General features: G+C 43.8%; 1 protein-coding gene across 1 annotated transcript; it reads right to left on the minus strand.

Annotated features, from left to right (window-relative positions):
* Positions 1 to 10,303: 10,303 nt before the first annotated feature.
* On the minus strand, positions 10,304 to 29,078 carry Amd1 (adenosylmethionine decarboxylase 1). The gene is made up of 9 exons (XM_004660634.2): positions 28,645 to 29,078; positions 19,425 to 19,511; positions 18,285 to 18,411; positions 16,109 to 16,211; positions 15,078 to 15,120; positions 14,271 to 14,415; positions 13,949 to 14,041; positions 13,606 to 13,761; positions 10,304 to 12,471 (listed from the first exon to the last, which is right to left on the minus strand). Exons 1-9 carry the CDS (start codon positions 28,752 to 28,754, stop codon positions 12,334 to 12,336), a joined length of 1,002 nt encoding a protein of 333 aa, XP_004660691.1. The 5' UTR covers positions 28,755 to 29,078; the 3' UTR covers positions 10,304 to 12,333.
* Positions 29,079 to 72,089: the final 43,011 nt, after the last annotated feature.

Below are 72,089 nucleotides of genomic sequence, written 5' to 3' on the forward strand. Positions count from 1 at the left end.
AGATTAGATTACATGCTCAGTTTTTTAAATGATTGCCATCCTTACGGAGTAAGGTAGAATCTCATAGTTGTTATAATTTGCATTCCCCTAATGGTTAGGGATGTTAGAACATTTTCTGAAGTGTGTGTTAGCCATTTGTATTTCTTCCTTAAGTTTTTTTTGCTTTGTTTTTTTGAGGTAGGGTTTCACTCTATCTCAGGCTGACCTGGAATTTAGTATGTAATCTCACAGTGATCCTCCTACCTCTGCCTCTGGAGTGCTGAGATTAAAGGCCCAACTTATTTTTTTTAAATGCATTCATTAGATAAGTCTTTCACATCCTTGGTTAGTGTTATTCCAAGCTCACTTTTGTATAGGATCACTTCCGGGTCACTTATGTACAGGATCATGTCATCTGTGAACAGGGCTAACTTGACTTCTTCCTTTCCAATTTGTATCTCTTTCTCCTGTCTTATTGCTTGGGGTAGGACTTCTGGTACTATGTTGAAGAACAGTGATCAGAGTGGGCACCCCTGTCTGCTCCTGATCTCAGTGGGAACTACTTGAATCTTTCCCCATTAAGTATTTGGGCATTAGATGCTTTATATGTAGTCTTAATTGTGTTGAGATATAAATTCTCCATGGCTATTCTCTATAGCATTTTTTTCTCAATTTTTATTAATATTTTCCATGATCATAAAAAATAACCCATTGTAATACCCACCCTTCCCCTTCTTTCCCCTTTGAAATTCCATTCTCCATGATATCCCCTCCCCATCTCAATCAGTCTCTCTTTTATTTTGATACCATGATATTTTCCTTCTCTTATGATAGTCTTGTGTAGGTAGTGTTAGGCACTATGAGGTCATGGATATCCAGGCCATTTTACATCTGGAGGAAGCACGTTGTAAGGAGTCCTATACTTCCTTTGGCTCTTACATTCTTTCTGCCACCTCTTAGACCCTGAGCATTGGAAGGTGTGATCTAGATGTTACTCAGTACTCCAGTCACTTCTTTCCAGCACTATGATACCTTCTGAGTTGTCCCAAGGTCACTGCCATCTGAAAAGAGAAGATTCTCTACCAAAAGTGAGAGTAGCATTAATATAAGGGTATGAATATTAAGAAAAGTTCTTACTGGGCAGTTTGATAAGCCTAGTATATACATTTAGCCAGACAGCAGCAGATGTTGTACCCTTGGGGTGCATGACTACCCTGCTTTAAGTTTTCAGTATCAGGGATGTATTCCCTCCCATGAAGCAGGCCTCCGGTCCAATTGGAGGGCAGTTGGTTTCCACCATGACAGACGTGCCACTATTGCACCCGTTGGCTCATTTGGCCTGGCTGGCCAATTATAGGGCTTGCAGTGTCCACTGTTGAGTATCTTCACTGGTGGTATCTCTTTCTCCCATTGAACTGCATGTAGAATGGCTTCTTCTAGCTTTCTGTCAGCTGGTCTACATGGAGGAGGTTATCAGCTCAGTTTCAGAAGGATTTCTTAATTAATTAATTAATGTATTTTTTCCAGCAGGATTTCTCAGTGGCCTTGCAGCCCAAGTATGTGGAGCCTTCAGCAATAGGTCTTACCATCTATTCCTGGTGGAAAACCAAGGGCCTTGGCAATGGCCTATGTTTTGGGGGCACCAGGGACCTCCCTGGCCAACAACTCGCTGGAATGTATCCCATCCCTGGCACTGAAAATTTTCTAGGAACAATCTATGGCTCCTGAGTGTTCCATTGTATTCAGTATGAATACAAAAATGTAGGTTTCCATATGATTTATTTATTTATTTTTGGTTTTTGAGGTAGGGTCTCACTCTGGCTCAGGCTGACCTGGAATTCACTATGTAGTCTCAGGGTGGCCTCGAACTCTTGGAGATCCTCCTACCTCTGCCTCCCAAGTGCTGGGATTAAAGGCGTGTGCCACCACGCCCGGCCTCATATGATTTATTTATATCCTCTTAGATTTTGATTATCTCTCCCTCCACCTTTCCTTTACTTAATCTCTTCCCCTGACCTCACTTTGGGCCTTTTCACCCCCGTTAATGTAGTCTTCTACTTACGTTTATACAATACCAACCTATTAATTACCCTCCTCCCTTCCTTTCTCTTCTCTTTATAGCTCTTTTTTAGCTTACTGGCCTCTCCTACTGAGTTTTTTCCTTCTCATACAGAAGCCCAATCATCTGTAGCTAGGATCCACATATAAGAGAGAACATGTAGCGCTTGGCTTTCTGGTCCTGAATTACCTCACTTAGTATAACGCTTTCCAGATCCATCCATTTTCCTGCAAATTTCATTTTTCTTTACTGCTCTACAGCATTTTGATCATGAAATGGTGTAGTTTGTCAAAGGCCTTCTCTGCATCAATTGAGATGATCTTGTGGTTCTTGTGACTAAGTTTATTTATGTGGTGTATTATGTTGACTAATTTCCATATGTTGAACCATCTCTGTGTCCATCAGATGAAGTCTACTTGATCAAGGTGAACAATACTTTTGGCATGTTATTGAATTAGGTTTGATAGGGTTTTGTTCAGGATCTTTGCATCTAAATTCATCAAGAATATAGGCCTATAGTTTTCTTATTGTACCTCTATATGGTTTTGGTTTAGGGTGGTGCTAGCTTCATAAAAAGAGTTGGGGAGGATTCCCTACTCTCCAATTATGTGAAGCAGCTTGAGAAAAATTAGCTTCATTTCTCATTAAAAATATTTCGAGCGAGGCGTGGTGGCGCACACCTTTAATCCCAGCACTCGGGAGGCAGAGGTAGGAGGATTGCTGTGAGTTCGAGGCCACCCTGAGACTCCATACTGAATACAAGGTCAGCCTGGGCTAGAGTGAGACCCTACCTTGAAAAACCAAATTTATATATATATATATATATATATATATATATATATATATATATATATATATATACATATATATAACCAAATTTATATATATATACATATATATATATAAATTTTATTATATTTTATATTATATATATATATTATAAATTTTATTTATTTGAGAGAACAAGAGTCATAGAAAGAAGAGAGAGAATGGGCATGCCAGGGCCTTTAGTCACTGCAAACGAACTCCAGATGCATGTACCACCTTGTGCATCTGGCTTACATAGGTCCTGGGGAATTGAACCAAGGTCCTTTGGCTGTGCAGGGAAGTGCCTTAACTACTAAGCCATCTCTCCAGCCCTAGTTTCAGTTATTCAATGAAGGTTTGATAGAATTTGGCTGATAAGCTATCCAGTCTTGGACTTTTCTTTTTGGGCAGCATTTTGAAAACATTTTCAGTCTTGATAGATGTGATAGGTTTGTTTAGGAGATTAATCTGCTCTGAGTTTAGTTTCGGTAGGCAGTATGTGTCTAGGAATTTATCCATTTCTTCCACATTATCCAATTTTGTGGACCAGAGGTTTTAGAAGTATGTCCTGATGATTCTTCCAATTTTACTGATGTCTGTTGTAACCTGTCCATTTTCATTTCTATGTTGCAGTCCGGTTCACATTGCTGGTAGAAATCACCCAACCAAGAGCAGCTTCTGGGAAAAAGAGATTTATTTTGGCTTATAGGCTCGAGGGGAAGCTCCACAATGTCAGGGGAAAACGATGACATGAGCAGAAGGTGGACATAACCTCCTGGCCAACATAAGGTAGACCATAGCAACAGGAGGGTGTGCCAAACACTGGCAAGGGGAAACTGGCCATAAGCCCGCCCCCAACCATACATTTCCTCCAGGAGGCATTAATTTCCAAATATCCATCACCTGGAACCTAGCATTCAGAACACCTAAGTTTATGGGGGACACCTGAATCAAACCACAGAAGCATTTTTTTTTTTTTCTTTTCGAGGTAGGGTCTCACTCTGGTCCAGGCTGACCTGGAATTAACTCTGTAGTCTCAGGGTGGCCTTGAACTCACGGCAATCCTCCTACCTCTGCCTCCCGAGTGCTGGGATTAAAGGCGTGCGCCACCACGCCCGGCTTCACAGAAGCATTTTGATAACTTTTTCAATCTTGATAGATGTGATAGGTTTGTTTAGGAGATTAATCTGCTCTGAGTTTCATTTTGATAGGTAGTATGTGTCTAGGAATTCATCCATTTCTTCCACATTATCCAATTTGTGGAGTAGAGGTTTTGGAAGTATGTCCTGATGATTCTTCCAATTTTATTGATGTCTGTTGTAACCTGTCCATTTTCATTTCAGTTTTGTTAAGATGCGACTTCTTTTCTTTTTTTACTTGATCAAATTGGCCAGGGGTTTATCATTCTTGTTTATTTTTTTCCAAAGAACCAGCTCTTTGTTTCATCAATTTTTAAAATTATTTTCTTAGTTTCCAATTCATTAATTTCTGTTCTGATCTTGATTATTTCTTTCTGCCTAGAGCTCTTATGGTTGAATTCATCTTGTTTTTCCAACACCTTTAGGTGGACAGTTAGGTTATTAATTTGAGATCACTCTGTCTTTGTTATAAAGGCATTTAGCACTATGGATTTTCTCCTTATGACTGCCTTGTGCCCCATGAATTTTGGTAAGTTGTGTTTTCATTATCATTAAATTCTAGGAATTTTGCAATTTGTTTTCAATTTCTCCCACAACCCATTCATGGTTTAGAAGTGTATGTTTAGTCTCCAGGAGCTGGTGGAGTTCCTGGTGCATTTCTTGTTGATATCTAGCTTTAAAGCACTGTTATCTGATATAATGCAGGAAGTTATGTCAATTTTCATGAATTTATGGAGGCATGCCTTATGGTATGTTTTGGAGAAGGTTCTGTGGGCTGCTAAGAACAATGTGTATTCTGTAGTATTGGGTTGGAAAGTTCTGTAGAATTCCATTAGGTCTAGTTATCTATGGAGTTGTTGAATGCTATTATTTCTCTGTTGATTTTTCTGCTTGGATGATCTGTCTATTGATGATAGTGGAGGATTGAAATCCCCAACTATGATGGTGTTGGTGTTCTGTTTTGTTCTCAAGTAGGTTTTGTTTTATAAACTATGGTGCACCTGTGTTTGGTGCATCTAGATATATGATTTTGATGTCCTCATGTTGGATCATTCCCTTGATAAATAAGAAGTGCCCATGGCCAGGCATGGTGGTGCATGCCTTTAATCCCAGCACTCAAGAGGCAGTGGTAGGAGGATTGCCATGAGTTCGACACCACCCTCAGACAATATAGAGAATTCCAGGTCAGCCTGAGCTACAGTGAGATCTTACCTCAAAATACAAAAAAAAAAAAAAAAAAGGTGCCCTTCTTTGTCCTTTTTTTGATTACTTGTGGTTTGAAGTCTATTTTATCAGATATTAATATAGCCAACACCTGGTTGCTTCTTATCTCCATTTGCTTGGAATATCATTTTCCATCCTTTCACCCTAAGGAGGAGTCTGTCCTTAGCAGTGAGGTGTGTTTCTTGAAGATAGCAGATAGAAGGGTCCATTTTTCTGATCTAACCTGTTAATGTGTGTCTTTCTTAAAAAAAAAATTATTATTTATTTGAGAGAGAATGGGTGTGCCAGGGACTCCAGCCACTGCAAATGAACTCCAGACATGTGCGCTTCCTTGTGTATCTGGCTAACATTGATCCTGGGGAACTGAACCTGGGTCCTTTGGCTTTTCAGGAAAATGCCTTAACTGCTAAGCCACCCCTCCAGCCCAACTTGTGTCTTTTTTTTTTTTTTAACTATTTATTTATTTGAGAGCGACAGACACAGAGAGAAAGACAGATAGAGGGAGAGAGAGAGAATGGGCGCGCCAGGGCTTCCAGCCTCTGTAAACGAACTCCAGACGCATGCACCCCCTTGTGCATCTGGCTAACGTGGGACTTGGGGAACCGAGCCTCAAACCGGGTCCTTAGGCTTCACAGGCAAGCGCTTAACTGCTAAGCCATCTCTCCAGCCCTTATTTTTAATTTTTATTAGCATTTTCCATTATAAAAAAATATCCTATGGTAATTCCCTCCCTCCCCCCGACCTTCCCCTTTGAAATTCCATTCTCCATCATATTACCTCCCCATCTCAATCATTGTACTTACATATATACAATATCAACCTATTAAGTACACTCCTCCCTTCCTTTCTCTTCCCTTTATGTCTCCTTTTTAACTTACTGGCCTCTGCTACTAAGTATTTTCATTCTCACGCAGAAGCCCAGTCATCTGTATCACTGAAAACTTTTAAGACCTAATCTGAGATCTGTGCAAATTCCAAGGAGTCTCTGGCAGTTTCGCACATAAGCTCTGATCATTTCCTAACTTCACATGCAAGCACCCTCTGTGGATCCTCTTGCGTGGTACTCCTACCTCCTGCGTGGTACTGTGTCACCTTCACCACCAGAAATCTGCCCCACCTATCAATGTCACAACCAAGAAGCTGGGGCAGTCATGGACTTCCTTCTTTTCTGGCCTCTTACAGCACTAATCTTTGTCCTGATGAACATCTGAAAACTACTGCTTCTTATATTATATTCTGTGGCTTTGAATTTTTCAGGAAGAGGTAAATATTTTGTTATTCCATCTTGGCCAGAAATAGCTTGTTTTACTGCTCTTAAAGAAGGTATATAGAATGTTGGAGATAAGGCTCTGTGGCATTTGCCAGCAAAACATAAGGAGCAGAATTCAGTTTTCCAATACCCACATAACACCTGATGCACAAAACAGCACGTGTATCTAAAGTTCATTTGCTGTGGCTTAGAGGACCTGGCACACACTTTTAATCCCAGCTCTCAGGAGGCAGAGGTAGGAGGATCACCATGAATTCAAGGCCAGCCTGAGACTACATAGTAAATTTCCAGTCAGCCTACGCAAGACCCTACCTTGAAAAACCAGAAGAAGAAAAAAGATATATGCAACTATTGTAATTTGTACAGCAAAATGACAGACAGCACTATTGACAACAGTAGCTCCCCAAACAGACCATCACACTCCAAAAGGCTTTCATGGGTTACACATGGTTGAAAGTGAAATAAAAATGAGGACATTCTGAGAATAATTTACACTTTACCATGAGCCACCCCATTTTAGTTCTCTTCCCAGTTTTTCTAGTCTATTTGCCTTAAAGCCTAAGGTTTTGTTTTTATTTTTCAAGGTAGGGTCTCACTCTAGCCCAGGCTGACCTGGAATTCACTATGTAGTCTCAGGGTGGCCTCGAATTCATGGCAATCCTCCTACCTCTGCCTCCGGAGTGCTGGGATAAGATAAAGGTGTGTGCCGCCACACCCAGCTTTTTTTTGCAGTAGGTAGGATCTCACTGTAGCCCAGGCTGAACTGGAATTCACTATGTAGTCTCAGGGTGGCCTTGAACTCACATGGATTGTCATCTCTGCCACCCATGTGCTAGGATATTAAAGGTGTGTGCCAGTGTGCCCGTCTTAGGTTCTTTCTTTCTCTAAGTGGTATTAATGAAAATTGTTTTCGTTGTGAGAACTTGTTCTTCCCCTAATATTAAGTGCTCCATGTTTAGTAGACATTTCTAAATACCTAGGAATTGGGTATCTCTTATTAGATAGCAAATTACCCTCTCAATATCTTCAAACATTTCTCTCACAATGTCTAGGTTTTGGTGGTGGTTCAGGGATATTGGCTATGTTTATAGTCACTGAAAAGCTTGACTGGGTGTAATTTTTCCATTCCTTTTATGTCCTGTATTATTCAATAAGTATTTATGAATTAAATGTTCCACGTAATTCCTATGAAGCCAGCAAGCCCTTGGGATTCTGTCTCTGCCACCTCTATGATTACAGTCACGCACCCTTTTCTATGGGTGTTAAAAGACACAAACTCAGGTCTTCACACTTGTTCAAGTGCTTCACCAATTGAAGTCAGATACGTGGGTTGTCACTCTGGCCCAGGCTGACACAGCAGTAACTCTAGACCCAGGTCAGCCTCAAACTCACAGCAATCCTACCTCCCAAGTGCTGGGATTAAAGGCATGCATCACCACGTCCAGCACTAGGTAGTTCTTTTGTTTTGAGGTAGGGTCTCACTCTAGCCCAGGCTGACCTAGATTTCACTATGTAGTCTCAAGGTGGCCTCGAACTCATGGTGATCCTCATACCTCTGCTTCCCAAGTGCTGGGATTAAAGTACCATGTCCGGCAAGGTACTTAATTGTTATTTATGACCATTTTAATTATCTGCAAAGTTGCAGGTGCCTTAGCCACTAAACCATCTCTCTAGCCCTCATCAGTTTTTAAAAATTTGAAAATATTTAACATGTAACATTAGATATAGGCACCCCAGAACTTCCAGCTGCTGGAAACAAACCCAGATATATGCCTCAGTGTACATCTGGCTTTAAAAATAAAAAGTTTATTTATTTATTTTGCTTTTTTTGAGGTAGTGTCTCACTCTAGCTCCGGCTGACCTGGAAAATCACTCTGTCGTCTCAGGGTGGCTTTAAACTCATGGCAATACTACCTCTGCCTCCCAATTGCTGGGATTAAAGGCATGCACCATCATGTCTGGCTTTATTTATCTATCTATCTATTTTGTTTTTTTGAGGTAGGGTCCTCACTCTAGCTCAGACTCACCTGGAATTCACTAGGTAGTCTCAGGGTAGCCTCAAACTCATGGTGATCCTCTTACCTCTGCCTCCTGATTGCTGGGATTAAAGGCGTGCGTCACCACAGCAGGCTAAAAATGTTTTATTTTTATTTGACAGAGAGAAAGAGGCAGAAGAGGAGAAAATAGGCATGCTAGGGCCTCCAGCCACTGCAAAAACTCCAGATGCATGTACCATCTTGTCCATCTGGCTTATGTGGCTCCTGGGGAATTGAACCTGAGACCTTTGGCTTTGCAGGCAAGCACCTTAACTGAGAAGCCATCCCTCCAGCCCTACATCTAGCTTTTTATGTGGGTTGGTCAAAAAGCCTATCCTAGCTAGGCATGGTGACACACACCCTTAATCCCAGCACTTGGGAGGCAGAGGTAGGAGGATATGCTTGTGAGTCTGAGACCACCCTGGGACTACAGAGTGAGTGCCAATCAGCCTGGGCTGGGGTGAAACCCTACTTCAAAAAAAAAAAAAAAAAAAAAAAAAAAAAGCTTGTCCTTCCCAATGCTCACAAGGTAGGAAACTGGGGCTGGAGAAGGGCAGGAACACTGTCAGCAGGTGACCTACTGAAAAAGGATGGAGCCATCCATGCAGATCAAATGTTGGCACACTGTCCAAGACCTCAGCAATGACCCTCCTAGGCCAGCAATGCCCTGGGAACGCTCAACCGCTACTGTTGAAGGCACATTTATTGACAGAAAATTCATGTATCTTAAGTTAAATGACTGGTTACAAAACTATCATTATTAACACTGGCTCTGAGGTCAGTTTTAAAAGAAAATTATATACTTATTTATATACTTATTTTAGAGACAGGGGTGGGGGTGTGTGCCAGGGCCTCCCGGCACTGCAAACAAAATTCCTGATGCATGGGACAGCCTGTGCATCTGGCTTACTTGGGTGCTGGAAATGGAACCTGGGTCCTGAAGTTTTGCTGGCAAGCGCTTTAACCACTAAGCCATCTATCTCTGTAGCTCAGAGGTCAGTTTTGAAGTGAGAATTTGGACGTCATCATTCAAGAGGTTAGCAAAGATGCCTGAAGAGGATCAAAAAACCTGACTGCTCATTAGTGACCATCAAAATCCACCTGACTCAATGATCCTTGTGGGACAAGAGTGTTCTGGGAAGATGGCTCAGTGGTTTAGAGTGTTTAGAGTTTAGAGTGGTTTAGAGGTGCTTGCCTTGAAAAGGCTGTCCTGTCAGCCCAGGGTTTGATTCCCCAGTACCCAAGTAAACTAGATACAAAGTGGCTCATGTGTCAAGTTCTTTCTGCTCCCATTCTCTATCACAACTAAATAAAAATATCCCAGAGTGCTTTTAACCAATTGTGGCTTGTGACTGAATGACCCAGCACTTGGGAGGCTGAGGTAGGAGGATCACCATGGGTTAAGTTCAAAGCCATCCTGGGCTACAGAGTGAATTCAAGGTCTGTATAGGCTACAGTGAGACTATGCTTCCAACAAAATCTTGTGATTATCTATTTGAGAGGAAGAGGCAAAGAATGGCATGATAGAGCCTCGAGTCACTGCAAACGAACTCCAGACACATGTACAACCTTGTGTATCTGGCTTATGTGGGTCCTGTGGAATCAAACCTAGGTACTTAGGCTTTGTGGGCAAAAGCCTTAACTTTTTTCTAATGGGGCAATCTTAAGTGAAGTTTCCTACCTTATATTGTTAACAAATTTAAGAGTCTACAAAGGTTGAGATCTTCTACTTTCAAATTTCTTTTGGTCTAGTTGACATAAAATAACTCAACAGAAAACTTTCTGAATGTTACTAGATAATTAATTAAGCAAACTTTTATTGAAGCTTACATTGTGGTACAGAAATACATTTCAACTGATTAAAGTCCAACACCAATTAAGAGAGAAATTATGGCACCAAAATTTTCCCTCCTCTATCACATTTAGATTACTATTTGATCTACATTTCTCATTTTTTTAGGCTTTGTTCCACATAAATTTGTGTGAGTTTTCAACATCAGAATTCTTAATTCTATTGGGGGGAGGGGAGAAAAAGAAATCAAACCTCAGGCCAACAAATGTCATCAAGTCTACTGGGACACTGTTCAAGAACAAAATCCATCTTAAGCATTGTTCCTTGCAACAGGGCAAGTGAAAAGGTTAAGCGCTGGGCTCACCACAGAGGCAAACTGATAAAGCTGACAGAGAGCTCCTCGGTGAAACAGCCCATCAACAGCATGCGTAACACCGAAGTCAGAACCCTTCCAACCACTTGATTTCAAACCAAGTAGGTTCTATGTGTAGAAACACTAAAAAAAGGTGTTTCATTTATAAATACGGAAGGAACAAAACATCACTGCATCAATCCAGAAATTGTCAGGAAAAAATTGTGAGGACAACAGATACAAAATTTAGTCAACTTTGCTCTTATCTGTTGCTTAAATCCCACAGTATTTCTAATTAGCTAAAAGATGGTAACTCTAGAAAGCTGGCATTTCTAGTCTGCTCCCATTGTGTATTTTCAGAAGACTGTTATTCATTCCTGCACTCTGCTGTATGGCTCTCAGGGCAACAGTTCTCATTTTGGGCAGTCATTCATTTGATCATGTGAACGAAGACCAAAAGGAACAGGTAAAGCCAGACAGTCCACATGCGTCACAAATCACACAACTTGAAGTCCGATGGAAAAGCCATAGATTCAGCTTTAAACCCAAGTTCATAGGACACCATTAGTGGAAACTGGTGACAATGGCTGCTGGAAGTAAGCAAAGCTGAATGATCTACATCCAGGACACCACTTCGCTAAATCTCCCTGCTTAAGACTTCTTGGTAAGAATCCCCTCAGATCACTTAACAAGTTAGTAAAGGCAGTACACTACCGCATTAGAAGCTAACTACTAAAGAGCATCCCTTAACAGATGGTTTCCACAGGGCTCGGCTATATCTTGATCTACCAACTGTCTACAGGTCCTCCCACTAATCATCCAGGAGACCTTTAATTTCATTTTTGAGACATTATTGTTATATTCCAGAAGAGCTCAAAAGGCCACGTTCCCATGGCCTTAAAGGAAAATTAAGCCCAGGGACCATTTCCCCCACTCCCCCATCTGGGGTGTAATATTAATATACAAACCCACAGTGGCACAGTGTATTGCTTTAATTGGGGGGTGGAGTGGGAGGCAAGACACCACGGTGAGGGGAGAAAGCAAAGGACTTCAAATGTAGGAACAATCATTCAAATACTTATACACAAATGAACTGGAATCATTTTCTTAAGGACTCAACTTGTGGAAGAAAAACTTTAATTGCCGTTGCAAAAAACACCTGTATGAAGTAGAAACTGGTTTTTTAAATAACATTAGTAGAGAATATATTCTAGAAAGTGGAGGTAACTGGATGTAAAATTCTGGCAGCAATTTAACAGAACAGTCCCAGATGGTCAGCTGAGGCCAACATCTAATGAGGACGAAAGCCTTGTCTGTGGGGAATTTTGGATGATACCTGCAGAAATATTATACTGTGCATAAACCAAATTGAATTGTTTCCACATGAGTTGTAAAGTTTCACATAGTAAAAGTTTTTTTCTACATGCACTTCAATTTCACAGCAAGAGTGGCATAGAATACCTAAACACAGAAGACAGCATTCATGCAAGATATCTAACTCCTTGATACAATAATGCATACACTTCAAAATGATTACACTATCATTACACCTAGGGCTTTCTGCAACTACAAGGTGGTGGTCATGGACAGCATGGCCCCCAGTATCAACATCTAGGAAGCAGCCACCACCTTCTATGTGTCTTCTCTTTTTGCGCTTTTTCTTCATCTTTCTTAATCAACTCTGCTGTTGCTGCTTCTTAGCAAAACTGGTAAAAACAAAATTGTAATCATTGAACATGGCGCTCTGGCAATCAAGACGTTTAAAACCTTCAATCTTTTGGGGTGAAGAAAGCACTGTGCGACATTTAGAACTCTGTGGGTGAAAGACAGAACAATTAGTGAGTGCTTCCATCCGAGCAGACTTTGCAAAAACACAACAGGTATGTCACAAATAGGGATAATAAGTCTTATTGACACTGACAGTTTAGCTTCCTTCTAAAGGGCAGGGAAAGCAAGCCTGACAAAAGGGAAAATAAACAGGCAGGAGAGGCTCATTCATAGAATAAGGGCTGCCAGAAATCTCATGAGTCACATGAGGTTTCTTGATCTCCAGTTAGTAGTATCCTTGGAAAAGAGTGACTAAGTGTATCATCTTAGAATACATTTTTGTCATGGGCTTATTATCATCTACTATCATTCTACCTTTTTTTTTTTGTTGCTAAAATCAAATTGGAAGCTGGGCATGGTAGTGCACGTCTTTAATCTTAGCACTTGGGAAGGCAGAGGTAGAAGGATCACTGTGAGTTTAAGGCCACCCTTGCACTACATAGTGAATTCCAGGTCAGCCTGGGCTAGAGAGAGACCCTACCTCAAAAAAACAAAAAAGGGGCTGGAGGGATGGCTTAGTGGTTATGGTATTTGCTTGTAAAACCAAAGGACTAAGGTTCAGTTCCCCAGGACCCACATAAACCAGATGCAGACTACGGAGTGAATTCCAGGTCAGCTTGAGCTAGAGCAAGACCCTACCTTGAAAACCCAAAAATCAAATTTGGAGGCTGAAGAGAGAGCTCAGTGGTTAAGATGCTTGACTGTAATCCCAGTCTTGTGTAGAAAGGAGGAAAGGTTGGGATACCAGAGAATTCCTGGAGCTCAGGAAGGAACTCAAGGTTGAGGAAGAAACTTTCAAGCAGATGAGTGACAGGGCAGTCACGGATCTTCTGTTGCTGAGCATGATGGTGCACACCTCTAACCCCAGCATTCAGGAGGCAGAGGTAGAAGGATTACTGTGAATTTGAGGCCAGCCTGGGACTAGGTTGAGTGCCAAGTTAGCCTGGGCTAGAGCAGAACACTATCTTAAAAAAGAAAAAAAAAAAAGATCTCTGGCCTCCACACCTACGACACATCGCCTGGGCTGGGGGTCTAGCACAGCAGCGCAGCGCCGGGCAGGCCCTCACAAGGCCCTTACGTCGACACTGCAGTGAGAGAGGACGCTGAAGGAATCACTTACCTGATTAACAAACAAGGTGGTCACAAACTTTCCTGGCTTGAAGACGTCCACAACTTTCCTGATCAGGTCATCATAGGAGGTCTGACTTAAGTTTGTTTCAAAGCTGACATAAGAAAATTCTGGTTCTGGAGTGATGTGAATTGTCCAATAAGTTCCCTTAGAGAAGCAAGCTTGTTGTTAGTAATAGGAAAGAAAAACTTAAATATTACAGTTAATGTCATTTTTTCAAGGCCAGGTCTTACTCTTGCTCTGGTTGGCCTCAAACTCATAGCAATCCTCCTACCTAAAGGCATGCACCACCAGACTACTCAGAATAAGCATTTTTGAAGGAATATATACTTACATCCGATTTCATTCCATTCATCGAATACCCACAAGGATTGAACAGTGTGGCATCAATGACAGAACCTGGTATCAGGTCACGAATTCCACTCTCCTGTGGAAAAGATCAGAGACTGAATTAGACTCACATTCGAAAAATAAAGCAAGAATGAGGAAGTGAAGATGTAGTTCCTCCAGGTCCGTGTGCCACTTTGTGCATCTGACTATGTAGATTCTGGAGAATCGAACTCTGGTTGTTAGGCTGAAGGCTAGTGCCTGAACCACTGAGCCATCTCTCCAGCACCAAAACATAGTTTTTACTTATTTTTCTTGAAAATGCTTACACGAGTGACATCCTTTGCAGTAACACCGTCTTTCATGTAGAACTGGTCCATAACTGCTGGGTCAAGCTCACTCATCAGAATTTCCAGGGTTTGATCTGGCTGACTGATTACCCGACTCTCTGGGAAATCCAAAGTATACAAGTACCTACAAAAAAATTAAAAAAAAAAAAAAAAAGTCTCTAAAATGACAACTCAAAATCAATTTATATTTCTTTTCTTTTCTGAGGTAGGTCTCACTCTAGCTTAGGCTGACCTGGAATTCACCATGGAGACTCAGGGTGGCCTTGAACTCATGTTGCTCTTCCTACCTCTGCCTCCCAAGTGAAATTTGAGTTTACCACTCTCAGGGAACAGTGTTTACCCCTTTCTGAGACATGGTCTCTCAATGGCCTGAAGCTAGCCAATTAGGCTAGACTGGAGAAACTTCAAGGATTGACCAGCTTTTACCTACCTACACTAGGATCAACAGGCACGTGCCACCATGTGTGGGATTTACATGGGTACTAGGAATCAAAATTTCATGGACTGAGCACTATCTCCATTAAAACCTTTAGTGCTATTCCTAGGGCCTTAGTCATGTTGGGTAAGCTTTACCACTTAGGTATACTCCAACCATTGTTCCACAAGTTCTCACTAAGTTTTTGAGACAAGCCTGAAACTTTGTAGCAGAGTTGAAAAAAAAAATCTGGTACCCGGCCTCAGCCACTAAAGCAGTTGACATTACAGGTCCCCAACACCAGACTGGGTCCACCTACATAAAAGCAAGCCTCACAAGAGTAACAATCCAGAAAACTGCATCAAACATACCAACAGTCAGAATTCATACGTCCCATACAATATGCTGCTCCATCTGCAAGGAAAGAGAACATAAAGAAACATAAAAACTCCAATTCACAGGATGGATGGGCTATTAAGCAGGAGCTTATTATACAATTGTCACATATTAGAAACTGTATGGCTTCTCTTCTTCCTAAAACTCCCATAGGAAAAGAAATCAAATCAATCCTTCATTCTTCTAATTAGATACAATGTTATGTTATACATCCCGTTTCAAGACTTCCCTCAACACAGTAAATCAGCTTCGAAATTGCTGGGGATCAAATCTAAGGCCTCACACATGCTCTACAATCCCTACTCTACTGAGCCACACCTATCTCTAGTTCCCACATTTTCCTCTACTCATGCCTGTGATTGCAAAGTTGCCATTCTAAAACCTCCCTAACATGATGGAAGAAAATAGCCAAATTTGGACTCAAGTGATTATATTGACTTTTTTGTTTGGTTTTGCTTCTTAGAGGTAGGATCTCGCTCTAACCCAGACTGACCTGGAATTCACTGTGTATTCTCAAGGTGGCCTAGAACTCATGGTAATCCTTGTACATCTGACTCCCAAGTGTTGGGATTAAAGGCATGCACCATCACGCCAGGCTATATTGACTTTTGTTTGTTTTGTCTTGTTTTTGAAACAGCCAGGCCTTGAATGGCCAACTCTAGGAGGGCTCCTCCTCCTTCAGGTTGCCTGCAACTGGGACCATATGCGTGCCCCACTGCTCGTCCTGCCTATTTCAACAGCACTGGCTTGAGCTGCACCACCAGTTGTTCAAGTGCACACACACAACACTGTTTGTTAGTAACCACTCTAGCAGAGGTTTTTACACTTTATAAACTATACAGGTTTTGAATGAGTTACTATGGAAATCAGAATTATATGGATTAATCCAGGCAAATGATAGAACAGTGTAGTTATATTTACACATACATGCTCTTATATCTTTTAAAGTATCTATAAGAAATCATAGTAACTTTTTAGAAGAGTATTGAATTCTATTTAAACTTACTTGGGAAAATTGCATTCAGAAACTCTATTTCTTCTTGGAAATTCCGGTGTGGGTACCCTTGGTGAGAAGGCTTCATGAAATTCTTACGAGAATAAAAGAAGCTCTTTAAAAGAGAAAGATATAGCTTTAAGATCTTTTTCTAAACCAAGCATTTTCTACATGTCAAAAGTCAGCAAAACAAAACCATAAACAGCTTCAAACTGCAATTGTGAAGACAAGAAGCTACCTGAGTGATATTAGTTAGTGCAGCCTTGTTCTAATGCACATTGTAGTAATGCAGCATGCCTTTACTGAGATGGGGGAATAGCTGAGCGATGCTAGTACAGCCTTATCTAACGCACATTCTAACAATGCAGTGTGTCCTTATCCCGAGACAGAGAATGTAAGGCCCCATCCACTGATGGGCCATCTCTACCCAGAGCACATTTCCATCTATAGTGGAAAATCTTTTTCTCACTATGCAGCCCAGGCTGGCTTCAAAATCATGCTCCCCCTGCTATATAGCTTCTCCAGTGCTGGGGTAATAGAAATGTGGATCATCTTGCCCAGTGCAGGCACCGGTTTATAATCTGAGTTTGTGGGACAATGTGCATGAAAATCTAGTTTTGGATGTATGTGCACATGTGCCGTATGCATGTATATGTACATGTGGAGGCTAGGGGTTGACATGTTTCTTCCTTGATTGCTTTCTATCTTACTTTACAGCTCACCTTTATTTTACAGCTAATGTATATAAATATATTTATTTACAAACTGGGCATGGTGGCACACAGGCAAGTACCTTAACTGCCAAACCATCTCTCCAGCCCCACAGCAAGCACTTTACTCATTAAGCCATTTGAACATCTAGTCTTATACTTTTTTTGTTTTGTTTTTCAAAGTAGGGTTTCACTTCAGCCCAGGCTGGCCTGGAAATAACTATCCCCTACCTCTGCCTTCCAAGCACTGGGATTAAAGGTGTATGCCACCATGCCCTGCTACTTTTGTAATTTATAATTCTGAACATCTAGTTTTAAACTCAGTGATCCAAGTTAACCACCCATGGTTTAGATTTCTTACAAGGATCATTAAGTAACAAAAACTACTAGGCTGGAAGATGCTCAATGATTAAGGGTTATTTGCCTTCAAAGCCTACCGACCTGGGTTCAAGTTCCTCAAACCCACAAGAAGGCAGATGCACACAGTGGTGCATGTGCCAGGAGGCCCGGGACGCCCATATTCTTCTACGGCACCAAACAGGCATGACAGCACACACTTGCAGCCTCAGCACACCACAGAGGAAGGTTTGTGAGCTTGAGGCCATATGCCAACATGCTGTCTCAAAACTTGAAAACACAAACCAAGCCAAAAAATAAAAACTGTGCTGGGGAGATGGCTTAGCTGTTAAAGTGTTTGCCTGCAAAGCCAAAGGACTTCAGTTTAATTCCCTAGTACCCATGTAAAGCCAGATACACATGGGGTTCAAGCCTCTTTTTCTCTCTTTAATGAATAAAAACAAGGGCTGGAGAGATGGCTTAGTGGCTAAGGTGCTTGCCTGTGAACCCTGGTTCAATTCCCCAGGACCCACATAAGCCGGATGCACAGGGTGGCATGTGCCTCGAGTACATCTGCACTGGCCAGAGGCTCCGGTGTGCCCATTTTCTCTCTCAAATAAATAAATACAATATTAAAATAAATAAAAACAAAACAAACAAAAACCCCACATCAGTACCAGGGCTGGCGGTGCACCTTGCTGACAGAGCCCCGACCAGAGCTATTAGTTCCAAATGAAAACCCTTCCTTTCATTAGAAGAAATTAAAATTCAGCAGCAAAGGAAATATCAAAGTTATTCTGCATTTTTCTACATTTAGAGGAGGCGTGGCCTTGGATGGGCTAGACAAATGGTGCCATCACTGAGCTCCACGGACAGCTCTGTCTCTCTACTGCTCATTTGAGTTTGACACCAACCACAACCCAGGTCTTCTGTTCTTTTTCCCATTTCAGTTTCTTTCCAGTTCCTTTTCTGTGCCCTTGACCGACAGTGAACAACCACTTCCTGTGCCTGCCTTTACCATTTGCTGTACGCTCTTATGCACTGTAACTGTGCAAGGAAGCGTTATCACTGGGTACATTGCAGAAGAACCCTAACACTCATTTCTCCCCAAGTAAGTCTAAATAATGTGTCTCACTACTTACTTGAATTGAGTCAAACCCACTGTAATCCCTAGCAAGCTTCAACAGGGGAACCAGTGCTTTCAGCAAGAGGGTGGTACCACATGTCTTCAAAATGAAACGTCTCTTGGAGACAAACATGCTACTCTCACTGCAAGAGAAAAGTTACAGGATTAGTACTCTTCATGCATCATGTTTTGCTGGTAATTTTAGATGTTAGTATCTTGAGGACACTTAAGGTTTTACAGCCTTGAATTTGATGTCAAGTTTTTTCCAACATCCATGAGCACCCTTCTTCAACATGCTGGTAATGGAGCAAAGCACACGGACACTCACATCTGGATGAAGATTACACAGAACAGCCCAATAACATATCACCAAAAAGCTCACCATTACTGTACCCGATCTTGCACTTCTACTAGATTTTTTTTGGTTTGAATCTACTTTAAAATATTTCTTCTTCCAAGTTAGGGTCTCACTCTAGCCCAGGCTGATCTAGAATTCACTATGTAGTCTCAGGGTGGCCTTGAACTCATGGTGATTCTTCTACCTCTGTCTCCTGAGTGCTGGGATTAAAGGTGTGCACCACCATGCCCGGCTTTAAAAAATATTTATTCTTGTTGGCAAGCTGGCAAAAGTCACTCCAGAGACATTTATTTATTTATTTGAGAGAAAGAATAAATCTAGCTCAAGTGTGAAAAGGAAGAAAGAGGCCAGGCATGGTGGTGTATGTATGCCTTTAACTCCAGCACTCAGGAGACCAAAGGTTGAGGCCAGCCTGAGTTACAGTGAGACCCTACATCAAAAAATAACAACAAGGGCTGGAGAGATGGCTTAGCGGTTAAGCGCTTGCCTGTGAAGCCTAAGGACCCCGGTTCGAGGCTCGGTTCCCCAGGTCCCACGTTAGCCAGATGCACAAGGGGGCGCACGCGTCTGGAGTTCGTTTGCAGTGGCTGGAAGCCCTGGCTCGCCCATTCTCTCTCTCTCCCTCTATCTGTCTTTCTCTCTGTGTCTGTCACTCTCAAATAAATAAATAAAAATAAAAAAAAACATTAAAAAAAATAACAAAAAAAAAAAAAAGAGATGAGAGGAGGAATGTGGTATTCCTCCCAAGGCTATGACTACAAGTGCAGCTGGATAGCTGACGTGCTCTCCAGGACTTACCTGAGTACATAAGCTTCCTGCTTGTCAGTTTTTGTCACACTTATGATTGAGCATTGCACATCCTTCAAAAGGACGTCCCATTCAGACCTATTATTTAATAACAAAACACAATTAATAACACTTGCCTACTCAAAAAGTACAAAAATCAACATTTTCCAATTATACCACATTTTGTTTCATTTTCAGTGGCTAGAGGCCCTGGTGTGCCCAGTTATTCTCTCTCTCTCTGCTTGCAAATAAATAAATAAAACATTAAAAAAGAAAAAACCTAGAATGTGAGCAGCCACTTCCAGTGGACACTCAAAGGACACAAGCCGAGGCTGAAGCTGTGCCGCAGGAGCAGAGCATGGCTAGTGCCCATCAGGCCCTGGGGCAAAGCCCTGACACTACCTCCAAGAACACAACAGTCTCCGCCCCCAGCCGCAGACCTATAGCCCATTGCTTGGAAGGCTAAGGCAAGAACTCTTGAGCCCAAGGAATTTGTGACTAACCTGGGTAACAGAGGGAGAGTCTGACCACAAAATTTGAAACATGTTGATTGAGTAACAAAAAGATACAAGGGCTGAAGCTATGGCTTAGCAGTTAAGACGTTTGCCTGCAAAGCCAGAAGTGGTAGCACATGCATCTAGAGTTCGTTTGCATTGGCTGGAGGGCCTGGCATGCCCATTCTCTGTCTCTCCCTCTGCTTCTTTCTCTCTCTCTCTCACTCAAATAAATAAATAGAAATATTTTTATTAAAAAATATATTATAATTAAAACTTCTAGCCAAGTGTGGTGGTACACACCTGTAGTCCTGGCAGTAAGAAGGGAGAGACCACAGAAACAGGCCTGGGCTACATGAGACCTTCTATCAAAACACCAAGGCTTTCAAGTAACACAATTAAACAAAGTTTAAATATCTTATTTGATTTTTTTTGAGAGTTGTATATGTATGTGCCTCTTGCTGCTGGGGAATTCTACAAACATGTGCCATGCTGTGTTATCTGGTTTTCTGTGGATACTGGGGACATGAACCTGGGCTGGCAGGCTTCGCACAAGGGCCTCCAGCCACCGCAAACAAAATTCCAGATGCACGTGCCACCTGGTGTTGTGGGTCCTAGGGAATCGAACTGAGGGCCCTTTTGGCTTTGCAGGCAAACACCTTAACCCCTTAACCACTAAGCTATCTCTCCAGCCCTGATATTGTTTGTTTTTGTTTTTGTTTTTTTTAATACTTGTAAAGCTAGGTACTCAAAGTGGAGCAAGCACCTTGAATTCAGCCCTGGCTTGTATATTCATATTCATTCTCTCTCTGCTTGGAAATATTTTTTTAAAAATGAATGTCTTCATAAAGCAAACAAGAAAGCTGGAAAAAGCCGTGCTGCATGCAGTTCAGTGGAAGAGAGAAATCACCAGCGAAGATACTCAACAGTGGCTTTATATTTGGCCAGCCAGGCCAAAAGAGCCAATGGGTGCAATAGTGGCACATCTGTTATGGGGGAAACCAACTACCTTCTAATTTTACTGGAGGCCCGCTCTACAAGGGGAGAATACAACCCTGATACTGAAAATCTACAACAGGGGTGGATAGTCATGAGACCTAGGGGTGTAAAGTCTGCTGCTGTCTGGCTAAATGTATGCTCAACCTGCTCAGTAAGTACTTGTCTTAATATTCATACCTATATATTAATGCTACTCTGACTTTTAGTTAGAGAACCTTTCTTTTCAGATAGCAATGACCTTGGAATGACTCAGAAGGCACCACAGTACTAAGAAGTGACAGGAGTGCTCAGTACTGCAATATCTCTATCACATCTTCCAAGGCTCAGGGTCCATTGCAGAAGAAGTGGCGGAAAGAATGTAAGAGCCAAAGGGAGGGCCTACCTCCTTACAAAATGCTCCTCTAGACCAAAAAAAAAAAAAAAAAAAAAAAAAAAAAGCCCGGATATCTATGACCTATCAGTGCCTGGCACTACCTATTACTTATAAAAAAGACCATCATAATAGGAGGAAAAGATGATGACATCAAAATACAAGAGAGAATGATTTAGAGGGGGAGGGGATATGATGGAGAGTGGAGTTTCAAAGGGGAAAGTGGGGTAAGGGAGGGAATTACCAGGGGATATTGTATACAATCATGGAAGCTGTTAGAGTTAGAGGCCACCTTGAGACTGCATATGAATTCCAGGTCAGACTGGGCTAGAGAGGAATTCTATCTTGCAAACCATAAAGAAAGATCACAATAGTATTAGGGAAGAGGCAACAGAATGGGCTTTTGTACACTGTAAAATGGTGGGCTTGGGATGTAACCTACCTGAGATGAAAACCACCACCTAAGTCCTAAGTGTAAAAGATGTTGACTCAAGGTTCCATGCCAGGGTCAGCTTTTTTTTTTTTTTTTTTTTTTTTGAGGGTCTCGCCTAGGCTGACCTCAAAGTCATGGTGATCCTCGTATCTCTGCCTCCCCTGTGCACCACCATGCCCAGCTCCAATCACTTTTAAAGTCACACTGAAGCCACCAAAGTCTCACATTAGTTCACGGCCTGATTTAGGTTTCCAGAGACTCATATTACACTCTGGTCACCATAAAATGGTGGCTTTAACACATTAGTTTTGAGCAAAAAGCCCAAGTTGACCAAGTTACAGACTCTGATGAAGCCTTCCTAGGGCAACTAATCCTACAGCCAGAGACAAGTCTCCCTTTATTCCAGGAAACCAATTACAATCATGGCATTGTTTCTTTATCTTGACTATTTTCTTGTCCCCATCCCTACAGCCTTCTCCACCGCTGCTGTTTTCAATGTGCACTTCTAACAGACAAGTAGCTCGGGAGCAACAGTTCAAACTGTTTTGAAACTGCTGTGAGGAATGCGATGAGAAGCTTAACTCCTCAATAGGAAGCTTTTCTACTCCAAAACATTTACACTAAAAGGTTTTTTGGCAATGCACTGTAAATTCCTTCAGTGAAAATGACTGAAACTGCACATTGTGCAATGATGTAGACAAATAAGGCATTAGTGGAGGGAATGTCAATGCTGAGGTGTGGTCACCACCAACAATGGAAGGTCTTTTACTGAAACTTTGCAGTTATAAGATTTGTAATGTGCTGGGCGTGGTGGCGCACATCTTTAATCTCAGCACTCGGGAGGCAGAGGTAGAAGGATTGCCGTGGGTTCAAGGCCACCCTGAGACTCCATAGTGAGTGACTCCAGGTCAGCCTGGGCTAGAGTGAGACCCTTCCTTGAAAAACAACAAAAAAAATCAATTTGTAATGTGAGTTATGAACATCCTATCAATTCTAAATGCTGCTTCTGCCATTATAGATGTTAAATCTTCAAATTTTTTGACGTGTTCAACGTGAGTACAGGCTTGCGCCACAGTGCACATGTGGAGGTCAGAGGGCAACTGAAGATTAGTCTTCACCTTTCCACCTGGTTTTTTAAAATTTTATTTGAGAAAGATGCATAAAGAGAGAAAGCAGAGGGAGGGAGGCAGAGAATGGGCACACCAAGGCTTCTAGCCATAGCAAATGAACTCCAGGCACATGCGCCACCATATGCCATCTGGCTTACTTGGGTTCTGGGAAATCAAACCTGGGTCTTTAGGCCTTGTAGGCAAGTGCCTTAACCATGAAGCCATCTTTCCAGCCCCTTCTTCAGTGTTGGGATTAAAAGTGTGCACCACCAAACCCAGCTAGAGGTACACTTTCACCGTAAGAAATTTCTCAATTATCTAATTTTTTCACTTTACTTCTGAATAGACTACAAAGGGCCAGAGAATTTCTGGGGCTCATTGACCAAAAACAGCAACTCTGGGTTGAAGGAGAGACCCTATCTCTGGGAAGCACATAGATGAGCAATACAAGGGCAACAGAAGTTCTCTGGCCTCCATATGTGTGCCATGTATGTGAATCTGAGTGCACACATCACACATATTTCATACAAAAATTAGTAAGAGAAGTCAGGCATTATGGCACACACCTTTAAACCCAGCACTTGGGAGGCAGAGGTAGGTGGATCGCCATGAGTTCGAGGCCACCCTGAGACTCCACAGTGAATTCCAGTCAGCCTGGGATAGAGTGAGACTCTTCCTGGGGGGTGGGGGTGGGGAGGAATAAAAGGCTGGAGAGATGGCTTAGCAGTTAAGGTGCTTGCCTACGGACCAGGTTCAATTTCCCAGTACCCATGTAAAAAGCCAGACGCTCAGAGTGGCACACATTGTCTAGAGTTCGTTCGCAGTGTCTGGAGTTCATCTGCAGCAGCTTAGAGGCCCTGGTGTGCCTATTCTCTTTCTTTCTCTCCTTGCAACTAAATAAATAAAAAGTATAAAAAAATTAAGAGATAATAAAAACCAATTCCGGATGGGCAGCAGTTCTAAATATTATAAACATTAGGGGGTTAAAACATCTTCCAGACCTTAGGATGAGCAAAAATCTTGCATAATATATAAAAATAGCTAACCATTAAAGAGAAAATATCAGTAAATTCAACTTTTATTTTGGGATAGGGTCTGGCTCTAGACCAGGCTGGCCTCAAACTCTCAACAAGCCTGACTCAGCCTGTGTACAAGGACATTAGGTGTGTGCCATGACACCCTGTTGGCTTCTTAAATTTCTGCTTATAAAGGAACTGTAACAATAAAAAGGATGTCAGGTGTTATGCCTCATGTCAGTAAACTCAGCACTTGAAAGAGAATGAAGGCCGGGCATGGTGGTGCATGTCTTTAATCCCAGTACTTGGGAGGCAAAGGTAGAGAGGTCGGAGGATCGCCTTGAGTTCGACGCCACCCTGAAACTACATAGTGAATTCCAGGTCAGCCTAGGAGGCACACTCCAAGTACTTTTCAGGCCTAGGTAGGAGGATCACTGTAAATTCGTGGCCAGCCTGGACTAGATTGAGACCCGTCCTTGAAAAACCAAAAGAGAATGAAACATTTCTAATATACATGTGACAAACTGAAAAAGCATCCAATGATGCATGCCTGTAATCTTACTTAGCACTTGGAAGGCTGAGGCTTGATAAAGCCAGGCAAGGTGACACATGCCTTTAATCCTAGCACTCAGGTGGCTAAGGGAGATCATTGAGCTCAAGTTCAGCCAGAGACTACATAGTGAATTCTAGGGCTACAGAGCTTACCTTGAAAAACAAAACCAAACAACAACAACAAAAAACCCCCAAAACAAAACAAAAAAGTCAAAACAAAAATAAACACAAAATGAAGCAAATAGGTTTGAGTATTTCACAAAGCAGATCAACCCCCCCCTCCCACCAACATGAGGCTGTTTTTACAACCTTGAAAAGATGTTTCCCTTCAGCAGCAATGCACCCTACAAAGGTCAATGTTCCTTCATGCACCTTTGGAATCTCTTCTTCCACAGGCAACCACAGGTCAGCTGCTGGGTTAGTTTGCATTTTCATGTTAAAGAAATGAAACCTTAACCTATGTACTTTCACTAGCTTCTTTTTGCTCTATATAACTTTTATTATCACTCAAGTTCTTGCATCAGTCAATGCTCATTTCTTTTGTTGTTAGGTTATCATTCTATTATAATGAATATTGAAAGCCTGTATGAGGACAAATATTTCCTTGGTAAACATAAAAGAATGGGCTAGTTGGATGTAATGTTTTAAGAACTGCCAGGGCTGGGGGCTTAGCTCCATTACCAAGGAAAGTGAGGGCTGGACATGTGGGAGGCCCTGGGTTCAGTATGGCTGTATCTTCACAAATTGTCAGCATAGTATGATAATCCAGTTTTTCATATTCTGTCAAATGTTGCTATCAAAATTATTTTTATAGAATCTGAGAAAGGTGTCCCGTTTCTTGATAGATGGCGGGAAAGTGATTTCTTTCCTTGAAATGTTGCCATTTGGGCCTAGTTTTCTTCCTGAGACCATTAATGACTATGATAATTACATAATTGTTACGAGGTTGTGTGCTTTCCATTTCTTCTTGCATTAATTTTAGGAAGGAATTCTTCTAGGAACTTTTGTTTTTTTGAGGTAGGGTTTCCCTCTAGCTCAGGCTCACTGAAATTCACTATGGAATCTCAGGGTGGCCTTGAATTCACAGTGATCGTCCTACCTCTGCCTCCCAAGTGCTGGGATTAATGGTGTGTCTATCATTTTTAAAAAATATTTTATCTATTTGTTTGAGAGAAAAGGGGAGAAAGAATGGGCACACCAATGGGCCTCCAGCCACTACAAAGGAACTCCAGATGCATGTGTCACCTTGTGGATCTGGCTTAGGTGGGTACTGAGGAATAGAAGCTGAGTCCTCAGGCTTCATAGGCAAGTGCCTTAATCTCTAAACCATCTCTCCAGCCCTAGTCTATCATTCTGTAACTAGTGGGAGGCAAGACGAGGCAAGGGCAAGGAAAGCCACGGGCCTTCTGATTGTCAGTCCTCACCACCTCATAAAACCATGCTCAAGATGATTTTGTAGGAGGGCGTGCTGACAGCCAGACTGTAGGGTGGGACTGCCTCAAGGCGGCACACAGATGACTCTCCTTTGGCCTCTGCATGCACACACAAGTGCATACACATCATACATACAATCATAAACACAGCACTTTCACTGCTGTCAAAGACATTAACTTATTTAATCTTCCACCACCTCAGTACCACTGTTGTTTCCATTTCATACATGAAGCAAGGACTCACATGCCTAATAAATGCTGTGTTTTTTTTTAAGTTTTCACTACACCTTTACAGTGATCTGGTGTGATAGACCACACCCAGCCCAGCCCAGCTTAAATGGTGTTTGAATTCAAATTTTGTTATTCCAGATACCATATACCTCCATCATTTCATTAGCCAATACTCTTAACAAGACTGAAAATTCTTCTCTGGGACCTGTATCTCACTCCCTAAAAAGATTCTGCAACCATCCCTTCTTGCTACACCTCTGACTTCAGGTCATTTTTCTAGCACCTGTTTTTCACATACTTTTTTACTTTGTTGACAGGGACCCACCCTAGCCCAGGCTGACCTCCAATTTATGGCTATCCTTAGCCCCTTAAGCACAGTGATTAAAAACAGGAGCCACCATTCCTGGAGAGGTGGAGAGAGGGAATGGACACACCATGGCCTCTAGCCACTGCAAAGGAACTCCAGACAAATAGACCAACTTGTGCATCAGGCTTATGTGCATACTGAGGGAATCGAAACTGGGTCTTTAGGCTACAAAGGCAAGTGCCTTAACCGCTAAGGCCTCTTTAGCCATTAGTGGTTAACTTTCACCATTATTTTAAGCATCATACGGAAACAGCAAGAAATCTAGATGCTTAGCAAAGTAAATGTGGTTCTCAAGCCCTTAAGTCAAAAAGCTGTCTTTTAAAATATTTTTTATTTATTTGAAAGAGGAGGGATATACAGAATGAGCACCAGAACCTCCAGCCAATGCAAACTGCAAACACCATGTTACCTTATCTGGCTTACATAGGTCCTGGTGAATAGAACACGGGTCCCTTGGCTTCCTAAACCGCAGAGCTATCTCTCCAACCCAAGCTGTCTTAAGGCCTTTCTCCCTCTTCCTTACTCAGAGGATACTTAGTTGGTCAAACCAAACAAAAAGAAATCAAGATTTTTGGCTTATTTTTTGGTCTATGATGTTTGGGGAGAACAAAACTGCCTTCCTTTGAACGCGCTACAAATTTAATGCCACAAATCTTCATAGCTACAGCAACAACATTTTCCGAATTTATTTGCTGGGGATTTTCTTTCCTTAGTTCTTCCTTGTCAAGGTGTTTTTGGTAAAAATCATAATCACAATAGTTTTCCCAAACACCTAACACACACACACACACACACACACACATTTTGCATCCTAGAAAAGAAAGTATTAACTTTCCCCATGGTCAAAATTAAGAGCCTGGGGTGGCGGTGCACGCCTTTAATCCCAGCACTCGGGAGGCAGAGGTAGGAGGACTGCCGCGAGTTCGAGCGAAACCCTACTTAGAAAAACCAAAACAACAAAAAGCTTAACAGCATTTTTAACTGTGGCACAACGTGAAACCCGTGACACTGACGCTTCCACTGCATCTTCCCCTACGACGGGAAGACAACTAAGAGAAACTGCGTTTCCCAATGTGCCTTAAAGTCTCAAGGCTGCAGCAGCACGTGGCCGCCGGGATCATCTTCTCGCTTTTTGTCAGGGGACGCTTGCAAAACGCAGCCCGCATTCCTGAGACGCCCATTGGTCCGCACCCTGGGGCCAGACCCTCGGTGGAGCCCGGGAGCTCATTGGTCGCCGCCACTCAATGAAGTGAGCCACGCCGGTTCCTCCTCCGCCACCCAATAGCACTTGTGCGCAGAGAAGCCCGGGGAAAAGGGGCCTAGAAGGGCAGCAAGCCGGTGGCTGTCGGTGTCACCACCTCGGAACGCCGGGCTCGGGTTATCGTCGGCATGGCCCGCGCTTTCACGTGCGCTGCAGCGAGGCGGCCCCGAGAGCTCTGCCCGCGCGTGGGGCCCCAGACGCCTTTGCTCGGGCTTAAAAGGCATTAAAGAGTATTAGGTCCTAGAGCCGAGCTGCCCCCCGGCTTCCTGCACCTCGGAGCCCATCGGCTCGCTAACAGGTTACTGCACACCGCCCAAGGTCAAGAGCCTCGGCCGGGCCGCCGGTTGCTCCAGGCCGGGATCGTACCATCCGCCTCCCGCCCGGAAAGCGCTGGGGTGCAGATCCCCGTTAGGGCGGCGACGGGGCCCGGCCACTGCGCCACGGCGATGCCCGGGGCTGGAGGGAGGCCCGCTCGCCGGTCCTGGAGTGTGTGTGTTGGGGGGGGGGCGCCCGGAAGAAAAGGCTCCCACCCGGGCCCGGCCCGCTCTCCGCCCTCCTCCCACGGGCGGGCACGCCCGAAAGTAGCGCCTGTGACTCAGCCGGCCCGAGCCACACCTGCCGGGGGGACCCCCTGCATCCCTCGGCCGGCCACCGGGCCTCGGTCGCCAACTACCGGGGAGAACGTGGGGAGGCCCAAGCCCGCCCCGCCCGGGACGTTACCTGAGCACGCGGCCGCGCCGGCCTCGCTCCCCCTCCTCCCCATCCCCCAGGGCCGCGGCGGCCCGGCAACGGCGGCGGGAGGACAAGCCGGTTCCCGCCTCCCCGCGTGGATGCGGATGCTCCCCGAGCCCGCCGTCTCGGCCTCCACCTGAGGGCCAGGAGGGCAGCGGGAAGCCAGCCCCTTGGCCGAGTGCGGGTCACCCGGGCCCGGCGATGACGAACCACCCTCGGATCCCCGAGCACCCACCTCGGGATGGTGCGAAGATCCCCAGATCCCTGGTTAGCGTCCGACTGCTGCCTGGAGAACCAAACCTCCAGCAGCTTCTCGGTCCCTTCGAAAAAATGCGCAGCTTCCATCACCGTGAGACTAGCGAACAACCAACAACCACAGAAAATCAACTAAAATTAAATCTCTTCTCCCGCCGCTGCGGATTGTTCCAGCTGTGTTACTAAAGTTCAGGTTCCTTTTGTTTTTGTTTGTTTTTTTTTTGCTATAATTTTATATTAACTTTTTTTTAGAAAAAAAAAAGGATTAATAAAAATTTTCCCGGCTATTTTCGTGAGCGAAAGTTGAACGTGAGTCTGTTGGAAATAAAGAGGCAGATAGAATTCAGTCTCTGGTAGTCCGCTGCTTTCCCCGTTAGAGAGAGAGTTGAGCGAGCGCTAGCTAATGTCGCCGGCCATACTGTGTAAGCGAGGGCTCTGCGCGAGCGCAGACCTTATATAAGGCATCGGACCCCGGCGAGCCCGGAAGTGACGCCATCTGCCCGCCTCCCCCGAGGCTGATAGGAACCGCCGCACGTCAATCTCGCGTCCGCGCCCCGTGCTCCCCCCACCCCTCGGAGCGGCCGCGGGCTTGGCTGTGGGCCTGCTGGGAGTGTAGGGAACTACTTGCTCGGGTGCAGATGGAGCTGCCCCTGTCCGCCGAGCGGGAGACCGCTCTGCTGTCGACTGGGGACCCCAGGGTTGGACGTGGAGAGAGCAGGGGGGCGCGGGAACGAAGTAAGGGAAGGCTGTGCTGCGGGGTAATAAACCGATTGGATAGCCGGGACCCCAGCCACGTCCTCGAGGGGTTGGGGTGCCTGCGGGGGTCCCCTAGGGGCGGTGGGTGTCGCCCGGTGGTGTTGATCCCGGGCCGGTTCCCCCGCCTCTGTCGAAGTGCTGGGCCATTCTTTGAACTTGCTTGCCCGTGATGGGCACGGCCAGGCCGTGAAACTCGACGTCTGTGTGTGACGTACGTGGTGCCTGGGGTGGACCTGGAAGGCGTTTGGATTCCCATGCTTTATCTGATGCGCGGAGGGAGGCAGCTCCGGGCCCGGTACACAATAGCCAGAAGCCTTGGCTTCCCATTTCACGAGGGCAGAGCAACGTGGCGCCCGGCACCAGGGCCCCGCTCCCCCCCAACCCGCCCGCGACCTCCCACACCGCGAGGCTCGGCCAACTCCAGCGCTGCAGCCGCGGCCCGTGCTCCACCAGGGCAGCTGCTGGGGAAGATCCTGCCGACCTTTTTCTAGCAGCTACGTTTATTAAATAGAACCCGAGGTTGCTTGACAATATTTGACTGAATTTCCTTAAAGTGACGGGTTAAGTGAAAGCATTCCTTTCAAATCCCTACACCCCCCCCCCCCGCCCCAACATATAGTGCTGTCTCACGTGCTTGAGAAGGATTTGCATAGAAATTGATAATCACAGGGATCCAGAAGCTGTCTCTAATGGTCATTTAGGGAACCATCTGCCTAGCATTTCTTCGCTTATTAAAGTTAGGAGGTGACCAAAAGCAGTAACAAATTTATGACTTGTTTGAAAATGCTAGGAGAGGGGGCTAGTCCCATGCTGACATAAAGTTAAAGAAGAAAAAAAAAGTTAAAAAAAGATCATTGACACAAGACAAAATGAACTTCCACTGCTATGCTTAGGGAAAAAAAAAAAAAAAAACTTTCCTCAAAGTGGATGTATGAAAAATCCACTGAAAAAGATGTGGCTAGAATTTGCTTTGAAGACATCCTACAGGGTAGTTCTTGTCTTACAAGAACTTGGAGTCATCACATGTCTCCAGTGAAATCTGTTGAAAGAAGCTGGGTGAGGTAGGTAGACATACTACTTTTGCCATGTTTTGAAAAGCAGCTAACTCAAACTGGGGATTGGGATAAATGTTACTTATTTTATTATAATAGTAATTAAAGGAGGATGTGGTTGTTATACTTGGAATAAAGATAAAAGGGGTATTTCTGTGTTTTACAAGCTATTCAATTATTTGATGGTTGCTTATTGAAATGAAGACTCTGCCTACCAAACCACCTCAAACACTAATTGCGGTATAAACATAATTCAGCTTATAATTGCTTATAATTAGTTGCTTTTTCAATTACTATTATGCTTTTTTTTTCCAGTGCAGTTTAAGTTACTATAAAGGTGCCAAGAATCTTGGCAAGGTAAATCCTTGTTAATTTTGGTATGGAATAACTTTAAATTGTGTTCATGAACTGCACAGGACTTTGTAAGATATATCATTTATCTAGGGGATCATTATTTTGAAGCTCAAAATCCCTTGTACTTATGGCCAAGTTAGTCAGTTAATTTTACTTAAATATTTCACTGAACATAACATGCCCAAGAATTATTTACCATCGTTCCCAAACTGGTTTTCTTTTTCCTTAGTCTCTTTCTTTTATTTTTTTATTTTTATTTATTTTTTGTTTTTCGAGGTAGGGTCTCACTCTAGCCCTGGCTGACCTGGAATTCACTATTTAGTCTCAGGGTGGCCTTGAACTCATGGCAATCCTCCTACCTCTGCCTCCTGAGTGCTGGGATTAAAGGCATGCACCACCATGCCCAGTTTATTTTTAAAATAAAAAGTGGAGAAAGATGGTCAGTTTTAAAGAAAGAGACTAGCCGGCACCCCCACCTTGAAAAGCAAAAACAAAACAAAACAAAAATAAATAAACCACTTGTAAGGAGTCAGTTTAAAGACACTTGTTTGCAAAGCCTGCCAACCTGGGTTCAATTTCCCAGCCACCCACATAAAGCTGGAAAACATTTGATTGCAGTGGCAAGAGATCCTGGCACTGGCGCTTGTACACACACACACACACACACACACACACGTACACATATACACACAAGTAAATAAACAACAAAAAGGTTTTTTTTTTTTTTTTGGTTTTTCGAGATAGGGTCTCACTCTCTCCAGCCTTAAGCAGTTTTTAAAAGCTTCTTGTTGCCAGGTGTGGCAGTGCACGCCTTTAATCCCAGCACTTGGGAGTCAGATGTACGAGGATCACCGTGAGTTCAAGGCCACCCTGAGACTACAGAGTGACTTCCAGGTCAGCCTGGGCTAGAGTGAGATCCTACCTTTAAAAACAAAACAAAACAAAAATATTTATTTGACACAGAAAGAGTGGGTATGAGTGTGCAAGGGCCTCTTGCCACTGCAGACGAACTCCAGATGCATGTACCAATTTGTTCATCATGCTTTATGTGGGTACTGGGGAATCAAACCCAGGCAATTAGACTTTGCAAGCAAGTGCCTTAACCACTGAGCCATCTCTTCAGCACCCTGTATGCTTACTTAAAACTTTTTTTGCTGGGGCGGGGGGCTATGGAAATGGTTCAGCATTTGAAGGTGCTTGCTTGCAAAGTGTGCTTTGCTTGCAAAGTGTGCTAGCATTGGTTCAGTTTCCCAGTGCTCTCATTAAACCAGATACACAGAATGGAACATGCAACTAGAGTTCGTTTGCAGTGGCAAGAGGCCATTGTGTTCCCATACTCACACTCTCTTTCTCTCTCTGTGCTCACAAATAAAAAAATAAATAAACTTTTATCTTATTTATTTATTTATTTTGGTTCTTTGCAAGGTAGGGTCTCACTCCAGCTCAACTGACCTGGAATTCACTATGTACTCCCAGGGTGACCTCAAACTCACAACAGTCCTCCTACCTTTACCTCCCAAGTGCTGGGATTAAAGGCATGCGCCACTATGCTTGGCTCTCTTTTATTTATTTATTTATTTTTTATTTATTTGAGAGCGACAGACACAGAGAGAAAGACAGATAGAGGGAGAGAGAGAGAATGGGCGCGCCAGGGCTTCCAGCCTCTGCAAATGAACTACAGACGCATGCGTCCCCTTCTTTTATTTTTAAAATGTCTTTATTTACTTATTTGAGAGAGAATGAGTGGGCTTGCCAAAGCTTCCAGACACTGTAAAAGAACTCCAGACATGTGCACCCCCTTGGGGAATTGAACTTGAGTCCTTTAGCTTTGCAAACACCTTAATGACTAAGCCATCCTTCCAGCCCTCTCCTTGTATTATTTTTAAGTAGTTAATTTATTTATTAACTTTGGTTTTTTGAGGTAGGGTCTCATTCGAGCTCTGGCTGATCTATAATTCACTATATAGCCTCAGGGTGGCCTCGAACTCACAGTGATCCTCCTACATCTGCCTCTTGAGTGCTGGGATTAAAGGCATGCACCACCATGCCAGGCATGTTATTTTAAAAATATTTACCTTAAGTGTTCTTTCTCTTCTTTTTATGACTTGTTAGTTGTTTTATTTTTATTTTTTATTTTCTTATTTTTTATTAACAGCTTCCATGATTATAAAAAATACCCCATGGTAATGCCCTCCTTCCCCTTTGAAACTTCATTCTCCATCATAGACCCTCCCCATGTCAATCAGTTTCTCTTTTACTTTTGATGTCATGATCTTTTCCTCCTCTTATGATGGTCTTATGCAGGTAGTGTCAGGCACTGTGAGGCCATGGATATCCAGGCCATGTTGTGTCTGGAGGGAGCATGTTATATGGAGTTCTGCCCTTCCTTTGGCTCTTACATTCTTTCCATCACCTCTTCCACATTAGATCCTGAGCCTTGGAAGGTGTGATAGACATATTGTAGTACTGAGCACTGCGGTCATTTCTTTCCATCACCATGATACCTTCTGAGACGTCCCAAGGTCACTGCCATCTGAAAAGAGAAGATTCTCTACCAAAAGTGAGAGTAGCATTAATACAAGAGTGTGAACATTAACAGAAATGCTTACTGGGCAGTTTGATAAGCATAGTACATATATTTCGCTAGACAACAGCAGACATTACACCCTTAGGGCTCACGACTACCCCTGTTTTAAGTTTTCAGTATCAGGGATGTATTCCCTCCCATGGAGCGGGCCTCCAGTTAAATTAGAGGGCAGTTGGTTTCCCCCATAGCAGACGTGCCACTATTGCACTGGTTGGGTCATTTGGCCTGGCTGGCCAAATATAAGGCTTGCAGTGTCCACTGTTGAGTATATTCACTGATGATTTCTCTTTCTCCCATTGAACTGCATGCAGAATGGCTTCTTCCAGCTTTCTGTCAACTGGTCTACATGGAGGAGGTTATCAGCTCAGATCCAGGAGGATTTCTCAGTGTCCTTGCAGCCCAAGTATGTGGAGTCTTCAGCAACAGGGTCTTACCATCTATTCTTGGTGGGAAACCAAGGGCCTTGGCAATGGCCTGTAATGTTTTGGGGGCATCAGGGACCTCCCTGGCCAACAGCTCACTGGAAGCTATTCCATCCCTGGCACTGATTTTCTAGCCACAGTCTATGGCTCCTGAGTGTTCTATTGTCCAAAAAAGTAGGATTACATATGATTTATTTATATCCTCTTAGATTGATTAGCTGTTCCTCCACCTTTCCTTTACTCAATCTCTTCCCCAGACCTCATTTTGGGCCTTTTTACCCCCATTAATCTATTCTTCTACTTACATATATATAATACCATCCTATTAAGTAACCCCCTCCCTTCCTTTCTCTTCCCTTTATATCTCTTTTCTAGCTTACTGGCCTCTGCTACTGAGTTTTTTCCTTCTCACACAGAAGACCAGTCATCTGTAGCTAGGATCCACATATGAGAGAGAACATGTGACACTTGGCTTTCTGGGCCTGGGTTATCTCACTTAGTATAATCCTTTCCAGATCCATCCATTTTCCTGCAAATGTCACAACTTCATTTTTCTTTACTGCCGAGTAGAACTCCATTGTATAAATGTGCCATATCTTCATTATCCATTCATCAGTTGAGGGACAATTATTTTTATTTTTTGAGACAGGGTCTCAAAATGTAGCCTAGGCTGACCTTGAACTGTGAATCATTCTTCCTCTGCCTTCTGAGTGCTGGGATTACAGATGTGTTATCAGAGTGTGTTCATTCTTGGAATTTAGGGCTTAATTGAAATGTTGCTTGTTCTAGAAGGTCACCTGTGCTAGTAAGGCACAGGCTGTGTTACTATAACAAAGTGAGCCCAAGTAACAAAGAAGTTACTATACTTGCTTGGTGCACACCTTTAATCCTAGCCCTTGGGAAGCAGAGGAAGGAGGTCACTGTGAGTTCAAGGCAAGCCTAGGCTACAGAGTGAATTCCAAGTTAGCCTGGGCTAGAATGAGACCCTACCTCAAAAACAAAGATTAAAATTATTTTTCCTGGCTTAGCATGCAGAACTAGGCAGAAGGCATGCTCCACAATGCCAGGAAGTTCTAACATGTTCTTATCATAGGTTGTGTCCATAGCATGTATTGTAGTGAAAAGGAAAAAAAGTGTAACTGTTCTGGGGATCTGAATTCAAGTTTTCATGCTTGCACAGCCAGTGTTTTATCCACTGAGCCAAATCCCCATCCTGCAAGACAAAACTATAAAATCAAAAAACAAGAGGGTTGCTGGCACATGTCTTTAATCCCAGTACTCCAGAGGCAGAGGTAGTAGGATTGCTGTGAGTTGGAGGCCACCCTGAGATTACATAGTGAATTCCAGATCATCCTGGGCTAGAGTAAGACCCTACCTAGGAACCCCCCCCCAAAAAAAAGTCCAAAAACACCCTAACTTACATATTTCTAATATAAAATGGTACCAGATAAGCACTTACATTCTAAAAGGGAGGAATAAAGGCTCAACAGGGCAAACCGAATAAGGCAAATCTCCTCCCCTACATCTCCATGTCCAGCATCTGGGTCTCCTGCTGGAATCATCTGGGCTCCAGCAGCCCCACCCTCCCAGCTCTATTGCCTATAGAATGCAGAGCCTTTCTCTTGGTTTCCTTCCACTCGATGCTTGCAACTTTTCGTGATAGATGTCCCCCAGTCTTTCAGCACCTCCAACATCCTAGAGTTCACTGCAACTTAGGCTTCCCTGTCATGCAGTGGCCACTCAGGGATTTTGTGTATGGACTCTGCCACACATTGCTTGGGGTACAGACAGACATCTATGACCCCATAACTTTTGCATTTTATTTTGTTTCATTTTTCAAGGTAGGGGCTCACTCTAGCTCAAGTTGACCTGGAATTCACTATCACTATGTAGTCTTAAAGTGGCCTCAAACTCACAGCGATCCTCCTACATCTGCCTCCCAGGTGCTGGGATTAAAGGTGTGTGCCACCACGCCCAGCGTAACTCTTGCATTTTGTATGCCTACAAAAACAGCACCATGTGAATGACATTGCTAATAATTTCTGTTGTGAGTTTGAGCTGTAGTTTCCCTTCTGCCACAGCTGTGGTGGCCTCATCAAATATTAGTGACTGACTCTGGGAAAATACTTCCCTAATGGATTGGTAGGTTTATTTATTTACCTAGTTATTTATCTTGAGGTAGGGTCTTGCTCTAGCCCAGGCTGACCTGGAATTCACTATGTAGTCTCCAGGTGGCCTTAAACTCATGGTGATCCTCCTCCTGCCTCCCCAGTGGTGGAATTGAAGGTGTGTGCCACCATGCCCAGTTCCTAGTGGGTTGTTTTTGCACAGGTAATCAGGATTCCAGTTCTGTGTCTTTTCTTTGAAATAAATTTGCATTAAATTTTTAAAAAATATTTATTTGCAAGGAGAGAGATAAAGAGAATGGGCACAACCAGGGCTCTAGCCACTGCAAATGAACTCCAGATACATACATGCATCACTCTGTGCATCCAGTTTTAAGTGGGTATTGGGGAATTGAACCCAGGTCATTAGGCTTTGCAGTCAAGCAACTTAACAACTAAGCCATCTGTCCATCCCTTAATTTGCATTTTTACAATGCTGGAATCTTTGATGGAAGGGTGTCTTACTCTTAAGGCACTTTTCCTATTAGCCCAGTACAAAGCATAAGATTTCTCCTTAAGTGCACTAGTTTCCTTAACAATTATAGCTGCTTTCTCCACATGCTCCTTGTCAACAACTTAAAACTCATATTACTTTCTTTGCTGAACTTCACATTTTTGATATCTTTCTCTTCATTTGCTGCTCTCTCTCACTGTACCCTTGAATAGGAACAACAAACAGTAACAATGCCACAGCCTGAATGCTATCCTGTCATGAAATTTTCTCTTATTTATTTATTTAAGAGAGAGAAAGGCGGATAGAGAGAGAGAATGGGCATGCCAGGGTCTTTAGCCACTGCAAACAAATTCCAAATGCATGTGCTACCTAGTGCATCTGGCTTACGTGGGTACTGGGAAATCAAACCTGGGTTCTTAGGCTTTGCAGGCAAACACCTTACCCACTAAACCATCTCTCCAGCCTAGTCCATGGCTTTTGAATTCAGCCTCACTCAAGTTCTCAGGGCATGAGCAGAATGAAGCCAGATTCTTTTAGAATATTGTAAAAGACCTATAGACCAGTTCCCAAGTGTTGCAGTTAGCTTCACATTGCTGGCAAAAAGTGGCTGGCTAAAAGCAGTTTATGGGTGGAAAGAGCTTACTTTGACTTACAGACTACAGAGGAAGCTCCATGATGGCAGGGGAAAACATGGCATGAGCAAGAGGGTGGACATCACCTCCTGGCCAACATCAGGTGGACAACAGCAGTAGGAGACTGTGCCAAACACTAGCAAAGGGAAGCTAGCTATAATACTCATAAGCCTGCCCCCAACAACATATCATCTCCTGGAGGCTCCAATTCCCAAATTGCCACTAGTTGGGGACCTAGCATTCAGAACACATAAGGTCATGGGGGACACCTGAGTCAAACCACCACACCAAGGGAGTCCTTGTTCCCCTGCTGAAACCTCACGAGTCAGGCCTCCATTGTCTGTAATTCTCTCCACACTTTGGTCTTCCAAATTCCCACAAGAGTGGTCCATTAAGCTCTGCTTAGGGATTTCTAGAGAGCTCACAGCTCCAAACTCTTCCTTATTGCCTTCCTCAAACTGGTTCCAAATGCCTCAGAAACACAAGATCAGGTTTATCATGGTAACAGTTCATTCCTCAATACAAATTTTCTGTGACAGTCACTGTCATTGCTGTGACTAAAGCAATTTAAGGAAGGGAGGGTTTCTTCTGGCTTGAAGTTTAAGAAGAGATAGATGTACCATGGTGGTAGTAAAGTAAGATGAATGCTGGGCTGGACATGGTGGTGCACACCTTTAATCCCAACACTTGGAGGGTATCTGAGTGTTCGAGGCCACCCTGAGACTATATAGTGAGTTCCAGGTCAGCCTGAACTGGCGTGAGACCCTACCTTGAAAAACAAAAAAACAAAAAAAAGGTGAATGCTCGTTCTACATGCCTCTTTCTTTCTTTCTTTCTTTCTTGCTTGCTTGCTTTCTTTCCTTCTTTCTTTCCTTTATTCATTTATTTGAGAGAGGAAAAGAAAGGGCAGATACATATATAGAGAGAAATGGGTGAGCCAGGACCTCTAGGCAGTGCAAATAAACTCCTGATGCATGCACCACCTTGTGTATCTGGCTTTGTGTGGGTACTGGGAAATTTAATCTGGTTCACTAGGTTTTACAGGCAAGCACCTTAACTGCTGAGCCATCTCTCTAATCCCTCCTTATAATTAATTTTTTTTTTCTTCCAAGTAGGGCTTCACTCTAGCGCAGGCTGACCTGGAATTCTCTATGTAATCTCAGGGTGGCTTTGCATGCACAGCAGTCCTCCTGCCTCTTCCTCCCAAGTGCTGGGATTAAAGGTGTGCACAACTATGCCTGGATCCTTCCTTTCTTTAATTCTTTCCAAGTTCCAAGCCCATGAGATGGTACTGACCACATTCAGAGAAGGACTTCTCTCTTCAAGTAAATCTCACTGTAAACAACCACAGACACAGAGGTATATTTCCTAAGTGATTCAAAATCCAGTTAGGTTGACTGTGAAGAGTAACTGGCCTTGCTGGGTTCTTTGCTCCAGGTTCTCCCAGAAGCTTACATTTAAAGTTCCATTCTCTTTCAGTCAATTTGGACTGCTATAATAGAACACCATAGACCAGGAGGCTTATAACCAACAAGAATCTACTTCTCAGGCTGGAGAGATGACTCAGTGGCTAAGTGTGCTTCCTGTGCATATGAGGGCCTGAGGGGGCCTGAAGCTGCCAGAGTTGGAATCTCCAGATCCCACGCAAATAGCCAGGCGTGGCCAGGTGTGCCTGTGACCCCAGCCCCACAAAGGCGAGCAGAGACCAGGGAATTGTCTGGGCTTGTTTGCAAAAAGAAAAAAAAAAAAATCAGTGAGCTATAGTATCAGAGACTCCAGCTCAAAATGAAAATGAAGCCGGGCATGGTGGTACACAGCTTTAATCCTAGCGCTTGGGAGGCTGAGGTAGGAGGATCGTTGTGAGTTCAAGGCCAGCCTGAGTGAGACTACATAGTGAATTCCAGGTCAGCTTAGGCTACCTCAAAAAACCAAGAAACAACAAAAAGGGGCTGGAGAGATGGCTTGGTGGGGAAGGCACTTGCTTGCAAAACCTAAATACTTGGGTTTGATTCCCTAATGCCCACTTAAAGCCAGATGCTCAAAGTATTGTGTGCATCTGGAATTCATTTGCAGTGACTAGAGGTCCTGGTGCACCCATTCTCTGTCTCTGCTTGCAAATAAATAAATAATTATAATTTGAAAAAAAAATCTGGAGAGATGGCTTATCAGTTACAGCACTTGCCTGTGAAGCCTAAGGACCCAGGTTTGATTCTGCAGTACCCAAGTAAGCCAGATGCACAAGGTGGCACTTGATTTGGAGTTCATTTATAGTGGCTACAGGCTCTGGCATGCCCATTCCCTCTATCTGCCTCTCTCTCTCAAATTAATTAAATTAGCCAGGCGTGGTGGCGTATGCCTTTAATCCCACCACTTGGGAGGCAGAAGTAAGAGGATCGTCATGAGTTCAAGGTCACCCTGAGACTACATAGTGAATTCTAGGTCAGCCTGAGCTTGAGTGAGACCCTACCTAAAAAAAAAAAAAAAATCAAATTAATTAAATTATAAAACAAAAGAAAATGGGCAGAAAAGTGATGGAGAGGGACAACCGATGTTCTGCCCTGGCCATCACAGGCAAGCAACCTCCCCACAGGTGAGCATATGGTCATCATAAGGGGGCATACATGTGCATATACCACATACATGCATACACACAGTTCTGGAAACCAGAAGCCCAAGAGCAAAGTGCAAGTATGGTTGGGTTCCTATGACAACCTCTGCCGTGTGTGTCTACATGAATAGGAAGAGTGAAAAGCTCTGTTACTTTGTGTGCATGGATGTTTACATATGGGGTGCACATGTGAGTGTGTGTGAGTGGAGAGGTCAGAGGACAACCTCAGGTGTTCCTCAGATACTGTCTTTTTTTTTTAAAGCAAACATTTATTTATTTATTTTAATTTTTATTAGCATTTTCCATGATTATAAAAAAAATCCCATGGTAATTCCCTCCCCACCCCCACTTTCCCCTTTGAAATTCCATTCTCCATGCAGATACTGTCTTTTTTGTTTGTTTGTTTTCTTTTGTTTTTCAAGATAGGGTCTCACTCTAGCCCAGGCTGACCAGGAGTTCACTTTTTAGTCTCAGGGTGGCTTTGAACTCACTGTGATCCTCCTATCTCTGCCTCCTGAGTGCTAGGATTAAAGGCATGAGCCACCACTCCTGGCTCCACTGTTTGTCTTTTTGTGTGTATGTACGTGGCTGTGTGTGTGTGCGCGCAGATGTGCACATCCTGTGTACCGACAAGTGGAGGCCAAAGAACACCTCAAGGGCTTTTCCTCTTTATTTTCCTGAGACAGTCTCTTGCTGAACCTGGAACAATCATTTTTTGGTCAGACTAGCTGACCAGCAAGCCCCAGCAATTCTCCTGTCTCCACCCCTGTCAGCACGTGGGTTACAGGCATGCGTGGCCACACCCTGCTTTTTACATGGGTGCTGGGAACTGAACTCAGGTCACACTCTTACCTGCTGAACCATCTCTCCAGCCAGCCCCACAATCCCTCCTTTTGTGAGACAGGATCTCTCATGGGCCTGGAACTAACCAAATGGGATGGTGTTGCAGTCAGGTTCGCATTGCTGGTAGAAATCACCCAACCAAGAGCAGCTTCTGGGAAAAAGAGGTTTACTTTGGCTTACAGTCTTGAGGGGAAGCTCCACAATGGCAGGGGGAAACTATGGCATGAGCAGAGGGTGGACATCACCCCCTGGCCCAATTAAGGTGGACAACAGGAACAGGAGTGTGTGCCAAACACTGGCAAGGGGAAACTGGTTCTAACACCCATAATCCCGGCCCCAACAATACACTCCTCCAAGAGGCTTTAATTTACAATTGCCATCAGCTAGGGAACCTAGCATCCAGAACACATAAGCTTATGGGGGACACCTGACTCAAACCACCACATACTGCCCCTGGCCCCCATAAACTGGTAACCATTCATGAGGCAAAATACAATGCATTCATCCAACTATAAAAGTCCCCATGGGCTGGAGAGATGGCTTAGCGGTTAAGCGCTTGCCTGTGAAGCCTAAGGACCCCGGTTCGAGACTCGGTTCTCCAGGTCCCACGTTAGCCAGATGCACAAGGGGGCGCACGCGTCTGGAGTTCGTTTGCAGTGGCTGGAAGCCCTGGCGTGCCCACTCTCTCTCTCTCCCTCTATCTGTCTTTCTCTCTGTGTCTGACGCTCTCAAATAAATAAATAAAATAAATAAAAATTTAAAAGTCCCCATAGTTTTTTAAAATCAATTCCAATGATGTTCACACATTCTTATAGTCCAAGATCTTTTAACTGAGCCATAAAAGAAAAAAATGTCCCCCCAAACCTCATAATGGCACAGAATAAACATTTACACTATAAAAGATGGCATGGGGCATAGCAAAGAAATACTCAAACAATACATGATTTAACCAGGGCAAATGCCAAACTCTCTAGCTCCAAGGCCAACAACTCTAACCAGCAACAAGCCTCTGGAATTTCAATTCCATCCCTCCAGCTAGGCTATCACAATCCTGGAAAACTTCATCCAGGGCCAGCAGCTCTCCTTGGCAGCCATCTCGTGGTCCTGGCATCTCCACTGGGTCTCCACTGCAACCCACAGTTCATCCTCATGGCCCCATGGGGTCTCCATGCAGGCATCCAGCAAACCTGCTTCACACTGCCCATGGCCATTTCCAAAACACAAGACCATATTGCAATGACCCTCTCTTTCCTGCATTTCTTATACTCCACAATACCAGGTGGGGTGCCAAGTTATTAATCGGGGGTGGGGGTTTGAAATAAGCAGACTTTGAAGAACAGGACACTCCTTGAGCACTCAGGCCCCTTCAAAAGAGTCTACATTCTTCCTACTGTCCCAGTGCAGGTCAGCTGACCCAATCTCAGAGGTTGTAATCTCTCAATTGCAGCTGAGTGGGCAGCAGTTCACCCAAAAATTTGTGTGTGTGTGTGTGTGTGTGTGTGTGTGTGTGTGTGTGTGTGATACCCCTCTTGTCACACCAGTTCATTTCTACACAAAGCAACCCCGCACAACTTCTCAGGACACGGGCATAACAGCAAGCTTCCTCACAAAAACTGCTAACCCAGTCCAAGCAAAGCTTTTTCTCACCCTCATAAACCAAACCTCACAGTTCTTACTGCATTCAGATCTTTCAACTCTGACCAAAATAGTCCATCAAGCTGTATTTACAGCATTGCAAGGCATCTCTTAGGCCAAGATTTCAAACCCTTCCACATTTCTCTTGAAAATCAGCTCCAAAAGGCCAAAGCCACACAGTAAGTTGTCTAATAGCAATCCTACTCCTCGGTACCACTTTACTGTTGCAGTCAGGTTCGCATTGCTGGTAGAAATCACCCAACTAAGAGCTGCTTGTGGGAAAACAAGGTTTATTTTTAGCTTATGATCAGGAAGCTCCATGGTGGCAGGGGAAAATGATGGCATGAGCAGAGGGTGGACCCCCTAGCCCTCATAAAGTGGACAATAGCAACAGGACAGTGTGCCATATACTGGCAAGGAGAAAGTGGCTATAACACCCATAATCCCTCCCCCAACAATACACTGCCTCCAGGAGGTGTAATTTCCAATTGCCATCAGCTGGAGAACCTAGCATCCAGAACACCCAAGTTTATGGGGGACACCTGACTCAAACCGCCACCGATGGACTGACTGGCCAGCAAGCCCCAGGGTTCTGTCTGTTCATTGCTGAGATTACAAGCAGTGTCAGCATATCTGGCTTTTAAAATTTTTATTTTATTTTATTTGAGAATGAGAGAGAGGCAGATAGAGAAACAACGAATGGGCTTGCCAGGGCCTCCGGTCACTGCAAAGGAACTTGAGACACATGTGCCACCTTCTGCACATGTGCAGCCTTGCACATGTCTCACCTTGTGCATCTGGCTTATGTGGGACCTGGAGAGTCAAACATGGGTTCTTAGGTTTTGCAGGCAAGGCCTTAACCACTTAGCAATCTCTCCAGCCCCCATATCTTGCTTTAAAAAACTCTTCTTTGAGAGTGTCAGAGAGAGAGAGACAGAGAGACAGAGACAGAGAGAATAGGCACACCAGGGCCTCCAACCACTGCAAACAAACTCCAGACACATGCACCACCTTGTGCCTCTGGCTTACATGGGTTCTGGGGAATCCGACCAGGGTCTTTTGACTTTGCAGGCAAAAGCCTTAATTGCTAAGCCATCCTTCCAGCCCCATATCAGGCTCTTTAAGTACTTTTCTGGGGCTGGAGAGATGGCTTAGTGGTTAAGGTGCTTGCCTGTGAAGTCTAATGACTTCATGTAAGACAGATGCACAAGGTGGAACATGCATCTGGAGTTTATTTGCAGTTGCTAGAGGCCCTGGTGCACCCATTCTCTCTATCTGCCTCTTTCTTTTTTTCTATTTGCCTCTTTCTACCTTTATTTCTCAAATAAATAGACAGCTGGGCATGGTGACACATGCTTTTAATCCCAATACTTAGGAGGCAGAAGTAGGAGGATTGCAGTTCAAGGCCACCCTGAGAATACATCGTGAATTCCAGGTCAGCTTGAGTTAGAGTGAGACCCTACCTTGAAAAAATTTTAAATAATAAATGAATTATATTGAGAAGGCTAGCATTTAAATTTTAATTTCTTGAAAAATCAATGAAATATTATTAAATATTTTCATAAAAAATACCTGTTGTGAAATTCTGTTATCCATGTCCATTTTGGGGCTAAGAAAAGAATAGTTATCACATTCCATATATATTGATATCCACAAATGAATATTCAAGAATAATGTCAAAATAAGGCAGACATGGTGGTTGGTGCACACCTTTAGTCCCAGCCACCCTGAGACTACGTGGTGAATCCAGGTTAGCCTGTGCTACAATGAAACATTGCCTCAAAAAACCAAAGGGGAGAGCCGGGCATAGTGATGCACGCCTTTAATCCCAGCACTCAGGAAGCAGAGGTAGGAGGATTGCCTTGAGTTCAAGGCCACCCTGAGGCTACATAGTGAATTCTGGGTCAGCCTGGGCTACAGAGAGATCCTACCTCAAAAAACCAAAAGTACAAAAAACCAAGTGGGAAAAAAAGAATAACTTCAAAAGCAAAGCACAGTGGCTCAGGCCATGCCTGTAATCTGGCACTTGGGAAACCGAGGTAGTACCCTGTGAGTTTAAGGGCAGCCTAAGCTACATAGTGAATTCTATGCGAGTTTGGGCTACAGAGTGGAACACTGTCTCAAAAAGTCAGGAGAGAAAAAGAGAGAATACTATAGAAGTGTCCGATTGAAACATGTTTCTCAGCCATGCTCACGTATTTCAAATTTTACCTTAATTTATGAGTATCTCTGGAGCTGCAAGACAAGCAAACAATGGGTACTTGACACAGGAAAAGATATTTCCCTGGGCGGAAATCTATTGCCTTCTAGTGAGAGAAAGACTGACAGTGTAATTATTTTAACTTTATCTGTTCCTTTTCTTCAAAATCCTCCACGTGTTTCCAAAACAGGTCTTTCCCCTAAATCAACACGGCATAAACCTCTTTTTAGCATTTGTACTAGTCTTTTGTTTCCCTGGGGTCTAAGTGGTGTCATTTCCAGGAGTGGATGTTCATTAGAAAACTGTACTGGATTCCAAATGACAAACTGAGCTCACATATATATTCACAGTGATCCTCCTACCTCTGCCTCCTGAGTGCTGGGATTAAAGGTGTGTACCACCATGCCTAGCTATTTTATTATTTTTCTAATTTTTGTATTTATTTGCTAGAGAGAGAGAGAGAAGAAGGGAGAGAGAGAGAGATTGGGCACACCAGGGCCTACAGCCACTGCAAAGGAACTCCAGACGCATGCGCCACCTTGTGCATCTGGCTTACATGGGTCCTGGGGAACCAAACCTGGGTTCTTTGGCTTTACAGGCAAACACCTTAACTGCTGAGCCATCTCACCTGCCCTTTGTTTGTTTGTTTTTGAGTCAGGGTCTTACTCTAGCTCAGGATGACCTGGAATTCATTAGGTAGTCTCAGGCTGGCCTTGAATATGGGGAGACCCTCCTATCTCTGCCTCCCAAATCCTGGGATTAAAGGCCTGTGCCACCACGCCTGGTTTGGGCTCATATTTTTTGTCGTTTTGCTTATTTTTGCTTTTAGTTGCTTTTCTTCTGTGGTGCTGGGATTGAACTCAGGGTCTTATGCCTGTGAGACAAATACTTCCCAGCCCTTGGTTTGATTTTTGAGATATAGTCTTGCCTCATGGCTACAGCTGTCTTGGAGATAGCTTTATAGATTAGGCTCACCTCAGACGTGTCATCTTCTTGCCTCAACCTCCAGAATGGTGAGACTACTGGCATGTGCCACCACGGACAAGCACCATGTTTGTTTGTTTGTTTTTAGGTAAATGCAGGTTACTTCTGCAGGTGTAGCTCAGTAACAGAATCACGTGTGAGACGCTGGCTTCATCCCCCAGGGAGAGAGAAGAAAGAGAGCAGGAGAGGGAAAGAGACACACAGTTCGAGAAAAACAAAGAAGGCTAGGGTCGGGAGTGGTGGTGCAAGCCTTTAATCCCAGCACTTGGGAGGCTCAGGTAGGACGATCACCATGAATTTGAAACCACCTCAAGAAAAGAAGACAAAGGAGAAGGTTGGATATATAGCTTAGTGGTAGAGTGCTTATAGTAACTCGCACCAAGAGCCTGAGGTTTACTCCCCACTATAAAAAATAAAGGGTTGGAGTGATGGCTCAGCAGTTAAAGGTGCTAGCCTAAGTATCCAGGTTCGATTCCCCAGGACCCATGTAAGCCAGATGCGCAGGGGGCGCATGTGTCTGGAGTTTGTTTGCAATGGCAGAAGGCCCTGGTGCACTCATTCTCTCTGTGTGTCTCTGTCTCTCTCTCTTTGCAAAATAATTTTAAGCCAGATGTGGTGACTCATATCTACTCAGTACTTGAGAAGCTAAGGCAGGAAAATTGCTATGAGTTCAGTACCAACCTGGTCTATATAGTGAGTTTAGGACAGACTGGGCTAAAGAGTGAGACACTACTGTGTCAAAAAATTATATTTAATATTTATTATTATTTTGAGGCAGAGTCTTGCTCTAGCCCAGGCTGACCTAGAATTCACTCTGTAGCTCTAATATGGCCTTGAGCGCTCAGCAATTCTCCTGCCTCAGCCTCCTGAGTGCTGAGCTTCAAGGCATTTGCCACCTCACCTGGCTCAAAAAAAAAAAAAAAAAAAATTAAAGCCCACGTTTTCTGAGGACAAATATTTCAAGAAACTCAGTTATTATTGGGTGTGGCAGAGGTAGGAGGATCACCTTGAATCCAAGGCCACCCTGAAACTACATTGTGAGTTCCAGATCAGCCTGGACTAGAGTGAAACCCTACCTTGAAAAAAAAAAAAAATTCAGTTATGTTATTTATTTATTTTGAGATAGGGTTTCACTCCAGCTTAGGCTGACCTGGAATTCACTATGTAGCCTAGAACTCATGGTGATCCTCCTACCTTTGTCTCCCAAGTACTAGAATTAAAGGCATGTGCCACCACATCTGACTCTAAGATTTTTGTTGTTGCTGTTTTTTCAAGGCAGAGTCTCACTCTAGCCCAGACTGACCTGTAATTCTGTAGCCCCAAGCTGGCCTTGAATTTAAGAGGATCCTCTTACCTCAGGCTTCCAATTGCTGGGACTAAAGACTCCCCTCTGATTTTTGTTTTAATATTTTGTTTTTATTGAGTGAGTGAGAGAGTCTGCAAACGAACTCCAGATGCATGCATCACCTTGTGCATCTGGCTTATACGGGTTCTGGGGAATCAAACTGAGGTCCTTTGGCTTTGAAGGCAAGTGCCTTAACCACTAAGCAATCTCTCCAGCCCCTAATTTTTTTTTTTAATGGTTTAGAGAGATTTGATTAGATTAAGAGAAGGAAAGAGGAGAAAGTACCAGGAACTCCTGCCCATAAGAAGGTAAAAGGAGTCCCCTGTTTGATTTAAAATTATTTATGTATTGATTTGCAGAGGAAGAGAGAGAGAATGGTCACATCAGGGCCTCTGGCCACTGTAAACAAATTCCAGACACATTTGCACTTTGAGCATCTAGCTTTATGTGAGTACAGGGGAATTAAACCCTGGCCCACAGGCTTAGCAAACCAACACCTCTAACTGCTGAGCCATCTCCCCAACACTGATTTTTTTTTAAGTTGGAGAAAAAGTTAAAAACAAAAACAAACCTGGGAGACAAAATGACAAATTGAGCAAATCTCTGAGAAACTGGGACAAGTCAAAGATGAAAATGAGGAAGAATTGATAAGAAAATTACTCAATCAGTCACAAGTCTCCATGTACAAGTCACAGGACCTAGAAAGAAAAGACAGGAAGCAACTGTCCAAGCCAGTGTAAAACACTCCAACAGAAGAACGTGTCTCCCTGGACTGAAAGGGTTTAAGAAATGCTCTGCAGGATGAATGAGGAAAAAAACAAAAACTAGAAAGCCCGATGTAGTGGGGCAAGCCTTTAATCCCAGCACTCAGGAGGCAGATCACTGTGATGGATAGGAGGGTCACAGCGAGTTCGAGGCTAGCCTGAGGCTACATTGTGAATTCTAGGACATCCTGGGCTAAAGGGAGACCATACCTTGAAAAAAAAAATAACAAAACCAGAAGGCCACACCAGCGCATATCATTTTGATATTTCATAATAGTTTGGATAAAGATAATTTTATTTTTTAAAAAATTTTTGGTTTGTTGAGGTAGGATTCCAGGATGACCTGGAATTCACTATGTAGTCTCAGGGTGGCCTCAAACTCACAGTGATCCTTCTACCTCTGCCTCCCAAATTCTGGGATTAAATGCATGAGCCACCAGGCCCAGCTCTCAGGCTCCACTTTTTTTTTTTTTTTTGCAAGGATAAGTAGGCAGAGAGGGAGAGCATGGGCAGTCCAGGGCCTCTAGCCTCAGCAAACGAACTCCAGATACATACACAGGGTACTGAAAAATTGAACCAGGGTCCTTGGGCTTGTAGGCAAGCACCTTAACTGCTGAGCCATCTCTCCAACCCTGGATAAAGATCTTAAAAGGACCTGTACTTTTTCCTGAATGAACATAATAATTTAATAATTATCCTTCTCAGTCTTGTTTCAACATAAGTCTTCGGTTTAAAAAAAAAACAAGACATTAACTCAAAATTTGGAGTTCAGGGACCTTTTCCCGAACCCTCAACCCCTCTTTACAATAACAGCATTAAAGCCTGGCATGGTGGGCACACGCCTTCAGTCCCAGCACCCGGGAGACTGAAGCAGGTAGGAGGATTGCTGTGTGTTCAAGGACTGAGACTGCATAGTGAACTCCAGGGCAGATTGGGCTAGAGCAAGACCCTACCTCGAAAAACCAAATGAAAACAAAACAAAACAAAAACAGCAATGAAATTTTAAAGTCAATAGAATACAGGGCTTTTGAAAATTTTTATTTTTGGTCAGTGCTGGGTATCAGAGCCAGGGCCTGGCGCATTCTAGGCAAGCTCTCTACACTGAATCATAACCCCAGCATGCTTCTGATAACTGTAGAGATAATGCCTCACCATATAGCCCTGGCTAACCTCAAATTCATGATCCTCCTGTCTTGACTCCAGAGTGCTGGGATTACAGGAGTGCTCCACCACACCTGGCCTGATTATTTTTATTTTTTTAAAATTTATTTATTTATTTATTTATTTATTTATTTGAGAGTGAGAGTGAGCGCGAGACGAGAGAGAATGGGCACGCCAGGGCTTCCAGCCACTGCAAAGGAATGCCAGACGCGTGCGGCCCCTGGTGCATCTGGCTAACGTGGGTCCTGGAGAATCGAGCCTCAAACTGGGGTCCTTAGGCTTCACAGGCAAGCACTTAACCGCTAAGCCATCTCTCCAGCCCCGATTATTTTTAGTTGAGAACTCTCGACCCACTCTCAGGCAATTCTAAGGTTCTTTTTTGTTTTGGTTTGGTTTTGAGGTTGGGTAGCACTCTAGCACAGGTTGACCTAGAATTCATTATGTATTCTTAGGCTGGCCTTGGACTCCCAGCAATCCTCCTACCTTTGCCTCCCGAGACCTAAGATTAAAGGCATGTGCCACCAGGCCTGGTTTACTTAGCTTTTTAAACATTGTCTACTGGGCTGGAGGAATTGATTAGTGGTTAAGGCATTTACCTGCAAAGCCAAAGGACCCAGGTTCGATTACCCAGGACCCACATTAGCCAGATGCACAAGGGGACGCATGCATTTGGAGTTCATCTGCAGTGGCTGGAGGCCCTGGCGTGCCCATTATCTCTCTCTCCCTCTTTCTTTGTCAAATAGATTAATTAAAATAAAATATTTTTTAAAAATTGTTTACTTGTGGGAGAGACAGAGAAAAAGACAGGGAGTATGAGCAAGATGGTATATGCATCTGGAGTTTATTTACAGTGTTGAGATGTCCTGGTGCACCCATACTCTCACTGCCTCTTTCTCTCTGCTTCTCTGTGTCTCAAATAATAAAATAAAACTATTCTTTTAATTTATTATTTATTTATTTATTTGAGAGTGACAGACAGAGAGAGAAGCAGGCAGAGTGAGAGAATGGGCGCGCCAGGGCCTCCAGCCACTGCAGATGAACTCCAGATGCATGTGCCCCCCCTTGTGCATCTGGCTAACGTGGGTCCTGGGGAATAGAGCCTCAAACTGGGGTCCTTAGGCTTCACAGGCAAGCGCTTAACTGCTAAGCCATCTTTCCAGCCCAAATAAAACTATTTTTAAAAGAAAATGGAATTACTGTTAGGGCAACAGACCCATAGTACCGAATAATTAAATTCTCCTCCTGGGTCACTATCTCTGCTGCCCTTGTTTGAGAAAGATATTTAAGTGGAATAATTAAGGCGATAAAGTAACCCTGTCTGTCTCAGAACAGCCTTATAGCAGGCTGAAGAATAAAGGCTGCTCTGTCACCTGGTGGCAGGTTTAGGTTGATTCCTCAAAGCTCCCCCTCATTCTGGAATCCGGAGCCCAGTCTTGGTAGTGGGAATGGAGAGCGCTTACCCACCCAGCCTCTAATAAGTCAAGCTACACTTGGTCGACTCGCTAAATCCTGTCTTGTTTCAGAGAATAGGGTGATATGCTTCCGCTCTTCTCCCACTAGAACCTTAACCTTCTGTGATAGTGCATCAACTTTCAGCTCGATGGGATCAGGAATCAGCTGAGACACACCTCTGTGTGAGTCCGCAAAGGTATTTCCTAGAAGGATTAACTCAATGAGGGAGGAAAAGTGGGCAGTGCCTCCCGGTGATGGAAGATACAGGGTGCTACTTTTTGCCTGCCTGTCTTGGCTCTCTGCTGGCAAGCACGCCTGCCCTGTTTGCTGTAGCCATCCTTTGCTTAGGTCAGAATCAGCTTCTTTTTAAAAAAAATTTTTTTTTTAATTTATTAGTTATTGAGAGAGAGGCACTGCAAACGAACTCCAGAAGCATCCATCACCTTGTGCATCTGGCATATATGGGTACTGGGGAATCAGACCTGGGTCCTTTGGCTTTGCAGGCAAGTGCCTTAACCGCTGAACCATCTCTCCAGTCCCAGAACCCAGCTTCTTCTTCTTTTTTTTCTTTTCGAGGTAGGGTCTCACTTCAGCCTAGGCTGACCTGGAATTCACTCTGTATTCTCCAGGTGGCCTCGAACTCACAGCGATCCTCCTACCTCCGCCTCCCGAGTGCTGGGATTAAAGGCGTGCACCACCACACCCAGCTAGAACCCAGCTTCTTTAGCCTGCCAACATGGACTGAAGAAGACCAGGGGCTTCTCCAGGCCCTCAGCACCCGATTGGGAGGGCAAAGCACCCAGCCTTTTCAGTAAGACAGCGCTTGTTGGGCTAGCCAACACTGGTTACTGTGGTGTGGACCAGTCTGATAAGTCCCTGTGGTAATATATGTCACTCATTCTATTGCTTTTGTTCCTCTAGAGAAACTTGATCTGTAACTTTCCAACTTGAAAACTAAAGACTGAGAAAGACCAACTCAGGGGCTGGGGTTGTGGCTCACCAGTAGAACACTTGTCTAGCATGCATGAGGCCCTGGGTTCAATAACTTCAACAATGAAAAAAAAAATTGAGCCAAGAAAGACCAACCCAGAAAGTCCAATTTAGCTATTTGCTAACTGGGAACTTGACATCCTAGCGGTGTTTTTTTTTTTTGTTTTGTTTTGTTTTTTTCTTTTTGTTTTGTTTTTCAAGGTAGAGTCTCACTCTAGCCCAGGCTGACCTGGAATTCACTATGTAGTCTCAGGGTGGCTTGGAAATGCATGATGATGCCTCCTGAGTGCTGGGATTAAAGGTGTGTGCCACCATGCCCAGCCAAAATGTTTTGTTTATTATTTATTTATTTGAGAGAGAGAGAGAAAGAGAGAGAGAGAGAGAGAGAATGGACACACCAGTACCTCCAGCCACTGGAAATGAACTCCAGGTGCATGCACCACCTTGTGCGCCTGGCTTACATGAGTCCTGGGGAATCAAACCTGGGTCCTTTGGCTTTGCAGGCAAGTGCCTTAACCGCTAAGCCATCTCTCCAGGCCTTTTTGCTTGTTTGTTTGTTTTCGAGGTAGAATCTTACTTTAGTCCAGGCTGACCTGGAATTCACTCTGTAGTCCCAGGCTGGCCAGCCTCAAACTCACAGAGATCCTCCTATCTCTGGTGGGATTGAAGGCTAGTTGTCTCTTCTCAGTTCAGGGGTGTCTGCACCACTTTTAGACCTTGTCTCCTAAGCAAAGGTTCAAAAATATCTAATCTAGTTAGAATCTTTCACTAGAGAATTGGAATCTAAAGACCAAGACTTTTGAATCAGCAATTCAGTAGAGGACCCTTCAAAGGTCCATACACATAGTACATGAATTCATACATTTTGACATAAACTCAACTAACACATTTATTCTGTAGAACATACGAAATGCAAATAATAATAATAAAGGAGAGGAAATCAACATTATTATCAGTGGTAAAATAACTTCTTTTTTTAATAGATAACTTCTTTAACTGGAACATGTGAGAGAGCCATGTGCACTTTGATATCTGGTCACAGCACAACATACACACTTGGGCTGGAGAGATGGCTTAGTGGTTAAGGTACTTGCCTGCGAAGCCCAAGGATTCAGATTCAATTTCCCAGAGGCACAAGGTGGCACATGTGTCTGGAGTTTGCAGTGGCTAGAGGCCCTGGTATGCCCATTCTCTCTCTCTCTTAAATACGTTCACAAATAAAATATTTTTTAATTACAAAAACACACTCATTTTATAAGTATCTTATTTTGTCAGGCATGGTGTCCAATGCCTGTAATCCCAGTACTGTCCAGCACTTGAGACTGAGGTAGGATAAATGTGAGTTCAAGATCAACCTGGGCTACAGAGTGAGTTCCAGATTAACCTAGGCTAAAGTGAAGTGAGACCCTGCCCTTCCCCCGTACACAAAATAGCTTCCCTTGTAAATGAATTTCTTTTCTTTCTTTCTTTATTTTATTTCTTTTTGTTTGTTTTTGGAGGTAAGGTCTTACTCTAGCCCAGGCTGACCTGGAATTCACTCTGTAGTTTCAGGGTGGCCTTGAACTCATGTCTCTCAAGTGCTGGCATTAAAGGCATGTGCTGCCAAGTCCTGGCTTGTAAATGATTTCAATTCAGTTCTGATATTAAATACTACATTTTGTTGATCACACTATACCTATAAAAAGGCAGATACAAAATGAAAATAATCATTATGGGGAAAGAAAACAAATTATTTTTGCCTTGAGTAATTAAAAATTGAATCCACGCCTTGAGCATGCAGGGAAGGGCTGTGCCACTAAATTATAACCACTGCCCTTCACAACTCCGTTTTTTATTTTTAAAATATTTATTTACTTCTTTTTTATTTATTTTTGTTTTTTAATGTTTATTTATTTATTTGAAAGTGACAGACAGAGAAAGAGGCAGGGAGAGAGAGAGAGAGAATGGGCACGCCAGTGCCTCCAGCCACTGCAAACGAACTCCAGATGTGTGCGCCCCCTTGTGCATCTGGCTAATGTGGGTCCTGGGGAATCGAGCCTCGAACCAGGGTCCTTAGGCTTCATAGGCAAGCGCTTAACCACTAAGCCATCTCTCCAGCCCTTTATTTCCTTCTGATAGAAAGAATCAGAATAAGCATGCCAGGGCCTCCTGACATGGCAGACTCCAGGTGCATGTGCCACTTTGGGCTTGTAGCTTTACGTGGTTACTGGAGACTCAAACATGAGCCTTCAGGCTTGTCAAGCAAGTGCTTTTAGCTACTGAGCCATCTCTCCAGCCCCTCAACTTTTTTTTTTTTTTTTTTTGAGGTAGGGTGTCTCACTCTAACCCAGGCTAACTTAGAACTCACTCTGTAGTTCCTGGCTGGCCATGAACTCACAGTGATCCTTCTACTGCTACCTCCAAATCCTGGGATTAGAGGCATGTGCCATCATGCCTGGCTTCAACTTTTCTTTTTTAAGCAATTATGTGCCAGGTGTGGTGGCAAACACTTAAATTTTCAGCAAATGGGAGGCTGAGGCAGGAGGATTGCCACAAGTTCAAGGGACCCTGTCTCAAAAACAAGAAAACTGCTGGGCATGGTGGCACATCCCTTTAATCCCAACACTTGGGAGGCAGAGGTAGGAAGATCGCTGTGAGTTGAAGGCCACTCTAGGACTGCAGAGTAAATTCCAGGTCAGCCTGGGCTAGAGCAAGACCCTATGTCTAAAAATAAAAACAAACAAAAAATAGCTGGGTGTGGTGGCGCATGCCTTTAATCCCAGCACCAGAGAGGCAGAAATAGAAGGACCACTGTGAGTTTGAGGCCACCCTGAGACTACAGAGTGAATTCCAGGTCAGCCTGAGCTAGTGTGAGACCCTACCTTGGGAAAAAAAAAAAGCCAAAAAAAAAAAAAACACAAGGAATTATGTGAACAAAACATCATAGTAATTTTAGTTTAGCTTCTCCAAGTAGGTCAGTATTGGTATATTTACTTCATCCACTCAGCATTCTACCTGAGGAATTGTGTTGGAATTGATTCCTTTCTTCATGGACTCTTTCCTGTTCTGTGCATCTTGGTGACCTACATAAAAGTTAGCTGTACCTCATTTAAATTCAAACCTCCTTTGTGAAGTCGGGCATTGCTTAACTTGACAGGGCTGTCATCCCAAGTGTGAGATGGGGTGTTGTCACCATTTCCCAGCAGCTCTCTCTTTAGCAACTGAGGTGTGGCACACTGGTGATACCAGACACCGTTCCAGCCAAACACGTTTCTGCCACACACAGCCATTGTGTACCATACTGTCACATGTAATTTCTCACACGTGAATAAACAGTTAAAGCAGGAGAGAGAAGGAAATGCGACCATCCCAAACCAGGTGTCCCCTAGGACCCCAGCAAACTCCTTGACAGAAAATATCAGTCTGGGGCTGGAAGAGATGGCTTAGCAGTTAAGGCGCTTGCCTGCATAAGCCAGAGGACCCAGGTTCAACTCCCCAGGACCCACATAAGCCAGATGCACAAGGGGGGGGCACGTATCTGGAGTTTGTTTGCAGTGGCTGGAGGTCCCGGCACCCCCATTCTCTCTCTCTCTCTCTCTCTCTCTGCCTATTTCTGTATCTCTATCTCTCTCAAATAAATGAAAAGTGAAATTTTTAAAAATTGTAAGAAAATATGAGTCTGTGAGTTTCCCTTCACCCTGGCATGCCCATTCTCTCTCTCTCCCCCCCCCTCTCTCTCTCTCTGCCTATTTCTGTATCTCTATCTCTCTCAAATAAATAAAAAGTGAAATTTTTAAAAATTGTAAGAAAATATCAGTCTGTGAGTTTCCCTTCACCCTTGCCAAGCTCTACAGACTGAGTAACTAATGTCCTAAGGGACATGGGTATGGTTATGCAGTGGCCTACTCAAAGGACACTTGACTGTTGAGCCTGTGTTTAGTCATTCCACAATGAAATTCAAGACTGAGGGCTGTGCTTTATATTTATTTTGAATAAAGGGATGCCTTTTTTTTTTTTTTTTTTAACTGACCTGGAGTTCACTATGTAATCTCAGGATGGCCTCAAACTCACAGGAATCCTCCTACCTCTGCCTCTCGAGTGCTGGAATTAAAGGAATGTGCCACCATGCTTGGTGGTACTTTCTAATGATTTTTTTTTATTGACAACTTCCATAATTATAGACAATAAAACATGGTAATTCCCTCTCCTCCTCCACTTTCCCCTTCACAAATCCACTCTCATATCCCTCCCCCTCTCAATCAGTCTCTCTTTAATTTTAATGTCATCATCTTGTCCTCCTATTATGAGGGTCCTGTGTAGGTAGTGCTAGGCACTGTAGGTCATGGATATCAAGGCCAATTTCTGTCTAACGATTGCATTATAAGCAGTCTGTGAAGTTTGAATAGATGGCCCCCAATATATTCAGTGTCTTAGTAGTTTGTACTTTGGAGGAGGCATGGTAGTGGGTTTGAATTTCCAATCTAAAGATATGAAAAGTGCCTAGTTCCACCTGGAGTTCCTCAAGTGTGCTGTGTGGTGTGGCTTGTGGCTTCTCTCTCTGCTTGGGCCTGTGAAAGCAGGCCAGCTTCTTCTGCCATTATGGAACTTCCCCTGGATCAGTAAGCTTCAATAAATATTCCTTCCTCCATAACTGTGCCTGGTCTGGAAGTTCATCTCAGCGAACCTGAAGCTGTCTACATCACAGTCCTACCCTTCTTTTGACTCTTACATTGTTTCCTCCGCCTCTTCCACAACAGACCCTGAGCCTTGGAAGGTGTGATAGAGATGTTTCAGTGCTGAGCACCCCCCGTCACTTCTTCTCAGTGCCATGGTGCCTTCTGAGTCATCCCACAGGTCACCACCATCTGAAAAGAGAAGCTTCTCTAACCAAAAGTGAGAATAGCATTCACATATGGGTATGAACATTAAGAGAAGTGCTTACTGGGGGCTGGAGAGATGCTTTAGAGGTTAAGCGCTTGCCTGTGAAGCCTAAGGACCCGGATCGAGCTCTATTCTCCAGGAGCCACGTTAGCCAGGTGCACAAGGGCGCATGCGTCTGGAGCTCGTTTGCAGTGGCCGGAGGTGTTGGGCCTTGAGAGGCCTGGACGCGAGGCCTGGTGGAACTTCCTGAGCCTAGCTAAAGTTTGCTCAGCCCGGACTCAGCAAGATGCCCAGTGGCTTCTGGCCTGCTACTTCTGCGCAGGAGTTGGAATTATCACTTCAATAGTCGCAGTTTACTATTGGCCCTTACCTCTCCCCCCATCCTAGAATCCCCGTCTTTGTTCCCAACATTATATAGGCAACTGCTTGTAACAATACAGCGAGTTCCTGCTTCGACAAGACTCCCGACTCTGTGTGGTTTTTCTCCAGTGACCAGGAGAGGTTCTGAGTCGTCGGACGCTCATCCTCCTCCTCAACCCCTTGGGAGGAACCAGCGGGCCTGGTCCCTCCTCAGCACTACCTGTTGTTGGGGAGCCCGGCATGGAGGCCCTAGCGCACCCATTCTCTCTCTCTCTGTCTATGGCTCTCAAATAAATAAATAAAAAATGATAAAAAAAACAACAACAGAGAGAGGTGCTTACTGGGAAGTTTGGTGAGCATAATATATACATTTAGCCAGGCACCAGCAGATGTTATACCCCTAGGGCTCATGACTTCCCCCATCATAGGTTTTCAGTATCAGCCATATATTCCCTCCCATGGAGTGGGCCTCCAGTCCAATTGGTTTCTTTCCCCATAACAGACATGCCACTATTGCACCCATTGGCTCATGTGGCCTGGTTAGCCAAATTTAAGGTTTGCAGTGTCCACTGTTGTTTATCTCCACTGGTGACCTCTCTCTCCCATGGAGCTTCATGCAGCATAGCCTTTTCCAGCTCTGTCATTTTTTAAAAAGATTTTTTTTTTGAAATTTTATTTATTTATTTATTTGACAGCAACAGACACAGAGAGAAAGACAGGTAGAGGGAGAGAGAGAGAATGGGCGCGCCAGGGCTTCCAGCCTTTGCAAACGAACTCCAGACGCGTGTGCCCCCTTGTGCATCTGGCTAACGTGGGACCTGGGGAACCGAGCCTCGAACTGGGGTCCTTAGGCTTCACAGGCAAGCGCTTAACCGCTATGCCATCTTTCCAGCCCAAGATTTTTATTCATTTATTTATTTATTAGAGACAGAGAGAGGGAGAGAGAGAGATAGACAGTGAATGAGAATGGGTGTACCAGGGTCTCCAGCCACTGCAAATGAACTCCAGATGCATACGCTACCATGTGCATCTGGCTTACATGGGACCTGGAGAATCAAACCTGGGTTCTTAGGCTTCTCAGGCATGTGCCTTAACTGCTAATCCATCTCTCCAGCCCTGTTTTCATTTTTTGAGGTAGTGTCTTGCTGTAGCCCAGGCTGACCTGGAATTCACTCAATATTCTCAGGGTAACCTCGAACTCATGGTGATCCTTCTACCTCAGCCTCTCAAATGCTGGGATTAAAGGCATGCGCTACTACACCCAGCTTCTGTCACTTCTTTATGATTTTTAAAATACCACATTTTATTCAGATCTTACAAAGGAGTGGAGAAGGGAGAAAACTGGGAGGTAAGGGAAGATAAAGTGGGGAGAAGAAAAGTATTCCACGTGGAGTCCAGGAGCCCATGTAACCAAACATGGATCTTGGAGGGGGGCGGGGAAACACAAGAAGGAGGTCAGGTGTGGTGGTGCATACCTTTCATCCCAGCACTTGGGAGGCAGAGGTAGGAGGGTAGCCATGAGTTCAAGGCCACCCTGAGACTACTGAGTGAATGCCAGGTCAGCTTGGGATGGAATGAGACCCTACCTCAAAAATCAAAACAAAAACAGAAACAAACAAACAGAAACATGAGAGGTTTTTTTTTTTTTTTTTTTTTTTTTTTAATGTGCACTTCCAAGAAAGATCAGATGTGAAGACAGTAATAGAAGGAAGAAAAGGGTCTCTTCCCACCTCAGCATGGCTTCTGGGGTGAGAGAGATATTACCCATCTGAGGACCCAAAAAACATTGCTGCCAGCTCTGGAGACCTAGTGGTATTTTTTTTTCTTATTTATTTATTTGAGAGTGACAGGCAGAGAAAGAGGCAGATATAGAGAGAAAGACAGGATGGGCACGCCAGGGCCTCCAGCCACTGCAAAGGAACTCCAGATGCGTGCTCCCCGTTATGCATCTGGCTAATGTGGGTCCTGGGGAATCGAGCCTCAAACCGGGGTCCTTATGCTTCACAGGCAAGCTGTTAACTGCTAAGCCATCTCTCCAGCCCAAGACCTAGTGATATTTTAAAACTAACATGGTTAGCTAGACCTCTGAATTTTTCTTGTTAGTTTCCTCCACCCCTTGAATATGTTGAATTTTCTATTTTTATTTTTGGGTTTTTGAGTTAGTCTCACTCTAGCCCAGGCTGACCTGATGAAATTCACTATGTAGGCTCAGGACGTCCCCAAAGTTGCAACAATCCTACGTTTGCCTCCTTAGTACTGGGATTTAAGGCACATGCCACAATGCCTGGCATGTTGGATTTATTTTTTTTCCCCAAGGTAAGGTCTCACTCTAGCTCTAAACTGACCTGGAATTGACTATGTAGTTAGTCTCAGGGTGGCCTCAAACTCGCAGTGATCCTCCTACCTCTGCCTCCCAAGTGCTGGGATTAAAGGCGTGTACCAGCATACCTGGCTCACCCTATCTTTTTTTTTTTTTTTAAGGTTTTTAATTAAAAAAAAAATTAGAGAAAGAGGGGGGTCGGGGTGAAAAAAAACTTTAGAGGAAGAGAAAGAGAATTGGTGTGCCAGGGCCTCAGCTACTGCAATAGAATTCTAGATGCTCCTGCCACTTAGTGACCATGTGCAACCTTGTACTTGCCTCACCTTTGTGTATCTGGGTTATGTGGGATCTGGAGTGTTGAATGTGAGATCTGGAGAGTTGAACATGGATCCTTAGGCTTCACAGGTAAGTGCCTTAACCACTAAGCCATATCTCCAGCCCTCTATTTTCCTCTTCCTGAATCCCCCTCCACTGAATCTTTACTTTGTTCCAACTAGTCTATTTTTTAAAAGATTTTATTTATTTTATTAAAAAATATTTAATTTTAATTTATTTATTTGACAAAGAAAGAGGGAGAGAGAGGGAGAGAGAGAGAGAATGGGTGCGCCAGGGCCTCCAGCCACTGTAGACGAACTCCAGATGCGTATGCCCCCTTGTGCATCTGACTAACGTGGGTCCTAGGGAATTGAAACTGGGTCCTTTGGCTTTGCAGGCAAATGCCTTAACCACTAATCCATCCCTTCAGCTCAAGATTTTATTTTTATTTATGTATTTACTTATTAGAGACAGAGAGAGGAAGGGAGAGAGTGAGAACGGGTGTTTCAGGGCCTCCAGCCACTGCAAACAAACTCCAGATGCATGCACCCCCATGTGCATCTTGCTTACGTGGGACCTGGAGAATCGAATTGGGGTCCTTAGGCTTCTCAGTCATGTACCCTAACCACTAAGCCATTCCTCCAGCCTTCCAACTGGTCAATTTTTATATCATCTTTTTTTTTTTCTTTCAAGGTAAGGGTCTCACTGTAGCCCAAGATGACCTTTAATTCACTATGTAGTCTCAGGCTGGCCTCAAAGTCACAGCAGTCCTCTTACCTCAGCGTCCCAAGAGCTGGAATTAAAATCATGAGCCACCATGCTCAGCTACAGAAGATGGGCACACCAAGCCCTCTTGCCACTGCAAAGAAATGCCAGACACATGTGCCACTTTGTGTATCTGGCTTTACATGGATACTGGGAAATAAAACCCAGGTCATTAGGCTTTGTAGGCAAGTACCTGAGCCATCTCTCCAGCCCTGATGTCATCATTTTTTTTCTCTCCTATTATGCAGGTTTTGTGTAGGTAACTACACTTAGGTATTTTTGTTTTGTTTTGTTTTGGTTTGGTTTTTTGAAGTAGGGTTTTGCTCTCTAGCCCAGGGTAACCTGGAATTCACTATGTAGTCTCAGAGTGGCCTCATCCTCACAGCGATCCACCTACCTCTGTCCCCCCAGTGCTGGGATTAAAGGCATGTGCCATCATGCCCAGCCCATTAATTAATTCAATCATTTATTCATTGAACAAATATTTATCAGGTACTTATATATGGCTCTGTGTGAGGTCCTATGTATTGAAATTGTGAATTAAGGGCCGAGTAAGTAGCTCAGTTGTAGATAGTTGGCTAGCATGTATGAGGCCCTGGGTTTGATCTCCAGTATTGCAATAAATAGATAACACATTTTTGATTCATTAAATATAATTTAGGCACTCAGTTTCATAAATTTCCAAAATAAGTATACTTTTTTGTTTGTTTGTTTCGAGATAGGGTCCCACAGCCCAGGCTGGCCTGGAATTCATTATGCAGTCTCAGGAGAGCCTTGAACTTGTGGCGATTCTCCTAGCTCTGCCTCCCAAGTGCTGGGATTAAAGGTGTGTGCCACCACACCTGGCCATAATATATGTAATATGTTATGTAATATAATAAAGATAAAAAATAAAAATGAAAAAGTAGGGATTGGAGAGATGGTTCAGCTGTTAAAGGTGCTTGCTTGCAAAGCTTTTCAGCCCAGGGTTCAATTCCCTGGCACCCACATAAAACCACCATGCAAATGGTACATGCATCTAGATTTTATTTGCAGGGGTAAAAGACCCTGGTATACTCACACATACAGAGAAATAAAGTTTTGAAAATGAAAAGGTAGAGCATGGTATGACTGCACATTGTAATCCCAGCATCTGGAGGGCATAGGCAGGAGGGTCTTGAGTTTGAGGCTAGTTTGGGCCACTTAGCGAGAAACTGCCTCAAAGAAGCAAAGGAGGAAGAGAAGGAAGAGAAGTTTTTCTTTAACAATCTTATTTATTCTTTCATTCTTTCATTTCTCATTTTCTCTCCATCCCTCTCCCTCTCTCTCTCTGTATGTATGTAGTGTTGGGAATCAAACAAAAGGACTTAATCTATACTAGGCAAATGTCTTATTACTTGCTACACTCCAACTCCTATATACAGTTTAAAAGCATATTGAGGGCTGGAGAGATGGCTTAGCGGTTAAGCGCTTGCTTGTGAAGCCTAAGGACCCCAGTTTGAGGCTCGGTTCCCCAGGTCCCACGGTAGTCAGATGCACAAGGGGGCACACGCATCTGGAGTTCGTTTGCAGAGGCTGGAAGCCCTGGCACACCCATTCTCTCTCTCTCTCTCTCTGTCTTTCTCTCTGTGTCTGTCGCTCTCAAATAAATAAATAAAAAATTTTAAAAAAGCATATTGAGTTGAATTGGTTACTTGCTTTTGTAGATATATTCATGATGGTCTGGGATAATTTTTTTCCTCTAGCAAGCCACATATATGAACTATGCCAACATTTATTTATTTATTTATTTATTTTTGTTTTTTCAAGGTAGGGTTCCGCTCTAGCCCAGGCTGACCTGGAATTCACTATGTATTCTCAGGGTGGCCTCAGACTCACGGTGATCCTCCTACCTCTGCCTCCTGAGTACTGGGAATAAAGGTGTGTGCCACCACACCTGGCTTTTATGCCAACATTTATTGCACACTTGACTTTCACAGCTGACTGATGTAAAACACTGTGCTTTATCTCATTGGGACTCTCAGAAATAGTGTCCTTATCTCCAGTGTGCAGATAGTAAATCTGAAGTCAAGTAACCTGGTCAGAATAATGCAGATACCAAGTTACAGAAACAAATACAGGCAGTCTGTCTCCAGAGCACTTCCCTTAGTCACATATACAACCCCCACGAGATTGAATAAATGTAACGTTTCCTCTTAACCAAAATATATATGTACATATATATATTTTGTTGTTGTTGTTGTTGTTGGTGGTGGTGGTGGTGTTTTTGTTGTTTAGTTTCCAGGTAGAGTTTTGCTTTAGATTCACTATGTAATCCCAGGCTAGCCTCAAACTCAAAGCCATCTTCCTACTTCTGCCTCCCGAGTGCTGCAACTAAAGGCATGTACCACCACGCCTGGCTTATAATACCTCATAATGTCTCTGCTGAACTATTGAACTATAAAACTATAGTTTTGGGATGGGAGATGGCTCAGCAGTTAAAAGCACTTGCTTCATCTCTCCACCTCCTGTGACCCGCCCCCTCCCTGGGATGTGACTAGAGCTGAGGCACCCAGTCTTGAGATGCTGCAGGACACCCCGAGAGCATCAGACACGCTGAACTCTTCCAGTCTGTAATTAAGATCATGATCTCAATAAAACTATTTTGCAAAATGTGGGAAAAAAAAAACAGAATGGAAAGAGTAAAAGAGTTGAAAGCCTGACATGGTGGTACATGCCTTTAATCCCAGCACTCACTTGGGAGGCAGAGGTAGGAGGATCACCGTGAGTTCAAGGCCAGCCTGCGAATATATAGTGAATTCCAGGTTAGCCTGGACTACAGTGAAAAAAAAAAAAAAGGCTGAAGATGGGCTGGAGAGATGGCTTAGCAGTTAAGGTGCTTGCCTGCGAAGCCAAAGGACCAAGATTTAATTTCCCAGGACCCATGTAAGCCGGATGTACGATGGGCATATGTGTCTCGAATTAATTTGTAGTGGTTAGAGGCCCTAGAGTGCTCATTCTTTTTCTGTCTCCATTCTCTCTATCTCTCTCTGCTTGCAAATAAATAAATAAATAAATTTTTTTTTAAAGGCTGAGAAAAAGATGGTGCAAAATGAAAATCTTGATCTGACAATGAATCTGACTTTTTTTTCCCCCATAGGTAGGGTCTCACTCTAGCCCAGGCTGACCTCGAACTCACAGAGATCCTCCTACCTCTGATTCCTGAGTGCTGGGATTAAAGGTATGCACCACCATGCCCAGCTCTGACAGTGAATCTGATGATAGTAAATCAAAGAAGAAAAGAGATGCTGCTGCCAAACCCAGAAGCTTTGCCAGAGGTCTTGATCCTGGGCGAATCATTGGTGCCATAGCCAGCAGTGGAGAAGTGACATTTCTCATGTCATGGAAGGAGTCAGAGGAGGCTAACTTGGTGCTCGCACAGGAAGCAAACATGAAGTGACTTCAGATTGTCGCTTTCCATGAAAAGACTGACTTGGCTTGCTTGCATTCTTTTTATTTTTTTGGTTTTTGAGGTAGGGTCTCACTGGCTGACCTGGAACTCACAATGTAGTCTCAGCCTGGCCTTGAATTTATGGCAATCCTCCTACCTCTCTCTGCCTTTTGAGTGGTGAGATCAAAGGCATGCACCATCATGCCAAGCTAATTTGGCATTCTTGTCCAGAAGATGAAGCTCAATAATTGTGTGCATTTTATTTATATATTTATACACACACACACACACACACACACATGAAATCTGGGTCTTGATTTTTGATTACTAGTGTGAAAAATTAATACATTCTAATGATCAAGTTTGATATGTTGGTTTTAAAAATATTGACAGTTGCCAGCATTTTTTATTTTTAATTAATTAATTTATTTGAGAGAACAAGGCAAAGAGAGAGAGAGAGAACGGTTCTGCCAGGGCTTCTAGTCACTGCAAACAAACACAGACACATGTGCCACCTTCTGTGTCTGGCTTGATGTGGGTAATGGGGACTCAAACTCCAGTCCTTAGGCTTTGCGAGAAAATGCCTTAATTGCTGAACCGTCTCTCCGGTCCCTACTATTATTAATTAATTAATTAATTAATTAATTTTTTTTTTTCTGAGGTAGGGTCTTGCTTTAGCCTAGGCTGACCTGCAATTCACTATGTAGTCTCAGGGTGGTCTCGAACTCACAGTGATCCTCCTACTTCTGCCTCCTAAGTACTGGGATTAAAGGCACATCCCACCACACCTGCCTCTAATTATATTTTATTCTGTTTTTGTATTGAGAGCAGTGGCTACTTTGAGCTTTCTATAGTTGCTTCCTTTAACCATAGAGCATTTGATACCATATTTGTTTCTTCTACAGTAGAAAATAGCTTTATCTTTTCTTTTTTAAAATGTATTTGCAAGAAGAGAGAGAGAGAGAGAGAGAGAGAGAGAATGGGCACACTAGGGCCTCCAGCTGCTGCAAATGACTCCAGATGCACAAATCAGTTTATGCATCTGGCTTTATGTGGGTATTGGGCAATTAAACTTGAGTAGTTAGACTTTTCAGGCAAGCTATCCAGGCCAGCGTGAGACTACATAGTGAATTACAGGTTAGCCTGGGCTAGAGCGAGACTCTACCTGAAAAAAAGCAAAAAATAAAATTTATTTATTTGTGTGTGTGTGAGTGTGTGTGTGAGAGAGAGAGAGAGAGAGAGAGAGAGAGGTGTGAAGGGAGAGAATGAGCGTGCCAGGGCCTCTTGCCATTGCAAATGAATTTCAGATACATGGGCCACTTTGTGCATCTTGCTTTGTGTGGGAACTGAGGAGTTCACCCCAAGCTGTTAAGCTTTGCAAGCAATCGCCTTAACCACTGAGTCATCTCTCCAGCCCTAGGTTATCTTTTTAAACATTTCGAAGGAATGACCAAACCCTGTGCTTTCCCTGTCTACTTCCTCCTCCACCCTAGGCTTATAAACCTGCTGCACTGAGCTCCTCTTGGACAGAGATCTGTGAGGAGGCCCAGTCTTCACAGAAACTGACCAGTATTCTTTATCTGATAAACTCAAAAAGGAATAAGAGGTTTGGGTTGCTTATGAGGCATAACATCACCTGTGAAAATGGTACACTTGTCATCCCCACAGTGTGGTTTTCCCCACAGGGGGTCATCACTTAGTTTGGTTACTGGCCTAACTACCTCTCCTGCTCTCTATGTTTGCCTCTTCAATCTTTTTCCTCCTGTGTCATTCTGCAATGGCCTGGGATTCCAGGGAGGACAGAACTGATGGATAAATATTTTTAGAACAAAGAACTTGAACCACTCGCAAGCAACAGTGGGCTTTGCTGAACAGGTTACCCAAACACCCCTCCCCCTCCCATACACTTGAAGGCAATTATCTGTGAAGGTGAGGCTGCACCCCAGACAGACATCATCCTCCCGTGGGAGCCCTATCGTTCCCCTCCAATGATGAAAGAAGCAACAACTTCTCCAGGACCCCTTACAGAATCAGAGCTGAAGTAATGATCAACAGGTTAACTGTGCTACCTGCCTTTGCATCCATTTCTTTCTTTAATATATTTATTTATTTATTTGACATAGAAAGAGGGAGAGAGAGAGAATGGGCGCTCCAGGGCCTCCAACCACTGCAAATGAACTCCAGACATGTGCACCCCCTTGTGCATCTGGCTAACATGGGAGTTCCTGGGGAATTGAACCTGGCTCCTTTAACCTTGCAGGCAAACGCCTTAAACATTAAGCCATCCCTCCAGCCCTCTTTTTTTTTTTTTTTTTTTTTTAATTTGCTTATTTACAAGTAGAGAAAGAGAAAGAAAGACACACACACAGAGACCATGAGCATGCTGTGGTATAGTGCCACTTCAAACGAACTCCAGATGCATGCAACACTTTGTGCATCCAGCTGTACATGGGGACTAGGGAATCATTAGGCTTTGTAGGTAAGTGTCTTAACCACTGAGCCATCTCCCTTGCCCTTTGCGTCCATTTCCGTTACATCTCACATTCCTGTCAGCCTCTTGAAGACAGGCTGGGGGATCACTAGACTCTTTTCGTCTTCCCAACATGGCCACACTGTTTGAATCTCCTTTCTCTGGACCTCACAACTACTCAACACTTCAGTGTCTTGGTCTGGAATGTTCAAGGTGATATGGCCGTAGACCACTTTCGTGCAGATACTAATGTATTCCAGAGCTAGAGCTTTTGCCCAACAACTCCAGTAATGGTAATTTTTTTTTTCTCCCGAGGTATGATCTCACTCTAGCTCAGGCTGACCTGGAATTAGTCTCAGGCTGGCTTGGAACTCACAGCAATTCTTCTACCTCAGCCTCCCAAGTGCTGGGGTTAAATAAGGTGTGCCCCGTCATGCCCCATGGTAGCAGTGATCTTATTTTTGTGGGTTATTTTTGGGTACCACAGCCAGCTCTGAACCTGTAAGTGATGCCCAGTGGTACATTGAGGCCTGGGTGTGAGTGTGGAGACCCACAAGGAGAGACAGCACCCGCAGGGGTAACCTGGGGGCTGAGCAGATGGCTTGGCAGCCGAACTCACAGATGCATGCACAGGCCCTAGCCTGGTACTAGTGACGGAGACAGCATCAGCAGAAACAGCCAATGCCATGGCCATCAGAAGGCAGAGGGGTTCTGCTTGGGGATGGCACTGATGGAAGGAGGGAAACTGGCCTGCAGTCCATCCACACAACCCACCCCACAGTATCTGCACAAATCCTCTCTGGCTGCAGGGTCTGGATAGGGACTGCTGGTACTCTCTCAGCTAACACTTTCACTACGTTATTATAAAATAAAAGTGGGGCTGGAGAGATGGCTTAGCGGTTAAGCGCTTGCCTGTGAAGCCTAAAGACCCCGGTTCGAGGCTCGGTTCCCCAGGTCCCACGTTAGCCAGATGCACAAGGGGCACACGCGTCTGGAGATCGTTTGCAGTGGCTGGAGGCCCTGGTGCGCCCGTTCTCTCTCTCTTTCTCTCTATCTGCCTCTTTCTCTCTCTGACTGTCGCTCTCAAATAAACAAATAAAAATGAACAAATAAAGAAATAAAAAATAAAAAAAAGTGTATAGGGACACTTGTTATAGCAAAGTATAACAGAGTTATTAAACTTTTTTATTATTTTATTTATTTATTTATTGTTTATCTTATCTTATTTTATTTATTTATTTATTTTGGTTTTTCGAGGTAGGGTCTTACTCTGGTTCAGGCTGACCTGGAATTAACTCTGTCATCTCAGGGTGGCCTTGAATTCATGTCAATCCTCCTACCTCTGCCTCCCAAGTGCTGGGATTAAAGGCATGCGCCGCGACGCCCGGCTTATTATTTTATTTTTGAGAAAGAGAACGAGAGAAAAAATGGGCACACCAGGGCCTTTTAGGCACTGTGAACAAACTCCAGACACGTGTCTCTCTGTGCACAAGTGAACACTGCCCACTGTGTCACCGCATCTGGCTATGTGGGACCTGGAGATTTGAACATGTTTTCTTAGGCTTCACAGACAAGCGCCTTAACTGCTTAGCCATCTCGCCAGCCCATAACACAGTTATGAAAATCCTTCACAGGGCTGGCGAGATGGCTTAACAGTTAAGGAGCCTGCCTGCAAAGACTAAGGATTTGGGTTCAATTCCCCAGTACCCACGTAAAGCCAGGTGCACAAGGTAGCATATGCACCTGGAGTTAGTTTGCAGTGGCTAGAAGTTGTTGGACGCCTATCAACAGCCCTTGGGGGTGGAGGTATATACCCCTTCCCCGCTTCCCATTGGTCCTTTCATTGTTTGGCATTGTGTTGCCCGTTTTTCATTGGCTCGTTTCCTGCGTCAGCGGTGTCCAGGCGGGGTTTAGGTTGGTTTACAGGGGAAGTAGCAGTTGCGCATGTGCTGAAATCTTAGTGCCTTGTCCCAGGGACCCCTGGCTGTGCTTCTTCTACAGCTAGAAGCCCTAGTACACCCATTCTCTTCCCCTCTCAAGTAAATTAAATAAAATTCTTCACTGAGTTTATTTACTTATTTAAATTTTATTTATTATTTATTTGAGAGCGAGGCAGATTGAGAGAGGGAGAGAATGGGCATGCCAGGGCCTCCAATCACTGTACACAACTACAGAAGCATGTGCCACTTTGTGCATCTGGCTTACGAGGGTCCTGGGGAATTGAACCTGGGTCCTTAGGTTTCATAGGCCAGTGTCTTACCAACTAAACCATTTCTCCAGCCCTATTTATTTATTTACTATTTTTTGGTTTTTCAAGGTAGGGTCTCACTGTCTAGCCCAAGCTGACCTGGAATTCATTATGTAGTCTCAGGGTGGCCTCAAACTCAGTGATCCACCTACCTCTGCCTCCCAAGTGCTGGGATTGAAGGCTTGCGTCAACATGCCCGGATCCTATTTATTTTGTTGAGGAAAAGGAGGAGAGGGAATAGGAACACAAACTCTAGATGTAGTCACCACTTGGTGCATCTGGCTTTATGTGGATACTAGAGGATTGAACCTGGGCCACCAGGCTTGCAAGCAGGTACCTTACCTGCTGAGCCATCTCTTCAGCCCTTCACTGAGTTTAGATTCTATGCTTTTGAAAACTACTGCAGCATTATGAAACAAATATTCACAGGGTTACAAGTAAAAACTAAATTTAAAGATTTAAGAATAAATAAAATGAAGATTGTCCCACTGGACAAAAAAAGGACACTTAAAAAAAACTTTTCTATTGACAACTTCCATAATTATAGATAATAAACCATGATAATTCCTCTCCTCCTCCATTTTCCCCTTCGTAAATCCTCTCTCCATTATGTCCCCTCTCCCTCTCATTTAGTCTCTTTTGTTCTGATATCATCATCTTTCCCTCCTATTATGATGGTCCTATGAAGGTAGTGTCAGGCACTGCGAGGTCATGGAGATCCAGGCCATTTTGTGTATGGAAGATTCCATTGCAAGCAGTCCTACCCTTCCTTTGGCTCTTTATATTCTTTCCACCACCTACCTCTTCCACAATGGATTCTAAACCTTGGAAGGTTTGATGGAGATGTTTCAGTGCTGAGCACTCCTGTGTCACTTCTTAGCGCTATGGTGCATTTTGAATCATTCCACAGGTCACTGCCATTGGAAATGAGAAGTTTCTCTAACTAAAAGTGAGAGTAGCATAAATATGTGAGTATGAACATTAAGAAAAGCATGCTTACTGGGCAGTTTGATGAGCATAATATAAGCATTTAGCCAGACACCAGCAGACATTACATTCCTAGGGCTCATGACTTCCCTTGTCATAGGTTTTCAGTATCAGGCATGTATTATTCCCTCCCGTGGAGCAGACCTCCAGTCCAATTAGTGAGCATGCCACTATTGCGCCCATTGGCTCATTTGGCCTGGGTGGCCAACTTAAGGCTTGCAGTATCCGCTGTTGTTTATCTCCACTGATGACTTCTTTCTCCCATAGAGCTGAATGCAGCATAGGTTTTTCCAGCTTACTGTCAGCTTGAGGAGGTTTACAGCTCAGCTCCAGCTTGATTTCTCATGACCCTGCAGCCCAAGCATGTGATGTCTTCAGCAATAGGGTCTTACCATCTATTTCTGGTGGGAAACCAGAGCTTTGGCAATAGCCTGAAATGTTTTGGGGCCATCAGGGACCTCTCTGCCAACAACTCGCTGGAAGGTATCCCAACCCTGGCACTGAATTTGCTGTTGTAACAATCTATGGTTCCTGGGTGCACCATTATAAAAAAAAAAATTGGTTTTATAAGCATTATTTTCATGTGAAACTGTTACAAAATTATTATTATGAATTCAATTCTGGAATTTTTTTGTAACTTTTTAAGAGCAACAGAGATAGAATTGGCACGCCAGGGCCTCCAGCCACTGCAATCAAACTCCAGATGCATGCACCATCTTGTGAGCATGTGTGTCTAACTTATGTGGGACCTGGAGTCTCGAACATAGGTCCTTGGGCTTTGCAGGCAAGTGCCTTAACTCCTACACCATCTCTCTAGCCCTGAAGTTTTTTAGCCATAGTGTAATATATCCATAATTCCAGCACTCAGAAGGTAGAGGCATAAGGGTCATGAGTTCAAGATCAACTTGAACTGCATGATAAACTGTCTCAAAAACTTCTAGATTTTGGGACTGGAGAGATGGTTCAGTGGTTAAGGAGCTTCCTGCAAAGCCAAAAGACCTGGGTTCAAGTCCCCAGTATCCATGTAAAACCAGATGCACAAGGCAGCATATGTGTCTGGAGTTCGTTTGCAGTGGCTAGAGAGACAGAGAGAGAATGGGAACACCAGGAACTCCAGCTACTGCAAATGGACTCCAAATGCATGTGTCACTTTGTGTATTTGGCCTTATGTGGGTACTGAAGAACTGAACTCAGATCATTAGGCTCTGCAGGCAGTTGCCTTAACAGCTGAGCCATCTCTCCAGCTCAAGATTTTCCTTTCTAGTTGACTGTATAACAATAGAAGGTATAAATAAGTGTCTTGAATTATATGAAAATTATGAAGCCATTTTCAAGATTTTTGTTGTTGTTTTGTTTTTCGAGGTAAGGTTTCACTCTAGACCAGGTTGACCTTGAATTCACTATGTAGTCTAAGGGTGGCCTCGAACTCACTGTGACCCTCCTACTTCTGTGTCCCAAGTGCTGGGATTGCCTGGCCACTTTCAATTTATTTATTTTAGTTTTTTGTTTTTAGAGGTTGGGTCTTGCTTGAGCCCAGGCTGACCTGGAATTCACTCTGTAATCTCAGGATAGCCTTGAACTCATGGCTATCCTCCTACCTCTGCCTCCCACGTGCTGGGATTGAAGGCGTGCACCACCATACCTTGCTCAATTTCTTATATGACTTACCTCTACTAGTTAGAGGAAAGGTCAGAGGTAACATTACATGCTATTGTAAAAATTTGCATTTACAATTAAATTCAAATTTACATGAAGCTGATGTAAATGTACAATATGTGTGAGTTACATATTATGTATGGTGTATGCACGTGTGTGTGTGTGTGTGTGTGTGTGTGTGTGTGTGTGCACAGATACACATGTGTACATGCACACATGAGAGGCCAGAGGAGAATTTTGGGTGCCCTTATTTGTTGATCATTTACACATGCCCAGCTTTATGTAGGTTCTGAGAAGTTGAACTTGGGCAGTCTCAGCCCTCCTAGGCATGCATGCTTGAGCAACAAGCATTCTTCACTGCTGAGCAATCTCCTCAGCCCCTAGAATTAAACCTTTTATTAAAATTATCCCTTGTGAATCATCAGCTCTAGGTGAACGAAAAACATATTGAGACACTTACAGGAGCTAGTTAGTTGCCTCAGCTAGACAGGCAAATAGGGCTCTTGGTAGGTAGTATATTCTGGAGTACCCCAAGATGGTGACTTAAGGTGGCTGAGAGGGCAGCTCATTTCCCAATTCTTCCCTGTGTAACCTGCGAGGTATGAAAGGCATCGTGGACCAATGAACGCCCTCTGACTCTGGGCAGGAAGACTTCCCTTACTCTGTGAAATCCAAGGTCCCACTGGGGCATCAGATCCCCAGCTCTGGAATACCCTTCTCCATGAGGAGTCTGTTTTCTCTGTCTACTTAAAAAAAAATCATGTTTTTTTGAAAGAGAGACAGAAAGATGTGGACAGAAAGAGAGTATGGGTACTCCAGGGCCTTCTGCCACTGCAAACGAACTCTAGACAAATTCCCCACTTTGTGCAACTGGCTTTAAGTGGGTACTGGGGGATCGAACCTGGGTTATCAGGCGTTCAGGCTTGTCAAGCTCAGCCTTTAACCACTAAGCCATCTCTCCAGCCCTTCTCTGCCTACTTTTACATAAAATAAACTTTACTTTTTAAAACATTTTCCTGCCTTTCTGGCAGAGAAAATGAGCCCCAACCCCCAGATGGCAACAGTATATTCGATATATTACATATGTATAATATTCGTTATACATATACACTATATATCTTATATACTATATGTAACACACACACATATATACGCACGCACATACATACAACATGCATACCTATGGTTGCAGTTAGCTTTGCGTTATTGGCAGAAAACACCTGACAAAGAGCAGCTTGTGGAAGGAAAGGGCACACACACACACACACACACACACACACACATATATATATATATAGTTTCTCGAGGTAAGGCTTCACTCTGGTTCAGGCTGATCTAGAATTCACTGTGTAGTTTCAGGGTGGCCTTGGGCTCATGGCAATCCTACTTCTACCTCCCAAGTGCTGGGATTTAAGGCATGCGCCACAACACCCGGCTTGGAAAGGGTTTATTTTAGCTTACAGACTTGAGGGGAAGCTCCATGATGGTAGGGGAAATGATGGCATGAGCAAAGGGTGGACATCGCTGCTGGCCAACATGAGGTGGACAACAGCAGTAGGAGAGTGTGCCAAACACTGGCAAGGGGAAGCTGGCCATAACATGTATAAGCTCTCCCCAACAATACACTTCCT

Source organism: Jaculus jaculus, chromosome 7 (genome assembly GCF_020740685.1).
Source record: "Jaculus jaculus isolate mJacJac1 chromosome 7, mJacJac1.mat.Y.cur, whole genome shotgun sequence".
Taxonomy (NCBI): domain Eukaryota; kingdom Metazoa; phylum Chordata; class Mammalia; order Rodentia; family Dipodidae; genus Jaculus; species Jaculus jaculus.

What these genes read in the sequence shown, in the direction of transcription:
- Amd1 (XM_004660634.2), bottom strand. Translation starts at nt 28,754, where the DNA reads ATGGAAGCTGCGCATTTTTTCGAAGGGACCGAGAAGCTGCTGGAGGTT. An exon ending in CTGCAAAGGATGTCACTCGT is followed by an intron (nt 14,042 to 14,270) that starts GTAAGCATTTTC and finishes TCTTTTCCACAG; the next exon opens with GAGAGTGGAATTCGTGACCT. An exon ending in CCACCTTGTTTGTTAATCAG is followed by an intron (nt 12,472 to 13,605) that starts GTAAGTGATTCC and finishes TTTCACCCACAG; the next exon opens with AGTTCTAAATGTCGCACAGT.